The sequence below is a fragment of the Sphaeramia orbicularis genome, chromosome 4 (assembly GCF_902148855.1).
Source record: "Sphaeramia orbicularis chromosome 4, fSphaOr1.1, whole genome shotgun sequence".
NCBI classification, from domain to species: Eukaryota; Metazoa; Chordata; class Actinopteri; order Kurtiformes; family Apogonidae; genus Sphaeramia; species Sphaeramia orbicularis.
In genome coordinates, this window is record NC_043960.1 from 40,060,670 (window position 1) to 40,132,024 (window position 71,355).

At 37.2% G+C, this 71,355-nt stretch overlaps 7 protein-coding genes across 7 annotated transcripts in view; all 7 read right to left on the minus strand.

The window, feature by feature from the left end:
• Positions 1–827: 827 nt before the first annotated feature.
• Positions 828–3,239, minus strand: LOC115417507 (granzyme G-like). Its single transcript, XM_030131464.1, has 5 exons — positions 3,169–3,239; positions 2,253–2,412; positions 1,862–1,994; positions 1,494–1,712; positions 828–1,408 (listed from the first exon to the last, which is right to left on the minus strand). The coding sequence occupies exons 1-5, from the start codon at positions 3,212–3,214 to the stop codon at positions 1,184–1,186; spliced, it is 783 nt and encodes a 260-aa protein (XP_029987324.1). The 5' UTR covers positions 3,215–3,239; the 3' UTR covers positions 828–1,183.
• A 10,616-nt stretch (positions 3,240–13,855) lies between these two features.
• LOC115417575 (granzyme G-like) lies at positions 13,856–17,447 on the minus strand. The gene is made up of 5 exons (XM_030131596.1): positions 17,402–17,447; positions 16,974–17,133; positions 16,392–16,530; positions 14,101–14,316; positions 13,856–14,014 (listed from the first exon to the last, which is right to left on the minus strand). Exons 1-5 carry the CDS (start codon positions 17,445–17,447, stop codon positions 13,856–13,858), a joined length of 720 nt encoding a protein of 239 aa, XP_029987456.1.
• An 8,117-nt stretch (positions 17,448–25,564) lies between these two features.
• On the minus strand, positions 25,565–27,537 carry LOC115417508 (granzyme G-like). Its single transcript, XM_030131465.1, has 5 exons — positions 27,455–27,537; positions 27,029–27,188; positions 26,499–26,637; positions 26,015–26,230; positions 25,565–25,928 (listed from the first exon to the last, which is right to left on the minus strand). Exons 1-5 carry the CDS (start codon positions 27,498–27,500, stop codon positions 25,767–25,769), a joined length of 723 nt encoding a protein of 240 aa, XP_029987325.1. The 5' UTR covers positions 27,501–27,537; the 3' UTR covers positions 25,565–25,766.
• Positions 27,538–31,068: 3,531 nt separating this feature from the next.
• LOC115418249 (mast cell protease 2-like) lies at positions 31,069–33,541 on the minus strand. The gene is made up of 5 exons (XM_030132652.1): positions 33,437–33,541; positions 32,250–32,409; positions 31,887–32,019; positions 31,521–31,742; positions 31,069–31,425 (listed from the first exon to the last, which is right to left on the minus strand). The coding sequence occupies exons 1-5, from the start codon at positions 33,489–33,491 to the stop codon at positions 31,270–31,272; spliced, it is 726 nt and encodes a 241-aa protein (XP_029988512.1). The 5' UTR covers positions 33,492–33,541; the 3' UTR covers positions 31,069–31,269.
• An 8,715-nt stretch (positions 33,542–42,256) lies between these two features.
• Positions 42,257–44,445, minus strand: LOC115418710 (granzyme B(G,H)-like). Its single transcript, XM_030133267.1, has 5 exons — positions 44,363–44,445; positions 43,935–44,094; positions 42,945–43,077; positions 42,533–42,754; positions 42,257–42,445 (listed from the first exon to the last, which is right to left on the minus strand). The coding sequence occupies exons 1-5, from the start codon at positions 44,406–44,408 to the stop codon at positions 42,275–42,277; spliced, it is 732 nt and encodes a 243-aa protein (XP_029989127.1). The 5' UTR covers positions 44,409–44,445; the 3' UTR covers positions 42,257–42,274.
• Positions 44,446–48,445: 4,000 nt separating this feature from the next.
• Positions 48,446–52,521, minus strand: LOC115418708 (mast cell protease 2-like). Its single transcript, XM_030133265.1, has 5 exons — positions 52,402–52,521; positions 49,632–49,791; positions 49,270–49,402; positions 48,904–49,125; positions 48,446–48,808 (listed from the first exon to the last, which is right to left on the minus strand). The coding sequence occupies exons 1-5, from the start codon at positions 52,454–52,456 to the stop codon at positions 48,653–48,655; spliced, it is 726 nt and encodes a 241-aa protein (XP_029989125.1). The 5' UTR covers positions 52,457–52,521; the 3' UTR covers positions 48,446–48,652.
• A 1,071-nt stretch (positions 52,522–53,592) lies between these two features.
• The window catches only part of LOC115418707 (granzyme B(G,H)-like), a 50,157-nt gene continuing 32,394 nt past the window's right edge, over positions 53,593–71,355 (minus strand). The window contains exons 1-5 of the mRNA XM_030133264.1: positions 56,386–56,447; positions 55,308–55,464; positions 54,763–54,895; positions 54,336–54,557; positions 53,593–54,248 (exon numbers count right to left, since the gene is read on the minus strand). Of these exons, the coding sequence (XP_029989124.1) occupies positions 54,078–54,248; positions 54,336–54,557; positions 54,763–54,895; positions 55,308–55,464; positions 56,386–56,440 (738 nt within the window). The 5' untranslated portion in view covers positions 56,441–56,447 and the 3' untranslated portion in view covers positions 53,593–54,077. Of the gene's footprint in view, positions 54,249–54,335; positions 54,558–54,762; positions 54,896–55,307; positions 55,465–56,385 lie in introns of the transcript that reaches the window.

Here is a 71,355-nt window from a genome sequence, read left to right on the forward strand (position 1 = left end):
GTGTTGTTGTCATCAGTTAGACACAGTGGCCCAAAAATGCACACATTTGTTTCAAATGATAATAGAAAAAACACTGAAATACAGAAGAGAGCTGATGAAGACCACATAAACACTGATAGAATAGAATAGAATAGAATAGAATAGAATAGAATAGAATAGAATAGAATAGAATAGAATAGAATAGAATAGAATAGAATAGAATAGGTCAAGGTCAAGTTTATTTCTATAGCACATTTATAACAACACAAAGTGCTGTACAAGGATACATAGGTAAAAATACAAAATATGATGAAACTAATAAAAATATATAGATATAGAAGATAAGACATACTAAAATTGATAAAACAGATAGACAGTAATAAGATAAATAGGATCTAAAAACACAACCAGAAGATAAAACTTGTACACACTTGTATTAAAAGCAAGAAAGAAAAAGAAAAACACATAAAGAATAGAATAGAATAGAATAGAATAGAATAGAATAGAATAGAATAGAATAGAGTATTTGTCATTGTAACATCTACTCTCTTTACTCCAACATTGCATTTCCACAACAATAATTTAACGTTTTGTGTCTTTATGAAATCATACAACTATAGTGTTGCCATACATAGAAACAGACTAATTATCCTAATAATCAGTAAGCGCAAATTGTGTTGAGGCCACTGAGTTGTAGCATATGAAACCCATGACACACATTCGGTTGATGAAATGCTAAAAGATTCTCTGTTTATTGGCTGGACTTTCTCATGGTTGGACAATGATTTAGGTCTCCAACAATAAGAGTAAAATGTTCAAAACCCATATCTATATGTTTATGTTTTTTGACAAGACCACCGAAGAGAAGAACTACATCAGACCATAAAGACTGATTGACTCACAGGTCGTTTATTTCCACCAACAGTGTAACCCTGTCCTGTATGTGTCTCATCTGTACCGTCGGACATATTGCAATTCCACTCTGTTGTAAATATGTATATAGTAATTTGAGTTTTTATTTATTTCTTCTTCTTCTTCTTCTTCTTCTTCTTCTTCTTCTTATTATTATTATTATTATTATTATTATTTTATACTTTGTCTTCTGCACAATCTTTCTGCATGCACATGTTTTCTTGCACTTTATTCTGTCGCTGCCTTGATCTTTGAAAATACCCATTGTGGGTTCAATAAAGTCTAATCTAATCTAATCTGCATCTGGCTCAGGAACCGTGGGTTTCAAAGCTCCACACCAGTATGACTTGAATATTGTGTCTGACACAGTTGTCATGATGGACTCAATCCAGTCTCTGTAGTCAAGAATCTTGGTATAATGATGCACCTTCAGGCCCCCTTGGGTGTCCACATAGGTGGCAGACACCACCCCATAAGCCTTTCCGTTTTCACAGACCAGTGGAGCACCTGCATCTGCCTGGAAGGACAAACAGTAATGATTCAACAGGAATGAAACTGTTGCTCTGACAGACCAGAACTCATTGACCAATAAATGTACATACTTCACCAGGTCCCTGTTCTCCCTCAGAACAGTAAGACTCGTCCATTTTGCATGACATGGAGTGAAGTAGAGTTACACTGACTTCCCTGAGATAAGTAGCCATAGAGGCTGTCACATGGAATCCCCACCCAGAGATGATGCATGATTTTGGAGCAGGATCAAAATCATCTGCAACATCAACTGGTCTCACATTGGAGTTCAATGTTACCTTGGATTTTAACTTGAGGTTCAGAAAAGACAGATAAAAAAACAACAACATACATACTGTAAGATTCAGAAAATATGGACAAAAGGCCTCTGTTTAATGAGAGATGGAAAATGAAATAAAAACATAATGAAATCACAAAGAAACCTAGATCTTTTACTTACCTCAAGTAACATTATGTTATGTTTAAAATCCTTGCTGTCGAAATCTGGGTGTGGAAATGCGTTTTCCACATCTATGATCTGAACATTTTTTTGGTTATAGAAACTGTGAAGTCCTAAAAAGACTCTGTAGGATCTGAAATGAGAAAACTGGTCATGAATAACTTATACAAACCAGCAATTACATGAAATAATTATCAAAACAATTAAATGAAATGTATCAAACAGCAAGCAGTCATGAAGCATAGTACCCAAATGAATACTATTGCATCATTTTTTCAGGATGTGACTTGATTTTTTTAAAATATGAGGATAGAGGCATTAAGTTCTGGTCCATTAAGTTCAGAACTTAAAGCACCTTCCCCATCAAGAACATGGAGTAATTTAGACAAACCTGGCATCACAAGTGGCTGAAGTCATCACAAAATGCTCATTTAGAAGGAAACCACCACAGTATGTAGTTCTACCATCTACTAGAATCTTCTCAACAAGCACCATGTATGGTCTACTATGTGGCACAGCCTCACGACCTTCATGTACTGCCTCTGTATGAACTGTAAGCAACAACAATAAATAAATAAGTAAATAAATAAGTAAGTAAGTAAGTGAATAAATCAATCAATCAATCAATCACGCAAAAATGAATAAGTTTTGAATTTTAACCCAAACAAGTTTTAAAAAACAGTTTGACCTTTTATAGCATGAAGTGCAAAGTGTGCATATTATGCTCACCTGGATACCTCAAGGTATAAAGTTATGTATAAGAGATAAATATAGCTTCAAATGTACATTTACTTTACAGTTTTCATTTCTTAGTGAACCAGCATTTCTCTACATGACTTATTACCTCTGCCAAGGAGGTTATGTTTTTGCCGGCGTTGGTTTGTCTGTCTGTCCGTGTGCAAGATAACTCAAAAAGTTATGGACGGATTTGGATGAAAATTTCAGGAAATGTTGATACTGGCACAAGGAACAAATGATTAAATTTTGGTGGTGATTGGGGGGGACCGATCTGCCTTTGAGGAGGTCTGCACTCTCCGACCGCTTTTCTAGTTGTAACCCTTTATATTTTCAGCTGCAACGTTTGCCTCGAGCCACAACAACAAATTCTTGAAAAAGAAAACACATACAAAAATGCTATCTCTTTGTAGAAAATTAAAAAGATTTAAAACTATGTAATACCTTTACTCATATACATGTACAAGCTGCAGGGTCCTTTGCTTCACTATTCCAAGGTCATCATTGCAGGCTATGGTATCTAGTGTCAGAAAGTACATTTTACAAATGTATAAACTCTTCTAATAACTTACCAGTCATTGCCAGTATGAATATCACCAGTTCACAGCGATTATGCATGGTGAGGTGAGTGGAGCAGCTGAAGAGTTACAGACTCAGCCTTTACATATGAGAGGAAGGGAAGTGTTGGGTGAGTTTAGAAATGCACATCACATGACCTAAAACCAACACTGGCACCTTTGTCATCTTCTTAATGTCACAAATATTTTATTTTCATAGCAGAGGTTTTTCAGTTTAGACAGTTGTAGAATAAATAAGAAGTGGTTTATGGTGTATGAGGTTGGATGTATTTGTATCTTCACACTGCATATATGTACATGATTTAACTCAAATTGGAAAAAATAAATAAAAGGATGTAGGATAGCTGGGGAAACTGTTGAAGAAAGCTGGATCAGTGTTTAAGGAGAAACTGGGTAAGTGCAGGAGAGAAACACACAAAGTGGAGAACACCTCTGTCAACCCTATCATCGTCTTCACCACTGTCACATCCTTGTCTGCTCTGCTCTGCTCTCTCTCTCTCTCTCTCTCTCTCTCTCTCTCTCTCTCTCTCTTAGCCACATCTCCCAATCAGACTAACTCCATTCACCTGTGTCCTCAGCTGAAGCCCATTAGGCTGGGCATATATATTCACCCCTTTTGCTCTCTGTCATTTGCCAGATTGTTTCTACCCAGTGTGGGACTTTCCAGTGTTTGTTTTTGTCTGATTCTTGATCCTGATCCTGATCCTGACCGTCCCTGAGCTGTTCCGCCTGCCGCCTGGATTTTCACCCGCCTGCCTATCTGACCATGTCTGCCTGTCTCAGCCCGGTAACCTACCCAGTGGTGGCACCAAGGGGGGGCATGGGGGGACAAATGCCCCCCCAGTCACAACCTTTGCCCCCCCAGTTGCCCCCCCACCCAGATTTGGGCAAATCTTTTTGAAAATTCGGGCAATAAAGAAATATGAAAAATCCGTCAATGAAAGCATACATAACACATTTTGATACGCTTATAATAAAACCAGGTAGACAGTCCCCAGACAATAAATTATACTTGTATCTTTTGTGATATTGGAAACCTATTTCCTTTCAAATACACCGCATATTATAACTGCATTCTCTTCAAGAAGAGACTGAAGAGTAGGTCTAACATGCAGATGTTGTTTCTTATGAATAATATAGTTCTAGGTTCATAATGACATGTGTGCCTTCAGTCCTGGAATGGATAAATACCTCCGCTTGTATTGCATTCATCTTTCTTCTACATAAGAAATGTAAAGCAGAGAATTAGCACGAGTAGCATATGGGCTAGTTTTTTATGTTTTGAACCCACCTATTGACTACAAATAGTTTTGTTAGCTGTTCAGGTCTGTTTTATCACTCAATTTAAATTTCTGCTAGAAGATTATAGCGGTCGGTATGACAGTGTACCTAAGCCTACAGATATTGTCAGTGATTATATACATGTGCATGTAGTGGAAGCCATTGTATACATACGTTTTGTTTGATGAGTTGGTTTGGGTATTAGTTTTATTTTGCTTTCAACATTTATTAACTTGCATACATTGGCATTGCTGTTTGTTTGCTTCATGTTTTTCTGATGTGTTTAGAGAAATATGTGAAGGTAGATTGTACCTATTAAATAATCAGAGCAGAAAGTCTGAGTTGTTCATGCTGTGGTTTTTAACAAATACCTTGAATACATTTAGTACTACCTGATTTTATCAAAAATTACCCTCTATATAAAGTATAACAGATAGGCTATACATTATATAAGCTGCTAAAGTGCAAAGCGTTAATTTTTTTGCCCGCCCCCCAACATTTTCTTTGCCCTCCAGTTGCCCCCCCCACTTTTAAAATCCTGGTGCCGCCACTGAACCTACATGCCTTTATTTGATCACGTCTCTTCGCCTGATCCCTGGATGACCGACCTGCCTTCCATCTCTGACCACGTCTCCTGTCTTCGTCCCTTTGGCTTCGTTTGGATATACTGGTTACCGAGCCCTCGCCTGTCCCAGACTCTCCTGCTGCCTGCCCCTTGTCTGTTGCTTGTTTGTTGGACAACAAAGACTGGTCATACTGAGCCCCTGTATCTGCTCTTGGGTCCTCTGTTGTACTCGTTACAACCACATTCTGACCAACAACGAAATCAGAATCATGTTTATTGGTTATGTAAGTAAATGCAGTTCACATTACCAGGAATTTGCATAGAGTAAAAAAAATAAATAAATAAATAAACAAGTAAGATAGAGAATAATGATGTAGAGCAGTGTTTTTCTTTTTTTCCCACTATATTTATTGAACATTTTCAATGAACACGACAGACATATCAATTTGTAGCAGTCAATGCACAATCAAGAGTGACATATCTGACTGTCAACACCCATCCCTTCCCACCCACCCACCCAACCCAACCCACAGGCCAAAGGAAAAAAACAAAACAAAACAATACAAAAAAAAAAAAAAAAAAAAAAAAAAACAAATAATGATAAAGGAACTCAAATCATAAAAGTAAAAAAAAATTAGTATAGTACACAGAAATAAAAGAAAGGAAAAGACTACACATAGTTTCTCATTCCCTCTATTCCACTCCTTTCCCCTCTTTCTCCATGATGCTTAATCATCTATATTCTGAGGAAAATTTAAAGAATTGAAATACCGTAAAAATGGATCCCAAGTGGTATGAAATAATTTAATTGAGCCTCTAAGAGAAAATCTCAACTTTTCAACCTTAAGATTGTAAAGCACCTCATGTACCCACCGGATATGTGAAGGGGGATGGGAGACCTTCCAATTAAGTAGAATCAACCTTCGGGCTAAGAGTGTGGTAAATGCTATAGCCCGCTTCAGCGCTTTTGGTAGATTTGAAGCAGGAGAAACACCAAAAATTTCTGCGATAGGATTAGGAGCAACAAAAAAACCATATGCTTCAGTTAGGTTGTGAAATATTTCTGCCCAAAATGGTCCCAAGTTAGGACATGCCCAGAACATATGTGAGTGATCGGCAGGAGAGAGATGACATCGGCCACATTCGTCACTTACAGAAGGAAAAATCTTGGCTAATCGTGAGTTAGTGTAGTGAATCTTGTGAATAACCTTACATTGAATTAATCTATGCCTAGCACAAATCGAAGACAGGTGAACAAGGCTCAGTGCGGAATTCCACTGTTGCTCTGTGATTGAAATACTAAGACTCTCTTCCCATTCAGTTTTAAGTGCATCTGAAAATGTTAATGTTTCTAACCATATAAGTTTGTAAATTATTGAAATACACCCTCTAATGGTAGGGTCAACAGAAAGAAGAGAATCTAATAGGGTTTCTGGAGGACGATTCGGAAAATGTGGAAATAATTTCTTCACATAATCCCGGACTTGAAAAAAACGGAAAAAATTATGGCTTGGAAGGTGATACTTAACAGACAATTGGTCAAAGGAGGAGAATACATCGTCAATATGCAAATCCATAATTGACTTAATCCCGTTATCATGCCAGATTTTAAATCCCTTGTCTTGAGATGGTCCAAACATACAATTTCTAAACACTGATGTCAGGGCAGAAGGGCTCAAAAGGCCAAGCTGCTTCCTGAACTGATTCCATATTTTCAGAGAAGTTGAGGCAACAGGACAACCAATTAAGCGTGGAAGGGGAAACTGTGAACACAGGATAGAACGAAAAGAGAATTGAGAAGACGTTTTCTCCAAATGCACCCAGACCGGAGCAGAATCTTCCTCATCAATCATCCAAAATAGCATTTTCTGTACATTCGCAGCCCAATAGTAATACCTAAAGATCGGAAGGGCAAACCCTCCTCTCTCTTTAGGAGACTGTAAAACCGATCTGCGAATTCTTGCTGGTTTACCAGCCCACAGAAAGGTTGAAACAATCTTATCTAATCTAACAAAAAAGGATTTACTAAGAAATATTGGGAGGTGCTGAAACATATAAAGAAACCTGGGGAGAACCACCATCTTCACCAAGCCAATTCGCCCCGCAAGCGAAATAGGCAGAGTTGACCAGCGAGCAACGTCAGCCTCTGTCTTCTCTATCAAAGGGGTCAGATTCACGTGATACAGGTCTGAAAAAGAAGGTGTAATTTGGATGCCTAAATATCGAAAACCATTGCTTGACCAACGAAATGGAACTATTGTGGGAGAAAGCGATTTAGCAAGTGCATTGACAGGCATGAGTTCGCTTTTTTGGTAATTAAGTTTATAACCCGATATGCTGCCGTATTCATTTAGAACATTTAAAATCATAGGAAAAGAAGAAATAGGGTCTGAAACGTAAAGAAGAAGGTCGTCCGCATATAACGAGACCTTGTGAGTTGTGTCATGTCTCGTTATACCTTTAAAGGAGGCCTCTGAACGTAACCAGATGGCCAGGGGCTCAATAGCCAAGAAAAACAACAAAGGGGACAGGGGACAGCCCTGTCTGGTACCACGGCATAAAGGAAAGGAAGGGGAGAGTGTATCATTCGTCCGAATTGAAGCCCGTGGCGAAGAGTAGAGAAGTCTCACCCAGTCAACAAAGGCCCTACCCAGTCCAAATTTGGTCAACACATTGTACAGGAAGTCCCACTCCACCCTGTCGAAGGCCTTCTCAGCGTCGAGAGACACAACAACTTCAGGCACTGCAGCCCCAGGGGTGGTGATAATATTTAAAAGCCTCCTGGTGTTACATGAGGATTGCCTATTTGGCATGAAACCAGTCTGATCCAGATCTATGATTAGGGGCAGAACCTGCTGTAAGCGTGATGCCAGAACCTTTGTCAAAATCTTAAAATCAACATTCAGCAAAGATATTGGTCTATAGCTGCTACATGATAAAGGGTCTTTATCCTTCTTAAGAAGCAGGGAGATTGTGGCCTCCGACAGAGTGTTGGGTAGTCGACCACGAGAAAAGGCCTCATTATACATATCTTTAAGAAAAGGGCTGAGTAAAGGAGAAAAAGCTCTGTAGTATTCTGTGGTAAAGCCATCAGGACCTGGTGACTTGCCACTTTGAAGGGAGCTTATGGCCTCTTGGACTTCTAGAATAGTAATGGGCGTGCCTAGCATTTCTGCTGATTCTTCTGTTATGCGAGGAAAGTTTATCATGTCTAGTATATTATCTGGGGGAGGTGGACAGTCTGATGTATAAAGAGCAGTATAAAACTCTACAAAGGCATTATTTATGCTGTTAGGGTCAGTGAGAACTATACCCAAGTTAGATCTTATTACTGGTATAATTCTAGATGATGCCTCAGCACGAGCTTGATATGAAAGAAGCTTACCGGCCTTGTCTCCCGATTCATAAAAATGCTGTCTAGATTTAAGTAGGGTAGCTCTAACAGCTGTAGTAGAGATCAAGTCAAGTTCTGTCTGTAAAGAGAGTCGTTTTTTATAAAGATCAGGGTCAGGACTGGCAGCGTACTGTTGGTCAACTTCCTTAATTTCCACCAGAAGCTGATTAATGCGGGAAGTCTCATTTTTCTTCTTATTGGAAACAAAGGAAATAAGTTGGCCTCTAATGTAGGCTTTGGACGCCTCCCAAAGACTACTTCTACTTATACCCTGCACATCATTTAATTCAAAAAATAAGGAGAGTTGTCAATGCAAGAATTCTCTATAGTTTTCCTCAGCTAAAAGAACAGAATTAAATCTCCATTGTTTAATCAAGGCTGGTCGAAAGGGCAATGCTAAATCAAGAGAGACCGGTGCATGATCTGATATTGCAATGGTATGATAATCAGTGGAAACTATTTTGGGTAAAAGTCTGACATCTAAGAGAAAGAAATTGATCCGGGAATAAGAACGATGGACATGTGAGAAAAACGAGAAAGCTTTAGACATTGAGAATTTATGCCTCCACGGGTCAGTGAGCCCAAACTGTTGGGACAGAGTAAGTAACGTCTTTGCCGCCTTTGTGAGAGGAGCAGGTTTGTTAGAGGATCTATCCAATAAAGGGTCTTGTACCAGATTAAAATCACCTCCCACAATTATATGGTGATTTTCAACGTCCGGGAAAGAGGAGAAGAGCTTTGACATAAAAATACTGTCATCCCAATTAGAACCATAAACACAAACAAAAAGAAATGGCATCTCCCGAAGTCGCCCAGAAACCATAACATATCTACCATTTGGGTTCAAAACTGATTTCTCCAATATAAAAGGAAGGCCTTTACGGATAATTATGGGAGCCCCCCTGGCTTTAGCATTAAATGTTGAGTGAAAAATGTTCCCAACCCAGTGTTTTTTAATTCGTGTAACATATTTATTGAGCATGTGAGTCTCCTGGATGAAATAAATATCACCTTTGAGCTGGTCTAAATGGGTCATTACACGTTGCAATTTAATAGTGTTTCCCATTCCCTTCACATTCCATGAAACAAGTCTAAGTGTGGTACTTGCGGCTGCCATACATTGTGTCGTTTACAGAAATGAGGAAAGGAAGAGTTGAGCCTTCCTTGGGAATCTGAGGAAGCAAGGTGGGCATGACAAGTTTCTGAAAAAGTAGAATGAGAAAAAGAAACAGAAAAGAAAGAACAAAAAAAAAAAAAAAACCCAATGGCCGAAAAAACCCCATACATACATAAAAATCCAGTGTCCATTGCACAAAGATGTTAAACACACCTGTAGAGCTTCCAACTTAGGTCGAAGTTCCAAAAGTCCCAGTCCCCGACATTAGGGTATCCCGATAATGGTCATGAAAGTCCGAAACTGTTTATAAAGGTTTCTTAGGAATGAAAACAGAACACTTATATCTAATCTATTAAACCGAAAAAAATATACACATCTTTCAATGTTCAACAGAAGTAACCAATGATAGTTATAGTCTACATAAGTAGAAGAAGGTAACAAAAAAATCAAAAAAGGTAAAAAGAAATATAGATATATACAAATACACATATATCCTTAAAGTTATCTTTTTTTTCCCCTTTAAAAATGAAAAAGAAAAGAAAAAAAAATTACAGAAGATTGTTTCAAAATTATAGTCTATGTAAAACAATAGAAAATAGCTTACTTTCCATGCAAAAGAAAAATATACAAAATAAATTTGGAAGAAAAAAAAGAAATTATCTATAGAATAGAAAATTAAACAAGTATTCATGAGAAAATATATTTATATCTATATGTACATATCCATCCCAATCCCTTCTGAATGAACAGTTATAGAGTGCAACAAGGCGCATTTACATGTAGACTCACTTCCATGAAATAAGTGGACATATACCAACTAGAAAGGCAAAGAACCAGCTTTCAAATTGACAGAGTAAACCCGTGTAAAGACCTTCAACAATAGTTTCAATCGCAGTGTAATTACCGTTTCAAACAGTCTAACTGCAACTGAACATGTCTCCTTCGAGTAACCATAGATACAAAAGTCACTTCACTTCTGATTCACCTTGATCACGTTGGCGAGACGCTAACTTCACGGCTTCTTTCAAGGAGGAGAGATGCTTCTTTGATCCATCTTCGAGCACAACAAATAGCCTAGCTGGGTATCTCACGGCAGGCTTGTAGCCCAACTCGTACAGCCTCTTCATCACGTCTCGGTATTGGCTGCGTTGTTCCAAGACCTCCGGAGCGTAGTCCTCGAAGATGTGAATGGACGCGCCTTTGTATTTCAGTTTGCCTCGCAGTTGTCGTGCTGCCCGCACCACCAGCTCCCGGGTTTGGAAGTGATGGAAACAAATCACAACTTGCCGCGGTCTACCGGAGGATGTTAGCCGAGCGGGTTGCGCACGGTGGGCCCTGTCAAGCTCCGGGGGCGACGACAAAATGTCCGCACCAAACACTTCGAAAAGTAGCTGAGAGAAGAAGGCGGTTGGTCTCGTTTGGTCCTCAGTCTGCTCTGGCAAACCAATGATTCTCACATTATTACGGCGGCTTCGTCCGGAAAGGTCGATTAGCTTAGCCTTTAGCTTAACATTCTCCTCAGCTATTGCTGCTAGCTCGGCTCGTGCATCGGATAACTCTTGGCTGGTAACGTTCGCAAACTGTTCCAGACTGGTGATGCGCTCCTCATGGTCATCGACAGTGGTCTGGACAGTACGAAGATTTGCCTCATACCTCGTATAGGTGTCCTTGATCTCAGTCAACAGTTCACTTTTCATCTCAGCTAGCTTAGCAGTTAGCACGGCTGTAAAGGTGTTAACATTAGCCGCATCTTCTCGTTCCTGGTCGTCCTTTTTTGTTTTTGGAGGCATGGTTCGGCCACAATACCGTATATGAAGGGCAAAAAAATAGTTCAGGGGGTGAGTGACCAGGTAGAAGTTATAAAGTTCGGGGAGCGTTGCGAAACACATCTGCTCCATTAAACCGCCCAGCCGCTAGAGCAGTGTTTTTCAACCTTGGGGTCGGGACCCCACGTGGGGTCACCTGGAATTCAAATGGGGTTACCTGAAATTTCTAATAATTGATGAAAATAAATCAATAAAGACGTACTAAGAAATTATATGGTGAGTTTAGACAGACAATCACAACACATAATAGACATGACAAACTCTGAAGCACTGCGGTACTGTTTATCTTTCAAATGTTCATTGTGGTCAGTTTCAGATGCTGCAGCTTATTCATAATTCATAATTTGAGTTCTTGTTTGTTCAGTATTAATTGTCAGCCTTGTAAATCCAAGCTGGACTGACTGTACATATCCTGACCAAGGAAAATAAAATTCTCACTTTGTGCAGCAATCTACACCTGGCTTTACTGCCTCCATCCATAATAATATACATTATATAGATTAAATGGCATCTAAAATTAACTTTTATTTGCAACATAGTATAGCAAACTATTACATGATCAAAAACAAATTAATATTAGCAAAAAATGTCTCCATTTTGAATGTCTGGGGTCGCTGGAAATTTGTGATGTTAAAATGGGGTCACGAGTCAAAAAAGGTGGGGAACCACTGAATTAATCTTTGTCTCAGTGCAAGTGTGTCTGAAAAAAGATAAGTGGCCTCCCTTCTTTTTTAGAAAAAACTTTGTGTTCTTTTTTAGTTCCTAAACTTTTTGCTACAATGGAACATAATTTTAGATGTTTATAGCATAATACAATGTACATCACTGTGATAAAAAGTGAAAAAAAAAAGATCATGAGTCTATGTATTCCTGTAGATATGTGTTTGACCCCAGTGATAAGGTGCTGAGCTGGAAAAATTTGAAAATGACCCTTAGAAGTGCTTGAAAAGTGCTTGAATTTGATCTTGAAAAATGTGTACGAACCCTGTAGATAACTAGAGCAGAGGAAGGGAGACTGTCCACCAGTGGCGATTTCTCATAGACTGCAGTGGAAGCCCGGCTTCCCCTAAAATTATGAGAATTAAATGGTTAAATCTGTTCGGTTGTGTTGACATTTTATTGACTACAAATGTGTTAGAACATGTTCATCTCACAGATGAGTTTGTTCAGAATCAGTTTTATTCCAAATCAGTGGACTGGATGTTGTTCACTTCTCCTCCATTCCCGTATCTCTGTTTTCTCATCCATCTCTGCTCAGTGCATTTGTCCGAAGACTGCGGGCATCTCTGGGCTTCAATGGACTGAGTGGAACAGTTTTTTTCATTGCCTCTAAACTGGACGCTAATTGGATAAATGCCACGATGTTGTCCCGCCCCCGGACGCCAGGCGTCTCTGGGGGTGAATGGAGCTGTGGGCGGAGCTCGGCCGGGCTGGACGCCAGAATCCCACGTGCTGATTGGAGGATCGGTCAAAAGGCTGAATCCCGTTTGATTGACAGCTATTTTCAGATTTACTCCTTCACTGACACAGTTCAGTTTAATACCATCGCACATTCTGCTGTGACATCGAGAGAGAAACCACTACGAAATTACTCGTTCATTTCTTGCACTGTAAATAAAACACACTCATTGTACTTCCTTGTTTCAATTTAACATAATTTCAGCGTTTTCTTGTTTCAGTTCCATAATTTAATCATTTCTTGTTCGAGTTTAATATCGTTTTGTAGATAGTTAAATCAATCAAACTGTCGGCTAGGTCGCAGTGAAAGGAGCATCTGTAGTTTAAAAAGGCTGAAGTCTTACACTCACAACACAATGGGCCAAGGCCGTCTGAGCAGCCCAGCTCTGCTGGACATTCAGAGGACACTGGTCCAGTCCTGGAAAAGACGCCTACTGGTACGATAAGGTCACTGAGCATTTTCTTAAAAAGGAACGGAGGGACGAATGTATGTTTAAATAACTTGACCAATTTTTTTTTTTTTTTTTGATGTAAGCCGACAATGAGCTTCCCCTGTCTGAAAGACGACCAGCCGCCACTGCTGTCCACAATTACCCAGCAGGCTCAGGGACAGTGACACGTTTATTGTCTGTACAGCTCAGAGAGATGAAGAGAAAAAGTGAAACAAAGTTCTTTGTTTTCTTGATTTAAAAAAAAATAATTAAAAAATGTGCTTCCATATTCCTGTGGACGAATATAACTGATCTGTATCTGCAAACTGTGATGTCTAAAAATGCACTTCCATAGGTTGTTTTCTTGTTCAGTGGGTAATAAATAACCCCGTGGTAAAACACACACCACATCAAAAATACTTACTTTATTAAGGAAATTGAAAGCACAATGCAGAGTAACTTCTAGTTTTACAATTTTCAGATCTTTGTTTCTAAGCTCGACAAAATTAAAATGTATAATAGAAGTAGTAGTAGTATTCATTCTAGCATTTCTAAAAATAGGAAGTCTGATATTCTGCGTGCATTGAACACATTGGCATGTTTAAGCTTTTACAATGAGCAAAACACGTTTTCTACTGAGGATGTGGAACCACTGATGTCGGGAATACGAGAATAACTACTGAATCTTGAGCCATCAATATAGAATTGGAAAGCTGCCACTCCATAGGCCTTTCCATTTTCACAGACCAGTGGACTACCTCCATCTCCCTGTAAGGACACACACAGAAATGGTTTAATAAGTGCCACAATAAACCACAAGTCATGTGTCTATTGTGTTCTGTAACTACACTTACCTCAACAGGTCCTCCTTCATCAGCAGAACAGTAAAATTCTGCACACACGCTCTTTTGTATCAGCGTTACATTGACTTCCCTGAGTGTCAAAGACATGTATCCAGTCGTGTTATGACGTCCCCAGCCAGAGACGATACATGATTTAGGAGCAGGATCATCCAGGTCTGCCAGAGCGATTGGTTTCACATAGTTGTTGAATTTTGCCTTGGAGCTTAACTTGAGAAAAAAGTTCAGAAAAGATGGTAAAAAAAATCAGATTTAATTTGAAAAATGCATTAAAACAGCAACAACAACAACATAATAATAATAATAATAATAATAATAATAATAATTAGAAGCACTCGGAGAGTGCAGACCTCCACCAAGGCATATCAGTGCCCCCACCCCCGATCACCACATCACCACCAAAATTTAATCATTTGTTCCTTGCAAGGTTATAATAGTTTTGGATTTTTAATTATAGTTTAGTTTTAATTAGTTTTGACTTTTTTTTCTCTTATTCAGTTAGTTTTAATTAGTTTTTAGAGCAGGTTTGTTAGTTTTTATTAGTTATCGTTTTTTTCTGAATGCTTAGTTTTAGTTTAGTTTAGTTTAGTTTTAGTATTAGTTTTAGTTATTTCATATATTTTATCTTCCTCATCATCCTATTCAAAGAAATTAGTGAGGCGTGGATATGGGCTACCCTGGACACTTTATTTGGGGGTCGGGTTAGGGCGGCTCATGGACTGAGCAGAGACACAATGTACCGTACAATGTATAAATTCCCTATAGCAGGTTGAGGTGGGGTGCAATCCATACACAACGTCACTTTCGTGAAACAATGCGAAGATGTGCAAAGCATGAGAGGAGATGCACAATGCAGCCAGCAGTTAAAGCAGATAGAAACATATATAAACCAGCTAACCAGCAGTTAAAGCAGATAGAAACATATATAAACCAGCTAACCAGCAGTTAAAGCAGATAGAAACATATATAAACCAGCTAACCAGCAGTTAAAGCAGATAGAAACATATATAAACCAGCTAACCAGCAGTTAAAGCAGATAGAAACATATATAAACCAGCTAACCAGCAGTTAAAGCAGATAGGAACATATTATAAACCAGCTAACCAGCAGTTAAAGCAGACAGAAACATATATAAACCAGCTAACCAGCAGTTAAAGCAGATAGAAACATATATAAACCAGCTAACCAGCAGTTAAAGCAGATAGGAACATATTATAAACCAGCAGTTAAAGCAGATAGGAACCTATTATAAACCAGCTAACCAGCAGTTAAAGCAGACAGAAACATATACAAACCACTTATAAACATATATAACCCAGTTCCTCATCAGTAAACCACACCTTAGCAGATATCTCATATCTTAATCATCTCCAGTTCCATTATTAGCCAACTTTGCTTCAGTTCAGTTCAGCTAGCTGTTGCTAGTAACATCAAACGTTTTTTAACATTCTAACAGGTTCCATACCTCTGTAATTGGATTAGTTTTGATCCTCCTCTTTTCTCCTCTTCTAAACTGTGCAGTTCAGGGCTTGGAAGGCCTTTTCATGGTGATAAACTCTCCAGTTTTAACCTGGATGCTAGTCCTGTTTGACTCTGTACTTTAGCTCAGCTCTGTCTGTCACTCACGCGCACACACACGGTACGCCCAAAAAAAAAAAAAAAGAAAAAAAAAAAAAAACCCGACCCATGTATCACTACAGTAAACCCCAGACAGGACTGTGCTGCTGTGTCCCAGCTTTAGTCTGTATGTTCCAGGTAGAGTGTGGACCAGAAGAAGACTGGAAACCACCAGTGAGCAGACATGACAGACTGTGTAGTGTCGTATGGTGTCACCAGCTCAAACTGCTGAAGTGGAATAAATTAATTTCATATCAATCCGACATTGACAGAAACGAAAACGAAGGGAATTGTATCCATAATTTTTATACGTTTTAGTTAGTTTTGTAAGCTCACAATACAGTTTCAGTTAGTTATCGTTTTTTTTTCTTTTAATTAGAGTTTTAATTTATTTCAGTTAACGAAAATGTTTTTTCAATTTTAGTTTTCGTCATTTCGTTCGTTTTCGTTAACGATAATAACCTTGGTTCCTTGTGCCAGTATCAACATTTCATGAAATTTTCATCCAAATCCGTCCATAACTTTTTGAGTTATCTTGCACACAGACAGACAAACAGACAGACAAACCAACGCCAACAAAAAGATAACCTCCTTGGCGGAGGTAATAATCATCATCATCAACATGAAAAATGTCTCAACTTTATAATTATTATTATTAATTTTTTTACCTTCAGTAGCATCATTTGATTGTCAGAATTCTCATCTTTGTATCTTTTTTGTAGAAATGATTGCTTTGTAGATATAATCTGTGTGACTGATTTATTTTGGATTCCAACATTATGAAGTCCTAGCATGACATTGTAGGACCTGAAATGATTAACAAAAAGCAATAGAATAAAGTTACAAATTAAAGAAAATAAACTTTTAAGAGACCTGAATTTATTTTATATCACAAAAGTATGATGGAAGTGTTTCAATATCTGGACTGAAAGCACCACTGGATTTTATGACGCACCTTCTCTGTCAGGTTTTAGTCAAATTTGGCATAACAAATATATAAAGTAGGCAATTAAATAAAATGTAATATTACAATCAAACTGTTATGAAGCATACTTATTTCTCAAATTAATTATACATATATATATATATATATATATATATATATATATATATATATATATATATATATATATATATATTTTATTTTTTTCACAATATGAGGACAAAGACAGAGACGTTAAGTTGTTGTTCATGAAGTTCAGAAAATGAAGCACCTTCGCTGTCAGGAACATGAAGTATTTTAGACAAACCTGGCTTCACAATAGGCTGCAGTCATCACAAAATCCTCATTCAGAAGGAAACCACTACAGTACTTAGTTTTACCATTTGGCATCATCCTCTCCAATAGCACCATGTACGGTCTGCTATGTGGCACAGCCTCACGACCTCCATATATCGCTTCGGTGTGAACTGTAAACCACAAAAATATAAATACATACAACAGATTCATCCTAGTGAACAATAAAATACAGTCTTTACTGCACAACATTTGACAGTTTTTCTTAGTGGCACAGCGAACCAATATCAAAAAGGGAAAGGATTAAAACATGAAAAGAGACTTCATGCCATATATTTACTAATGCACATGTCTTTACACACAACACATATTCTAACTTCTCCTGACACCCAGTGTCAAAAAGTGACTTGTGTAAATGTGTAAACTTTCCAAACAACTTACCGGTCATTGCCAATAAGAGAATTACCAGTTCACAGTGGATATGCATGATGAGATGAGAGCTGAGCTACTGAAGACTTCACAGATTCAGCCTTTAAATGTGTGAGCACATGCATCACAAGCATGAGAATTTTGGACATACAAAGTTTGATAATCTATCATCTGATCTGCGGCCATAGCATGATGGGAGGATACTGTGTTCTCACTTAACTCATTAAGACCCAAACATCCACCACCGACCAAAACCATCTACTGATGTAAACTGTTTAATACCTGTTGATCCACTAATCCTATCAATACATGTAAGTAATTGGAGTAAAATGCAGTTTGTCATCTTTTCATGGTCATCAGATATGACCCATGTGGACGTTCAGAGGCTCTGTAGTGAACGTGAAAACAACGTCATATTCTACAACATTAATTCACCAGTAAAACCCATAGAGTTTTATTAATGACAGTGTGTGGAAAGACTTGGTTTATGCTAAGTTAATGATATATTTTGTTGAAAAGTCAAGTTTTCTTCATTTTTCTCTGTTTCTCATATTATGACGGTCAACTTCAGCCAGAGCTTTTATGAACATCTATATGATTGGTGAATTAAATATGAAAAATACCTGATTTTCATTGAAAAAAAATGCAAAATACAGAGGATAATATTACAATAAATGGTGATAAATAACTCATGAAAGGTTAAATACTGAGAAAAATTAATTTGGGAACTGACACTAAAGCGGCACTGGGTCCTTATGGGATAAACTGCCCAAGGAGTGTATACTGATTTTTTTTTTTTTTTACAAACCATGAGTGACATTATTACAATGTTATGTTTTGCAATGTACAAATAAACTTGTTTGGTGGACCCCCATGTACTTCATTCTCTCTATATATGGTCCCTGCTGTACATAGCTGATAATGACAATAAAGAGGATGTTTTTTATTAGTTCACATTTACATTGTGAGATTTTTCACAGATATTTATTTCCTGTTATATTTCTTCATCTTCAGTGAAACTTCTGTTGAAGTTAAACCACAGACTGAATACAATTAACCTCTTGGAATAACTCACTTAACCTTTATAGTTTGGTTGCTTACACAAATGAGTCAAGTTTTCTGTTTGTAAAACCACCAGTAACGAAACAGAGCTCAGCTATTATACATAACTAATAGAACTATGATGCATTCCACCCTGTGATTCTGATATGAAAGAAAGTTTGACAAACAGTATCATGTTAGGACACAATTTTTGTTAGATGTTGGAAGAGGTTTTACAACCATTACAGTAGCATTAGTTAACTATTTCCTTGCTGACCAGTTTACACTTCAACACTAAACCTACAGTTTCTAAGTCTACAGTTTGTTGCGGACGCCTTGAGAAATGTTTTAACTTTAACCCTTTAACCCTCCATGGTGATTGAAGCATTATAACAAAAGGAATTTGTTTGACATTGATCAACCATATAAACCTGGAGATATTATTAATAAATAGATACATATATATTTCCAGAGTAAAAAAATAGCTTTTTTTTTTCAAATTCTAATAATTTTGGGTCAAATATGTTAATAAAGTTAGATAAAGTGTTAAAATATTAACAGATAATATAGGTGAAATTATGCGAAAAAAAAAAGTATACCAAACACAGGTATGGTTAACATTTGTAATGTGTTATATAAAGGCAAAATCTAATGTATTGAAAAACAGTCAAAATAGGTTCAGACCCCTAAGGGTTCAACACCTTCCACTACAAACTACTAGATAAGTGGGTCCAATCCACTCATGAAATATATTGTTCTATAAAACCAGCTGAACCTCCATCTTGATTCTTTTACAAAAACAGAAGAAAAAGATGAAGGTCATGCAGTTTATTACAGTTTGTTACAGTCTCAGGTTAAATGTTTGGCCACATTTTGGCTTTTTGTGGGAGGGTCTGGTCTGGGGTCTGGGGTCTCTGCTCCCCCTCACATGTCCACCGCTGACGTCTCCTCTGATGTCGTCTACACCCACATCTAGAAACATCAAGACACAATCATTAAACGCTGTGTGGATGTAGAAGGGTTGATTTTATAGTGTGTTTTTGTAAATGTGGGTCCTGAGGAGACAGGAAGTGGATTTATACCCACCTCTGGATCTACTGGGTCTGATGGAGAACGACCACCGATGGATGAACAGCTCCATCAGACAGGCCTCCTCCTTCACAGAGGATCTGCATCGCTGTTGTCTTTCCTGAAACACAGTCAAAATAAGACCCAGGTTATCCACTGTGACACCCACTGACACACAACAAGACAAATGTACAACTGTGGTGGACATTTCTGATCAGACACAGAAATGTTTGACTTACATTTAGAGACGACTGCATTTCCTCGTCTTCCATCTATTTTCTTCCGCTTTATCAGGGTCCGGGTCGCAGGTGCTGAAAAGAAAAATAAGAAAGTTGTAGATAAAATCCCCTTTTACATGAGCTTTGACAATATTAAAAACATAGGAAATCCAAATGAATACATGACCTGGACCTGTTGTGGGTCCCAAGCCCTGCTGTCAGGTCCTGACTAGACATGACACCTGTGACACCAGGTCTGCATCTGGGCTGGTCCTGTTCCTGTGGTATCTCTCCCCTGGTCTGTAACAAAAATTATGAACAAAATGAACAAATGAGCCAAAAATATAGAGAAAATTATCAACAAAAATACACAAAAATGACAAAGAAACCCAATAAAATGAACAGCAATTTCCAAATGAATCAATTAAATGTGTCACCTGTCTGACTGCAGGGGTTCCACAGCTGCAGACCTGGTCTGTCCTGGGTGGGCCGGTGGTCTGTCCTGGGTGGGCTGGGTACAGGGGGTCTTTAATGGCGACATCTGGATCCTGAAACAGAAGAGACATCTGCACAATATAAAGTTAAGGGAAATAGAGACAAAGACAACATTCAACACTTTGTACAACAACAGAAGAAGGAAAAGAAAGAGGAAATGAGATGCAGGAATCTGCGTCTCTACGATGGTCTACAAGGGGGGCAACGACTCCGCTGGTCCTGGCCAACGCCAGAACTCCGCCACTTCCCGATACGTCCGCTCTGGACAGTCTACCGGACACTGAAACACAAGATGGACAGGTGTGAAACCGCGTCCGCAGGCCAAACAGTCAGGCAAACACCAACAGGTGGTGTCAGAGCGCAGGAATCTGCTCCTCCAGGTCGAATGGGAACGGGGACAGTGGGGTTGGTGGGCCACTGGACAGTCGAAGGAGGGCAGGGGGCTCTCCTCTATCTCCTCCTCCTCTACCTCCTCCTCCTCCTCTACCTGCTCCATCTCCTCCTCCTCCATCTCCTCCTCCTCTATCTCCTCCCGCTCTACCTCTTCCATCTGCTCCTCCAGCCCCCTCCTCCGCCTCTACCTCCTCTAACCTCTCCTCGAGCTCCTCCCCCTCTATCACCTCAAACCCCTCCTCCAGCCCATCCTCCTCCATCTCCCCCAGATTTAACACCTCTACCTCCTCCTCTAACCCCTCTATCGCCTCCAAAATTATTGCATCCAGCCATGCATTGACTACCTCTACGTTGCCCCACCCCCTTATCCCCCAGGGTATGCCCACTTCAGCTCCTGCATCTACTCCACCCTCTGCCCACTCCATCTCCCTCCACAATCTACCGCTTTCTCCTCCTCCTCGGGCCTCTCCTCCTCTAACTATCTCTATCTTCTCTTCCTCTACCTCCTCCTCTACTTCCTCCATCTCCTCCACCCTCGCCTTTTGTTGCTGCTTCCTCTTCTTTGGCACCTGACAAAAAGATATTGATGCATGACATGAACAGTGGGACAATTTGGGGTGCAACAATCATTGATTTTCATGGTACAGTTATAGACTGAGGAAAAAACTCAGTTTCATAATTATTATGAGTATGGATGTGTAAAATCACATTTGTAAAACCAGGTTCTATTGTATTTTTCCCTCAGACTTTCATTGTTGGTGTTTTTAAACAGTTCAACACACAAATAATACATAAAAATAACAAAACAAAAATAATCAAAAGTATATCTCTTTGGCATTAAATATAAACTTTTTCAAAATCTCTGCATTGTTGAGGCTCTACAGTTATAATAACAATAATACATTTTATTTATCAGCACTTACAATACAACTCAGACACTTACAAAGATTATTGAGAGCTTTGTAATTGATGAGAAGTATCTTGAAGTGGATACGCTGCTTTTTTGGGAGTCAGTGAAGGTGTTGCAGGATGGCTGTAATGCATTCCTTTGAGTAACTTACACTTTGAAGTCTCTTATATCGACTTTTCTTTTTTTGGAAACCCTGGCTGCACCTAATTACCAAACACATACACACCAGTGGTGATTTCTCATAGACTGCAAGTGAAGCCTGGCTTCCCCTAAAATTACAAAAATGAAATGGTTAAATATGTACGGTTGTGTTGACATTTTATTGACTACAAATGTGTTAGAATACGTTCATCTCAAAGATGAGTTCGTTCAGAATCAGCTTTATCACAAATCAACAGGCTCGATGTTGTTCACTTCTCATACATTCCTGTTGCGCTGTTTTCTAGTCAATAACTATTACACTATTATATTGAATGTTTTGGATTCATTTTACTGCTGAAGTGAGGTACTTTAGATAATATAAAGTTTAGTAGTTACCTTCCTCCATTAGACCAGAACAACATGCTTCAGAAACAGCTGACTAAAGTGTCACTACATTTTATTGTTTAATCACCACTGACTATGTATGCTGTCATCAGATATGTAATGTATTGATTAAACAAAAAACACAGATTTGATTCATTCAAGAAAAAAAAAAATCTATCAAATCTGTCTTCTCATCTACAACGTACAAATGGATAATATCATATAAACACCAAAGAAGAACTTGACCCTTTCTCTGTGGGAATTGAAAGTCCAAATTAATCCACATATACAGGATTTTTTTTACATGTGACTGATAAAAAGGTAACATGACGGGTTCAGTTCTTCATTTATATCAAGAGGCTTCCATGGGTTATGTGTATAAAATACATATAAGTGTAACTATACAAGGGAATAAAACTTTTCAATATAACAGAGCCATGGGTAGCCTGGACATAGTGTTCAGTCATGGAATATTCCATGTTTATAGCACATGTTATAGTCTGATGTTCAGAGATGTGAGTCTGGACAGATCTATTGGTTTAACAAGTCACAAGGGATTTCATTATATACACAACATGTGTGCTACTCATCTTAAGTATTCTTAAGTGTCTTCTTAACTTTAGTTCAAAATATACAACTGTGGTAGACATTTCTGATCAGACACAGAAAAATGCATTTTCAAAGACCAACATGTTGACTTACATTTAGAGACAACTGTATTTCCATGTCCTCCACCCACCTATCGGCAGTTATCTATATGGTGTGGGTGTGTGTGTGTGTGTGTGTGTGTTTACTATACATTTACATATGTAGTGGACTTCATGTTTGCCACACACTTTCCAAAAAATAACATCCATCTATAAAATTATAGCACAAATATTATAGTACAAATTATATAGTTTATATATTGTGTAAAAATGCATTAACTTTGATGATAATGTTATGATGACAGAATTAGATTAAAGAGGAACGCTTGCTGGACTTCCAGGCAGTAATGAAAAATGGTAAAAGAGGTGCTGTTTGGTGAAGAAACTACAAAAACTACATAAGCCAAGGCATTCTCTCATAATTTTGAAATGCCTTTATTAATTATGGCATGTATTAACGGAGTTCACTGAGCCCCATCGTGTTTCAGCCTGCTGGCCTTCATCAGGGGGACAAACAAGATTCAAATGTACCATGTTCGCACATACAAGTATTCCACCAATAGGGCTTTTCCACCTGTCAGAGGAAGTGTGGTAACAGAGTTTCTGCGGGTCTTTAAAAAGCATTAAAAGTCATTAAATAGATTTTGTGAAATTAAGGCCTTAAATGGTATTAAAAAGCATTAAATTCCATGTCCAGAGACATCAACAAATTAAATACACCTGATGGCAAAAAAGCATTATTATTCATGATTTTTTTTATTTTTTTTATTATATAAACATTTAATAATTTGGGGGCAGGGTGGGCAAGCCTGGGCAAGCCCCCCCCACCCCTGTTCACCACCAAAATTTAATCATTTCTTCCTTGTGCCAGTATCAACATTTCCTGAAAATTTCATGAAAATCTGTCTTGGCGGAGGTCTGCGCTCTCCGAGTGCTTTTCTTGTTTTGACTATATTTCAGGAGAGACAACAGTGATGCAGATCCTCTGTGAAGGAGGAGGCCTGTCTGATGGAGCCGTTCATCCATCAGTGGTCGTTTTCCATCAGATCCAGTAGATCCAGAGATAGATATGAATCCACTTCCTGTCTCCTCAGGACCCACATTTACAAAAACATACTATGAAATCATCTCTTCTGCATCCATTCATTTAGAAATTGCTGTTCATTTCATTGAGTATCTTGGTTATTTGTCTGTATTTTTGTTGATAATTTTCTCTATATTTTGACTCATTTGTTCATCATTTTTGTAGCAGACCAGAGGAGAGAGACCACAGGAACAGGACCAGTCCAGATGCAGACCACCCACATATCTGGACCTGATGATATGGATGAGAACCCACGTGGGTCCAGGTCATTTGTTCAGTTGGGTTCATCCATCGGTGGTGGATTTCCATCAGAACCACCAGGTAGGTATAAATCCACTTCCTGTCTCGTCAGGACCCACATTTACAAAATCACATCATGAAATCAGCTCTTCTTCATCCACACAGTGTTTAATGATTCACTCTTGATGTTTCTAGATGTGGGTGTAGACAACATCAGAGGAGACATCAGCGATGGACATGTGAAGGGGAGCAGAGACCCCAGACTCTCTTCTTTAAACTCTTAAAGTTGGTGAATCACTCACGCTCTGAAGCTTCCCTGAAACTTCTCCAAACAGAGCATAGCACACTGCACACAGCCCAGCCAATCAGAGACAGAGAAGGGCGGGTCTTGATGTGACCATAGTAGGATTCATAATTCCACCAGTGGGTCATCTAAATCAGTTTTTCTTTTTTTTCTCCTTCTTTTGCTTTGGTGTAAAAAATCAGAAGTACTGGTGTGACTGCATGTGAAGGCAGTCGAATGCCAGAGTCTGAAGCTGAATGAGTTAGAGCTGGCAACCATGATTTATGTAGAATTTGGAGACACTTTTGCAGAGCTGGTTAGTTCAATCTAAGACCAAATAAGCAAGAACCTCGACTAAAAAAATAGCAGCAAGAATTGGTTTATTTTCCAGCCACATTTTATAATTTTTTTTTCGTACATTTCAGTTTGTCATTAGATACAGGGTTCATACAGGTGCTTGAAATTCTTTAAAGTGCTTGAATTTCAATTTTGTGTTTTCAAGGTCTGAAAAGTGCTTGGATTTTAGGTTAAGTGCTTGAAAGTGCTTGGAGTTATAGCCAAAGCTACATAAAAAGAGAGGTGATCAATTTTGAAAAATAAAACTTTATGTCAAAAAAGAAAATTAGCAGGTGTTCTCAGGTCGACTCCAGGTACATTTTTATCTTAATCTTTGTCTCAATGCAAGTGTGTCTGAAGAACGACAAGTGGCTTCCTTTTTTTTGATAAAACTTTATGTTCTCCTTTAGTTCCTAAACTTTTTGCTATAATGAAACATAATTTTAGATGTTTATAGCATAATACAACATACATCATTGTGATAAAAAGTGGGAAAAAAAAGATCATGAGTCTATGTATTCCTGTAGATATGTGTTTGACCCCAGTGATAAGGTGCTGTGCTGGAAAAAAATTTGAAAATGACCCTTAAAAGTGCCTGAAAAGTGCTTGAATTTGATCTTGCAAAATGTGTACGAACCCTGTAGATAACTAGAGCAGAGGAAGGGAGACTGTCCACAATTACCCAGCAGGCTCAGGGACAGTGACACATTTATTGTCTGTACAGCTCAGAGGGATGAAGAGAAAAAGTGAAACAAAGTTCTAGTTTTTCTTTGTTTTCTTGATTTAAAAATAAATAAATAAAAAAACATAAGGTTCCTGTGGATGAATATAACTGATCTGTATCTGTAAACTGTGATGTCTGAAGATGCACTTCCATAGGTTGTTTTCTTATTCAGTTGGTTAATAAATGACCCCGTGGTAAAACACACACCACATCACAAATACTTACTTTATTAAGGAAATTGAAAGCACAATGCAGAGTAGCTTCTAGTTTTACAATTTTCAGATCTTTTTTTCTAAACTGGACAAAATTAAAATGTATAATAGAAGTAGTAGTAGTAGTATTCATTCTAGCATTTCTAAAAATAGGAAGTCTGATATTCTGCGTGCATTGAACACATTGGCATGTTTAAGCTTTTACAATGAGCAAAACACGTTGTTTTCTACTGAGGATGTGGAACCGCTGATGTCGGGAATACGAGAATAACTACTGAATCTTGAGCCATCAATATAGAATAGGAAAGCCGCCACTCCATAGGCCTTTCCATTTTCACAGACCAGTGGACTACCTCCATCTCCCTGTAAGGACACACACAGAAATGGTTTAATAAGTGCCACAATAAACCACAAGTCATGTGTCCATTGTGTTCTGTAACTACACTTACCTCAACAGGTCCTTCTTCATCGGCAGAACAGTAAAAGTCTGCACACACGCTCTTTTGTATCAGCGTTACATTGGCTTCCCTGAGTGTCAAAGACATGTATCCAGTCGTGTTATGACGTCCCCAGCCAGAGACGATACATGATTTAGGAGCAGGATCATCCAGGTCTGCCAGAGCGATTGGTTTCACATAGTTGTTGAATTTTGCCTTGGAGCTTAACTTGAGAAAAAAGTTCAGAAAAGATGGTAAAAAAAAATCAGATTTAATTTGAAAAATGCATTAAAACAACAACAACAACAACAACAACATAATAATAATAATAATAATAATAATAATAATAATAATAATAATAATAGTAATAATAATAATAATAATAATAATAATAATAATAATAATAATAATAATGATCATCATCATCATCATCATCATCATCATCATCATCATCATCAACATGAAAAATGTCTCAACTTTATTTTATTTTTTTTACCTTCAGTAGCATCATTTGATTGTCAGGATTCTTATCTTTGTATCTTTTTTGTGGAAATGATTGCTTTGTAGATATAATCTGTACGACTGATTTATTTTGGATTCTGAAATTATGAAGTCCTAGTATGACATTGTAGGACCTGGAATGATAAACAAAAAGCAATAGAATAAAGTTACAAATTAAAGAAAATAAACTTTTAAGAGACCTGTACTTATTTTACATCACATAAGAATGACGGAAGTGTTTCAATATCTGGACTAAAAAACACCACTTGATTTTATGACGCACCTTCTCTGTCAGGTTTTGGTCAAATTTGGCATAACAAATATATAAAGTAGGCAATTAAATAAAATGTAATACTATAATCAAACTGTTATGAAGCATACTTATTTCTCAAATTAATAATATATGTATATGTATTTTTTTTTCACCCAATATGAGGACAAAGACAGAGACGTTAAGTTGTTGTTCATGAAGTTCAGAAAATGAAGCACCTTCGCTGTCAGAAACATGAAGTATTTTAGACAAACCTGGCTTCACAAAAGGCTGCAGTCATCACAAAATCCTCATTCAGAAGGAAACCACCACAGTACTTAGTTTCACCATTTGGCATCATCCTCTCCAATAGCACCATGTACGGTCTGCTATGTGGCACAGCCTCACGACCTCCATATATCGCTTCGGTGTGAACTGTAAACCACAAAAATATAAATACATACAACAGATTCATCCTAGTGAACAATAAAATACAGTCTTTACTGCACAACATTTGACAGTTTTTCTTAGTGGCACAGCGAACCAATATCAAAAAGGGAAAGGATTAAAATATGAAAAGAGACTTCATGCCATATATTTACTAATGCACGTCTTTACACGTAACACATATTCTAACTTCTCCTGACACCCAGTGTCAAAAAGTGACTTGTGTAAATGTGTAAACTTTCCAAACAACTTACCGGTCATTGCCAATAAGAGAATTACCAGTTCACAGTGGATATGCATGATGAGATGAGAGCTGAGCTACTGAAGAGTTCACAGATTCAGCCTTTAAATGTGTGAGCACATGCATCACAAGCATATGCAAAGTTTGATACTATCATCTATCATCTGATCTGCGGCCATAGCATGATGGGAGGATATTGTGTTCTCACTTAACCCATAAAGACCCAAACATCCACCACCGACCAAAACCATCTACTGATGTAAACTGTTTAATACCTGTTGATCCACTAATCCTATCAATACATGTAAATAATTGGAGTAAAATGCAGTTTGTCATCTTTTCATGGTCATCAGATATGACCCATGTGGACGTTCAGAGGCTCTTTAGTGAACGTGGAAACACCGTCATATTCTACAACATTAATTCACCAGTAAAACCCATAGAGTTTTATTAATGACAGTGTGTGGAAAGACTTGGTTTATGCTAAGTTAATGATATATTTTGTTGAAAAGTCAAGTTTTCTTCATTTTTCTCTGTTTCTCATATTATGATGGTCAACTTCAGCCAGAGCTTTTATGAACATCTATATGATTGGTGAATTAAATATGAAAAATAACTGATTTTCATTGAAAAAAAATGCAAAATACAGAGGATAATATTACAATAAATGGTGATAAATAACTCATAAAAGGTTAAATAGGGAGAAAAATTAATTTGGGAACTGACACTGAAGAGGCACTGGGTCCTTATGGGATAAACTGCACAAAGAGTGTATACTGATTTTTTTTTTTTTTTTTTTTTTTTTTTTTTTTTTTTACAAACCATGAGTGACATTATTACAATTTTATGTTTTGCAATGTACAAATAAACTTGTTTGGTGTATGTTTCATAGTGGAATACAGCCAGACTTAATAAAAAGTGGATTTTCACGACATCTGGGATTCTACTTATGTATATAAACTATTCTTATTCTCACATATACTGAAATTAAAGGATTTGATGGAAATTAAAACACAGATATTATGCAAAGCAAGAAATAAATACTTGCAAGTAACATACAGAAAATATTCTCAGATAGAGAGGGGGGTTATGACTGCAGACTGAGACTAAATATGAAACGACATTTCACTAGAACAAATCTTTAAAAAGATGTGCATTTCATGTTGAGTGGTTTTGTGGAATAGAATGGAACTAAATATCAAACTGTGTGAAAACATCATGAAATTTAAGAAGATGTGTAAAAACTTTATTTTTTAGAGATATAGTGGCAGTGAACATGAGTACAACAGTAATGGTTGTGGATGTTATGTGGTCATTTGTTCTCCTTTTTGTAATTTAGTGACTGACCTGTTCTTTGTTTTAGACTGTATCTATTGGCTGATTGGCCAGCTCATGTGGAATTGGGGCGGGACAATGTGGGCTCAACTTCTTTCTATTCCTTTTCGGACACTGAGTGTTGTGGAAGAGTCACACTGAAAGTGCTGTACATTTGTGTGATATTTGTTTTCTTTTTCGGTTGATTTATTTCCATATATCGGAGTGTCCTTTTGGATCAGGATTTTCTTTTGCCTACTTATGTTTGAAGTGAAGTCAATCTATATGCGTAATACAGCTATTAAATGGAAGGTGTTTATTTTGATATGTCAAACACTGTTATGAAATGCAGTTATGAAATAGACAGTTTAATTTTGATGTGTTTAAATTTTTTTGTGTTTTGTGCAAGATTGGTTTGAATTTCTTTTGACATGCAAGTTTGTTAAGGTACTTTGAGGAACTGACATGGGACTTTGTGATCACTTTGTGATAGGGTAAGGGGGCGGGACTATATAAGTTGTACTTCATTCCACTCCTTTTTGAATGTTTTTTTTTCTTTCTTTTTTTTTTCTTCCTTGTTGTTTTTTGGGGTTTTGATATTTGAAATAAATAAAATAAAATAAAATAAAATAAAAAATAAAAATATATCGCTCCTTGGGCATGTCTTGTTACAGAACAGGGAAAAGTGATTCAATGATATGTACTACAGTAGTCCATTACATTACATATACATATGCATACTACACCAGAAGTCTCTGTTCTCCCTTACAACAGCAAGAGTTCTTTCTGCTTCGATGTTGATTTGGTTTTTTTAGTAAAGTTTATGATTAGTTTTCAGTCTTTAAATTTGTGAAGTTAAGGAAGTGAATGTGCATGTGACATGACTTAAAGCCAGTATCAACACTTTTTTCACCCTAATATGAGAAACATTAAATTTTTATAGCACACATTTGTTAACTTAGACTGTTTTAGGGTAAGTAAACCTTTGTATCTTCATTTGTATGATATGCTTTAAATTGTACATCACTTTATATCCTCCTGAGACCCAGCAATGTATTCTTGTCCTCTGTAGGGGACAAATTTTTGACAGTTGTACTTAAAAAATGCTTTCCATTGCAAAGAATAAATAAATAAATAAATAAATAAATAAATAATTAATTTTAAAAATGTGTCTGAAAAAAAAAAACAAAGAATGGTTGTATTATGCAGTTTATTGTTTAATGTAAAAAGCTAAAACTTTCACTTTCCTGGGTCTCAGGAGGATATTGGATCTGAATTTTTATTTACATAAACAAAATGTCATTTCCTAACCCTATCTCTGACCACAGCACTTACAAATGCAATTTTCAACATGAACTGTGCACATTTCTCATATTATCATTGCATATACTCTATATTTAAAACAGTTATTCCCCTTCATTACAACTTCACTCAGAAATGATAGTAATGTTACATATACACAACATTTTGCAAGTTAGCCCATTTTAATTCTGAACAATTCCCTAATGATTCAGAATAAAACAGAAAAATATCATGCCTTGGCTGCTTTGCTTTATATCATCAACATACAGTTACAGTGTCAGATGAAGCTCAAATGCACATAGACGATGTATAGCTTGGAAATGACAGAATATCAGCCATGAGCAAAGAAGTTAAATGAACATAAATGTTTCCACAGGGAGGCACTGTTGCCCCTTTTTGTAACTTTAATTTACACGAAACAAGCAAAAGGTGATAAAGTTACAGTTTACTATTTGATAATGAAGATGATTATTGAAAGAAATATACTTATATTGTAATGAAACTTATCTAGACTAAAAGAAAATGCACTAAGCAGCTGTGATATAATATATTGTGTATATGTAATATGTTTGAGCTATTTTTATTGCCTGGCTTGTTTAACCATTTATCATGAAAATGTTGTGTATTATTAACCCATAAAGACCCAAATATTAACTATCTACCTGAACCATCTACTGATCTACATTGTTTAATACCTGTTGATCCACTTATTCATTAATACATGTAAATACTTGGTGTAAAATGCATTTAGTCATCTTTTCATGGTCATCACATATGACTCATGTGGACGTTCAGAGGCTCCGTAGTTACCATGGAAACACCGTCATCTATCAATGACAGTGGATGGACACACTTGTTTTTATGTTCAGTTATTGATAACTTTGCTGAAAAAGTCACTTTTTCTTCAGTTTTCTCTGTTTTTGATACTACTTTACTCTGAGCTTTTATAAACATCTACATGATTAGTAAACTAAAAGTAGGAAAATATCTGATTTTCACTGAAATAACAGAAAATACAGAAGGTAATATTACAATAAATGGTAATAAATCACTTAAAGAAGGTTAAATATAGAGAAAAATTCATTTGGGAACTGCCATAAAAGTAACACTGGGTCCTTATGGGTTAATGCTCTAACTGTTCAAAGGAGCTCAAGTAATTCTCATTAAAATGTTGTGCCTTTCCCAAACATATTTCACATGTTACTAAAGCTCTCAGTTGTTTTCCATGATGGAGTCAATCCAGTCTCTGTAGTCAGGAATCTTGGCATAATGATACACCTTCAGGCCCCCTGAGGTCTGCACATAGGCGGCAGACACCACCCCATAAGCCTTTCCCTTTTCACAGACCAGTGGACCACCAGAGTCTCCCTGGAAGGACAAATAGTAATGATTCAACAACAATGAAACTGTTGTCAGGACAGACCACAACTTGTTTGACCAACATGTTGGATAAATGTACATACAACGCCAGGTCCCTTTGGTCCGTCAGAACAGTAAGAGTGATCCTTTTTGCATGACGTGGAGTTAAGTAGAGTCACCTCGACTTCTCTGAGTGTAGGAGACAGGCGTTTTTCACAGTTGAAATTTCCCCAACCACAGGTTAAGCATGATTCAGGAGAGGAATCCTCTTTGTCTGCGAGATCAATGGACTTCACATTGTTGTTGAATGTTGCATTGGAGCTTAACTAGAAGTTCAGAAAAGATAAGAGCAAACATACAAACATACAGTAAGATACTGAGAACATGGACTGAAGGCTGCATTTGTTGAACCATGAAAAATAAAATAATAACAAAATCAGATTACAAAGACATCACAGCCTTGTTCTTACCTTCAGTAGCATTAAGTCATGTTTGTAATCCATGCTATCGTAATCTGGGTGTAGAAAGTCTTTTTCCACAAGTATTCTCTGTGCATTTTGTCGGTTATGATAATTGTGAAGTCCCAGTAAGACTGTGTAGGACCTGAAGGGAAAAAACTGAGCATGAATAAAATATATAAAGTAAAGGATTAAATAAAATGTAATATTATAATCAAACAATTATGAAGCAAACTTCTTTCTCAAATTAATTATATTGATGATTTTTTTTTTTTTCCAAAATGGGGACAAAGACAGAGACGTTAAGTTGTTGTCCAGGAAGTTGAGAACATGAAGCACCTTCGCTGTCAGGAACATAAAGTACTTTAGACAAACCTGGCGTTACAGTGGGCTGCAGTCATCACGAAATCCTCCCTGAGAAGGAAACCTCCACAGTGCACTGTTTTACCATTTTCCACCATCCTCTCCAAATGCACCATGTAAGGTCTGCTATGTGCCGCAGCCTCGTGACCTCCATATATTTTCCCTGTATGACCTGAACACCATAAAACAACAGATATATATATATATAGCATCCTTTTTTGTGCAGTATTTGTTTCCACATTACTTTTAACAACTTAATTCCTTTAACCCATAAAGACCCAGTGCTACTTTTGCGTCAGTTCCCAAATGAATTTTTCTCTCTATTTAACTTTTCTTGCATGACATATTGTTCTTTATTATAATATTATTTTCTTTATTTTGCATTTTTTCAACAAAAATCAGGTATTTTCCTGTATTTAATTTACTGATCATGTAGATGTTCATAAAAGCTCAGATTAAAGTTGATGGTTATTATATCAGAAACAGAGAAAAATTAAGAAAACGGGACTTTTTCTCCAAAATCTCTTATTAACTGAATCCCAGTGTATCCATCCACTGTCATTGATCCAACTCCATAAGTTTTACTCATGAATCAATGTTGTAGAAGATGACGGTGTTTCCACAGTAACAACGGACCCTCTGAACATCCAAATGGGTCATATCTGATGCCCATAAAAAGATGACAAACTGTATTTTACACCAATTATTTACATGTATTGATAGGATTGGTGGATCAACAGGTGTTACACAGTTACATCTATAGATGCTTTTGGTTTCCAGTGGCTGTTTGGGTCTTTATGGGTTAATTATTCCGTACGTAATTATGAGGTCCTTGTACTTTACTTGAGTATTTACATTTTGCTTTTCTTTGTGCAAGAAAAATACATTTATTATCATTACTAGTTAGATATTGGACCGATATCTTATAAATAAAATTAACGAGAGATTAGTTTGCTTTTGCAGTTACAGTTTGTGTCATATTTACACACTAATGCAACAATATAAAACACATTCAGCATAAAGACTTACAGCATATTATTACTAACACTTACATATTTTGATTACAACATCATTTTAAATGCATATCTGAACTGCGTTGTTATGACTTCCTCTGCTATGTACTGTGGTCTTCATTGCATACTATGATACACAGTGTGAAAAGTGTATTATCTAAATGCGTAAAAACTCTCATAACTTACCTTGGCCACTCAGTGCAAGTACTACGAGTATCACCAGGTCACAGTGGGTCAGCATGGTGAGACCAGAGTTGAAGCGAGCAACTTAAGAACAGCAACACAAACACATTTTCAGCCTTTAATATGTGAGAAGGAAGGAAGGAAGGGTTTGGCAAGTTTGACGTGTTTTAAAACCACAGGAGGTGTCTCTGTCACAAACTTAATAGGACCACAGATTAGTAAATATGATAGCAGTGCGTTAACTTAGGTACTCCTATAGTAAATGAGTATAATATATGAGCATTATCGACACCACGGTGACACGGGGTGATCGTCCCATTTATGCATTTGCATCATTCAGACATGACGACAATACATTTGTAAGGTATTTGTTACATGTGGTTTTCACTGATCACGTGCTGTCACTTCATATCTGGCCTGGATTCTCGTTACATATACTACGACCACTCACTTATTCAGTCAGAAATTGTAAAACAAATTTTGAAAACTGATCATAAATGGCCCCTGATGCCTCTGTGATAAAACAACCAGCTTTAAAAATACACTTTTAATTAAGAAAATTGCTAAGACAATGTCCAGTGCTGTTATTTTTTACACTTTACCTACACTTATATTACATTGTATGCTTGAATAAGTTAAAATATATCATGTACTATATATTGTGCATCAATTCAAGAAGTAAAAGAAGTAAATAAGATAATACCTGATAGTACATGAGTATTTTACATAGGCTTGCATCATATGTGTTACACAAACCACTTTAAAACGTTATTTTGACCTCTGTCTGCATACTGAGAATCAGAAAGGAAACCTCAATTTGGGAGCTCGGTAGTTACTCAGAATTTGATGTTATCACACACACACACACACACACACACACACACACACACACACTTACACATATACAGACCTGATCAAAATCTTAAGACCAGTTGAAAAATAGCTAGAATTTACCTTTTGCACATTTGGATCTTAATGAGGTTTTAAGTAGAGCTACAATATACAAAAGCAAGAAGGGGGAGTGAGACAAAAAGCACTTTGAAAAAGTAATTTATTGAAAACAACAAGTAAACTGAAATAGGCTGTTTATCAGCTGAGCAAAAGTTTAAGACTGCAGGCTATAAAAGCCAAAATCTGCTCAAAATTCTCATTTTCTGTCGGGCATTCACACGGTCATGCCCTCCTGATGGCTAAAGCTAAGAAGCTTTCTCTTCTTGAGCGTGGTCGGATCATCGAGCTGCATAAGCAAGGCCTCTCGCAGCGTTCCATTGCTGCTGAGGTTGGACGCAGTAAGACAGTCATTCTAAATTTTTTGACAGATCCTGAGCATTATGGAACAAAAAAGTCAAGTGGTAGACCCAAAAAAATTACACCTGCGCTGAGCCGGAGGATCCGATTGACTGTCCATCAAGACACAGGGCGGTCCTCGACCCAAATTAAGGCCCTTACTGGTGCTGACTGCAGTGCAATAACCATCAGAAGGCATCTGTGGGAAAAGGGTTTCAAAAACAAAAAACAAATTCAAAGACCTCGTCTCCTACAACGCCACAAAACTGCCCGTTTAGACTTTGCCAGGGAGCATCAAACATGGGACATTGAAAGGTGGAAAAAAGTTTTATTCTCTGATGAGAAAAAATTGAACCTTGACGGTCCAGATGGCTTCCAACGTTACTGGCATGACAAGGAGATCCCACCTGAGATGTTTTCTACCCGGCGCAGTGGAGGGGGGTCCATCATGATCTGGGGTGCTTTTTCATTCAGTGGAACACTGGAGCTTCAGGTGGTGCAGGGTCGTCATACGGCAGCTGGTTACGTGCACATGTTGCAGCGGGCATCCCTCATGACTGAGGGCCCTCGTTTGTGTGGTAACAGCTGCGTTTAAAAACAGGACAACGCTGCAGTTCACAATGCTCGCTTGACCAAGAACTTCTTCAGGGAGAATAACATCACTCTTTTGGACCATCCCGCTGTAAATGGCTTTTGCACTAAATGATTTATATTGATTACAACAGTGATTACAACAGATTGTGATCCTATAGGGCCTTCTTTAGTGTACGCTTTTATTTTGAAGGTCTCACATTTTCTTCTTCGTGTGTTTTTTTTTTTTTGTTGAGTTACACTTCCGGCTTTTACCTGATAGTGTGGAGCCGCGGACTTGAGAATGCGGTAAAATGTAAAATATAATTGATTTATATTGAGTATTTGTTTGAGACTTGTTTGAACCATTTTGTATGCATTTTGTTTGCTTTGTTTTGTTTGTGTATCTCCGTGTTTGTCCGGTTTACCATTGTAATGTGTAGACGGAGCTAAACGTTGGCTAGCAGAGACGGCTTCATTCTGGACATCAGACAGCGCCTTCGGAGAGCGGAGCGCGGTGCAGTGCTGTGTTAGTCTGTTAATTATTGTAAATGTTTAGTGTGAATTGTTTGTTAAATTGTATACTGTGTTGCTTTGTGTTTTTTGCATAGTTTTCCCGGTGCCAAACTGAGATTAAAGCACCTGTATGAAACGCTCTGGATCTGAGATTTTAATCCGAGGGACCGCTACGCCTGCATGTTCCCCTGATTTAAATCCCATAAAGAACATTTGGGGATGGATGGCAAGGGAAGTCTATAAAAGTGGCCATCAGTTCCACACAGTTGATGCCCTTCGTGAAGCCATCTTCACCACTTGGAGCAATGTTCCCACCAGCCTCCTGGAAACACTCGCATCAAGCATGCCCAAACGAACTTTTGAAGTGATTAACAAGAACGGTGGAGCTACTCATTACTGAGTCCTACTGAGAAAATTTTTTGTTCTGGTTTGGAGAGTTTTTTGTAATTTTTGAACGATGGTCTTAAACTTTTGATCAGCTGATAAACAGCCTATTTCAGTTTACTTGTTGTTTTCAATAAATTACTTTTTCAAAGTGCTTTTTGTCTCACTCCCCCTTCTTTCTTTTGTATATTGTAGCTCTACTTAAAACCTCATTAAGATCCAAATGTGCAAAAGGTAAATTCTAGCTATTTTTCAACTGGTCTTAAGATTTTGATCAGGTCTGTATGTTCTCTTTTGAGAGTCTGAATGTAAAAATGCAATGACTCATGAATTCTCTACTTGAAACTGATCTTTTATTTTCCTCTGAGTAATACATTTCAATAATCGTATCATGTTTTATCCCTGTATTTACCTGTACGTGAGCCATCTTTAACACTCATCTCAATTAAAATGAATTCCGCAAGTTGTTGTAAAATTACAGCTCCTTCAGTGCTTTTGAAACAGGATTTAAACCGAGTGGTGTGAATAAGAAACATCCGTGTGGTACTATGAAGTGAACCTTATAATACATAAAACAGAAAACATGTTATGGAGAAAACATTACTCTACTAATTCGTCTATAATAATGAAGGATAAGATCAAACGTTCAGTGTCAAAGAAATCCCTTTATTTGGAGCTCCATAGAGAGCGATACCCCTCAGACAAAGACTGAGACGGTCTGATCCCAAAAATACAAATCACCCTGTAGTCTTCTGTCTCCCATGAGAAAATTATGATGTGTGCAAAGTGTTTTGGTTAGTGTCAGGAACTTAAAGATAAGACCCCTGTGAGAAATGTTGGTTTGGCCTTCTACTGTGGACACAACACAAAAGAGGTCCAAACTGCTCTGTAATACAGTGACATGAATATATCTGAAATAGAGTTAGAAGCCTATATGATATATGAAATATATATGAATATATATGGATATAAGTAATATATCCATTACACATGACATTGACTTGGTACAAATTATGGAACTTTTATTTATTTGTTATATTAAAGCAAGTGAACTTTTCCTTTGTGTGTTATCAACATGCACTACATTACAAGCTCAGTTAAAACTTTGGTTCAAATGCACAGGATGTAGAGCTGGTAAGCCAGGCATGTCCAAGGTCCGGCCCGGGGGCCAATCACAGCCCGCGGTCAGATTTTATACGGCCCACAGCTTGGGTTTTATAATGTATTATGTATGGCCCGCTTGGACTGTTGAACAGACTACATGAATCATAAAAGGTTCAAAATGCAGTTTCTCCTTTCACCTCATGGTGGCAGCACCACTCTAACTCTATCTGGCTCTGTGACCTTACCGTGAACACTTTTCGCTAATTTCTAACCATGGTACGGAAGCGTATTGCATTCACAAAAAAAAATAATTTCGGCTCTGTTTTTCTGAATTAATGAGATAATTATCTCATAATTACGAGAAAAAATAAGTTTAAAAAATCGGCGCTGTTTTTCTGAGTTTATGAGATACTGTTTCCTGAAAAAAAAAAAAAAAAAAAAAAAGCTCTGTTTTTCTGAGTTTATGAGATACTGTTTTCCGAAAAAAAAAAAAAAAAAAAAGCTCTGTTTTTCTGGGTTTACGAGATACTGTTTTCCGAAAAAAAAAAAGCTCTGTTTTTCTGAGTTTACGAGATACTGTTTTCCGAAAAAAAAAAAAAAAAAAAAAAAAAAAAAAAAGCTCTGTTTTTCTGAGTTTACGAGATACTGTTTTCCAGGAAAAAAAAGAAAAAAAAAGCTCTGTTTTTCTGAGTTTACGAGATACTGTTTTCTGAAAAAAACTAAAATGTGTCTGTGTTTCTCTGTCAGTGGGACAGTGGTCCCTGGTCCAGGCAGGAGCTCCTTCTATCTGTGCTGCTGAAAGCCTCTCAGGGGAGCGTGAAGTTGTTTCCGTTCTCGTAACCGGTTCCGATTACGGATCATGGAACTAGTTTCATTCACAGAAATCAGAACCAAGCCCCGCTTTGTGCACGGATCAAGCCCTTCAAACACACCGGCGCTCAGAGCCTGTAACCCGGCTTCCTGACAGGGCACGACCGCGGTGATGGGAGCTGGCATTAATGAAGTCAAATAAAATGACATTCACCAGCATTAAAGAAAATATACACAGCAGAAGAGTGCAAATGTGGATTCATTTATTTGTCGGACCTGATGGAAAGCATTAGTCAGAACTAGATCCATGGAGGAGCGGCTTGGTGTACCGGTTCGTCCCCCCCCAATAACTTTCCATCAGGTCCAGGCGGACAGCTATCCGCTCCCCGGTGTGTAAGCCGGACTGGAGCGGGTGGACGGAGCAGCTCAACTCGACAGAACAGCGGCGCTCGGAGCCTGTAGCCCGGCACCACGACGCGGTGATGGGAGTTGGCATTAATGAAGTCAAATAAAATGACATTCACCATGATTAAAGAAAATATGTGTCTTGGTGTCCCGGTTCACCCCCCACCCCCGGACAGCTTTCCATCAGGTCCAGGTGGAAAGCTACGGGGATGGGCGCTCCTCCACAGATCTAGTTCTGACTAATGCGTTCCATCAGGTCCGACAAATAAATGAATACACATGTGCACTCTTCTGTTGTTTCTATTTTCTTTAATGCTAGTGAATGTCATTTTATTTGACTTCATTAATGCCAGGACCTGGAGCACGCTGCTGACACCATCCTGCTCAGCACATCCTACAGTCAGCTGACAGATGCTCTGGGCAGATACAGTGAAGAGGCACAGAAGCTTGGCCTCCAAGTGAACTAGACAAAAACCAAGCTCATGTATGTCGGTGATGGGCCGGATCCACCTCCCCTGCAGCTTGGTAATGACATTGTAGAACCTGTCAAGAGCTTTGTGTATCTGGGGTCCATGGTGACAGACAACGGGGACCTAAAACCAGAGATTACCCGCAGAAGGGCCCTGGCAGCATCAGCTCTGCAGTCTCTCTGGAAACCACTGTGGCGGCACCAGACCATCTCACGCAGGACGAAGCTCCGGATCTACAACTCTGCCGCAGGAAACAGTATCTCATAAACTCAGAAAAACAGAGCTTTTTTTTTTTTTTCAGGAAACAGTATCTCATATACGGAGCCCGGGAAGGGACATGAAGAGAAAAAAATGTATTGCGTTATAACGCAATAGTTCAAAAGTATTGCGTTATAATGCAATAGTTTTTGCGTTATAACGCAAAAGTATTGCGTTATAACGCAAAAGTATTGCGTTATAATGCACTAGTTTTTGCGTTATAATGCAAAAGTATTGCGTTTAAACGCAAAAGTATTGCGTTATAACGCAATAGTTTTTGCATTGGGATCTGCATTCGGGATCGGACAGGTCGGTCAGGTCAGACACACCTGGACCTGCAGTCCTGTGCCCTATGCATGTGTAGTTCAGATGACCGTAACTCTGTCATTATTTGTCCGATCAGAAAAATTCCAACGGTTTCTGAAACCTGAGACTCTGTGCTTTATGGACATTCTCGGGTCAGTGCGAAAATTTCACGGGCACCTGTCCTAGAAGACGCAAAATAAGCCATTCGGTGACTGGGGACGCACACAGCAGAGCGGATTCATGGAGCGAAGAACCGGAGCGCACAACGGAGTGGATAACGGATTAGATCTAGTTTTGGAAAATGTAGGCAAGACGGATATCCCAAGTCCCATGACCCCCCTGGAGGTTTACGGATGGATCTGTGACCGAAGGAGCGACTGATGGAGCAACATCTGAAGAAGAAAGGTAAAGTTCACCCAGTTCCATTTAGTGGATTTTCTACATGACTGAAGCACTGTCGGGTTTTTTCTATGGAGTTTTTACTTGTTTCACTTTAGTATATGTGTAAACTGACGCTTATACTGCATCGTGGTTTTATAGAATAAAGTACGAACCGTGTAGAGTATGTGTTAGTTTGGAGTATGTTGGACTCCTGTGCGTAAAAGTGCGCATGACGCTCTCCAAAATAAGAGCGCATACGCTGATGTTCGGTGACTTTTTTTCTTCAATAGTACAATTTGACCTTGTTTTGTTTGTCTAATACATTGTTCTATGTGTGTTATTTTTCCATGTGTCCACCGGTAGTTACATTCAAGGATGAAGAGAGAGAAGTCACGGTGATGCGCAAAGGCTCTGGTGATGAGAGCAGAGACTGAAGACAGTCCACACACAGATGAAGGACGGAGGAAGAGCCTGATGATGATCAGTCCAAATACCACAGACATTCAACACTTCCACAGGAGGACGGACTTTTCATTTCAACAGACTATTTTCCATGTGCAGACTGTGCCATAGGAGCACTGCCTGGATCAGAGCTGTGAACTGACACAACTGTTTTTGCAGAACCACGAACATGAAGGCACTCTGCAGACACAGAACGGACAAATGCCCTGTGTGTGTGTGTGTGTGTGTGTGTGTGTGTGTGTGTGTGTGTGTGTGTGTGTGTGTGTGTGTGTGTGTGTGTGTGTGTGGTGTGTGTGTATGTGTGGGGGGGGACACACCTGTAGAGTTTGGATTTTTACCCTGTTTTTGCACAATAAAAGGCAAATACTCACACAGCTTGTTTTAAACAGTTTTTTATACTTTTAAAGTTCATATTTAACTTTCAAATGTTGTATCCATGTCTAATTTCAGTGTTTTTCTGCTAAAACTAAAAAAAAAAAAAAAAAAAAAAACTAATTCCGTTTTTGTGTTTTTTGTCATTTTAAATTGTTATTACAGTATTAAAACAAATAGTGATTGCAATATTGAACGTTCGAAGTGGTCTGCAAAAACTGACAAAACGACTCAAAGCATATTTTCCGACCTTTTTATGATCAAAATAAGAAAACCAGTCCAGGTGGACCATCTGAGGCTCAGGAGTGTAAAGGATTTTAATACAATGCGCACATCCTCCTTCTCATGCGCAGATCATTCACACTTGGCGCACATTCATCTGTATCCATGAAGCTGCACACAGACGTGAAGCTGGGCAAATAGGAATTTAATTCAAAAACCGTTGGAATTTTTCCGATCGGACTAATAATGAAAGAGTTATGGTCATACTACACAGGACAGGGGGGCGTGTCAGACCTGGCACGGTCGGACCCGAACTGGATTACAATGTATTATGTACGGACCTCAATCAAGAGAGAGCATATATGATTGCGTTATAACGCAAAACTATTGCGTTATAACGCAATACTTTTGCGTTATATCGCAATAGTTTTTGCGTTATAGCGCAATAGTTTTTGCGTTATAAGGCAATACTTTTGCGTTATAACGCAATAATTTTTATTTTTTTGCATGTCCCCTCCCGGGCTCCGTACTCATAAACTCAGAAAAACAGCGCCGATTTTTTTTTTTTACTTATTTTTTCTCGTAATTATGAGATAATTATCTCATTAATTCAGAAAAACAGAGATGAAATTATTTTTTTTTTGTGAATGCAATACGCTTCCGTACGTTTCAGATACTCCATACAGTTTGTTCTATGTTATCTGACTCCAGATGTGAAAGGAAGGCAGAAATGTTTTTTTTTTTGTTGTTTTTTTTAATTTGTTCACACCTGAGTGGCTTAGATTTGGTTACATTGCCATTTAAAAAAATGATATTGTGACAATGAAAATAAAATTGTTGTAGAACAGCGCTTTTATATGTAATTTTTACTGTTTAAAAAACGTCCGAAGGGACCACTGGCCCCTGGCAATGTCCACATTATCAGATCTGGCCCTCTTTAAAAAAAAGTTTGGACACCCCTGTTGTAAGCAATGACAGAAGTTGAAAAAACATATTTTATCCACAAGGGGGTAGTGTCGTCCTTTTTGTAGGTTAAATTCACACTAATAGGAGATGAGCAGAAACTGATGAACTAGCAGATTATGGTTAATAAAAAAGAAGAAGTAGGAAAAAAAGATATATAAAGCTACAATATCACATATACTGTCTATGTCATATGTTTTATTTATTTATTTATGTTTTGTCACGTTTTGAACCAAAAACTCTCAGGTATCAGCTCTTCAAAATTCTGAAGATAAGCTCGAATAATTACAGTTGAAATAATGTGATCCACCCAAATAAATGTCAAACAGTTTTAGAGATTTTTTTGAAGGGAGTTATATTTCATGGTGCAATCAATCCATTCTCTATAGTCAGAAATCTTGGTAAAATAAGACATTTTCTGTCCATTTGTGGTTGTTTTATACGAGGACACCACCCCATAAGCCTTTCCATTTTCACAGACCAGTGGACCACCAGAGTCTCCCTGGAAGGACAAACACAATAATGATTTAATATGTGCCACAAATACACCATAAGTTATTTGTCCATTGTGTTCTATAAATACACTGACCTCAGCAGGTCTTTTTTCACCCTCAGAGCAGTATGAGTTATGCTCTTCACACGACTCACTGCTGATTAGTGTTAGATTGACTTCCCTGAGCACAACAGACATGTGTCTAGTCTGGTCATGGCGTCCCCAGCCAGGGACGATGCATGATTCTGGAGCAGGATCATTATGGTCTGCAAGAGTGATTGGTCTGACATTGCTGCTGAATGTTGCCTTGGAGCTTAGCTTGAGGTTCAGAAAAGAAAAGAACAATATAGATACTGTGAAATACAAATAAATCAAAAATATAAATATAATAATAATAAAATAATAACAAATAGATAAATAAAGTACAGAGACATGCACTGAAGGCCTCCAGTTACTGAATGGTTTTGAGTTAACATTTGAAAATAACACTTTTTAAAATGATTTTTACCTTAATCAACATTAGGTCGTTTCTGAATTCAGCTGGATCATAATCTTTGTATGGAAACAGTTTTACAGCAGATATGGTCTGTATGTTTTCCTTTTTTTTGAAATTGTGAAGTCCTAATAAAACATTGGGATGCCTAAAACAACAAAATTTAATGAATGACATATACAGAAGAAAATATTGCATGACACAATAATAACACAATATTACAATTCACAAAACCCATGAAACGTATAAACCAAATATGTATCAAATGCATATTTAAATTAAATATTTCACATATTGTTAGCCTAATAGCATAATTGCCTACGTAGTTTTGTTTTTTTTTTTTGTTTTTTTTTCTCAGATCATAGCCAATGGTGTGTTAGGAGAGTAAAGTAATGCAGATATCACAATTTGGCCAAAAAATATGACTTAGGTAATTATGCTGTGAGGCTAATGATATATAAGTAAAATAACTATTGCTTTTTGTGAATTTGTCACTTTTTAGATAAAGTAATACTGTTTTTTTTTGTTCTGAAATAGGAGTACCTTCCCATAAAGTATGGTAGACTAACCTGGCATCACAGTGGGCTGCAGTCATCACAAACTCCTCATTCAGCAGGAAGCCTCCACAGTGGTGTGTTTTACCATTTACCATCATCCTCTCCAAAAACACGATGTAAGGTCTGCTGTGGGGCACAGCCTCATGGCCTCCATATATTTTACCTGTATGACCTGAATGACATAAAACAATATATGTATGTATGTATGTATATAGATAGATAGATAGATAGATATAATCAAACTGTTATGAAGCATACTTATTTCTCAAATTGCATATATATATATATATATATATATATATATATATATATATATATATATGTATATATATACACATTTTTTTTCCACCCAATATGAGGACAAAGACAGAGACGTTAAGCTGTTGTTCATGAAGTTCAGAAAATGAAGCACCTTCGCTGTCAGGAACACAAAGTATTTTAGACAAACCTGGCTTCACAATAGGCTGCAGTCATCACAAAATCCTCATTCAGAAGGAAACCACCACAGTACTTAGTTTCACCATTTGGCATCATCCTCTCCAATAGCACCATGTACGGTCTGCTATGTGGCACAGCCTCACGACCTCCATATATCGCTTCGGTGTGAACTGTAAACCACAAAAATATAAATAGATACAACAGATTCATCCTAGTGAACAATAAAATACAGTCTTTACTGCACAACATTTGACAGTTTTTCTTAGTGGCACAGCGAACCAATATCAAAAAGGGAAAGGATTAAAACATGAAAAGAGACTTCATGCCATATATTTACTAATACACATGTCTTTACACGCAACACATATTCTAACTTCTCCTGACACCCAGTGTCAAAAAGTGACTTGTGTAAATGTGTAAACTTTCCAAACAACTTACCGGTCATTGCCAATAAGAGAATTACCAGTTCACAGTGGATATGCATGATGAGATGAGAGCTGAGCTACTGAAGAGTTCACAGATTCAGCCTTTAAATGTGTGAGCACATGCATCACAAGCATATGCAAAGTTTGATACTATCGTCTATCATCTGATCTGCGGCCATAGCATGATGGGAGGATATTGTGTTCTCACTTAACCCATAAAGACCCAAACATCCACCACCGACCAAAACCATCTACTGATGTAAACTGTGTAATACCTGTTGATCCACTAATCCTATCAATACATGTAAATAATTAGTGTAAAATGCAGTTTGTCATCTTTTCATGGTCATCAGATATGACCCATGTGGACGTTCAGAGGCTCTTTAGTGAACGTGGAAACACCGTCATATTCTACAACATTAATTCACCAGTAAAACCCATGGAGTTCTATTAATGACAGTGTGTGGAAAGACTTGGTTTATGCTAAGTTAATGATATATTTTGTTAAAAAGTCAAGTTTTCTTCATTTTTCTCTGTTTCTCATATTATGATGGTCAACTTCAGGCAGAGCTTTTATGAACATCTATATGATTGGTGAATTAAATATGAAAAATACCTGATTTCCACCAAAAAAAATGCAAAATACAGAGGATAATATTACAATAAATGGTGATAAATAACTCCTGAAAGGTTAAATAGGGAGAAAAATTAATTTGGGAACTGACACTACAGTGGCACTGGGTCCTTATGGGATAAACTGCATAAGGAGCGTATACTTATTTTTTTTTTTTTTTTTTTACAAACCATGAGTGACATTATTACAATTTTATGTTTTGCAATGTACAAATAAACTTGTTTGGTGTATGTTTCATAGTGGAATACAGCCAGACTTAATAAAAAGTGGATTTTCACGACATCTGGGATTCTACTTATGTATATGTCAAGGCCCAAAACGGAATCTGGCCCAATTCAGAATCGGCCCGGCCCAGAATGGAATTCTATTCTAGGCCGGCCCAGAATGGAATCCTGCTGCTATAATGTTATTTTTATACCATGTTTAATGCAAATGATCCATAATTCCATAATTTGTCATAATTTTACATTTTCAGTCTTACATACCTTGAGTAACTATTGTCAATTTCAGTCGATTTCACTGTACCATATATTGGTGGGGAGTACCACTAGGTTCTATTTGTAAATAAAGTGTATTATAGTTTACAATTAAAATGTTGTTTGTTTCATTTTTTTTCACATATTTGCAAATTCCATGTATTGATTTTTGTAATAATTTAGATCATTTGAATTAAACATGGTATAAAAATAACATTATAGCAGCAGGATTCCATTCTAGGCCGGCCTAGAATAGAATTCCATTCTGGGCCGGCCCGATTCTGAATCGGGCCAGATTCCATTTTGGGCCTCGACATATATAAACTATTCTTATTCTCACATACACTCAAATTAAAGGATTTGATGGAAATTAAAACGCAAATATTATATAAAGCCAGAAATAAATACTTGCAAGTAACATACAGAAAATATTCTCAGATAGAGAGGGGGGTTATGACTGCAGACTGAGACTAAATATGAAACGACATTTCACTGGAACAAATCTTTAAAAAGATGTGCATTTCATGTTGAGTGGTTTTGTGGAATAGAATGGAACTAAATATCAAACTGTGTGAAAACATCATGAAATTTGAGAAGATGTATAAAAACCTTATTTTTTAGAGATATAGTGGCAGTGAACATGAGTACAACAGTAATGGTTGTAGATGTTATGTGATCATTTGTTCTCCTTTTTGTAATTTAGTGACTGACCTGTTCTCTGTTTTAGACTGTATCTATTGGCTGATTGGCCAGCTCATGTGGAATTGGGGCGGGACAATGTGGGCTCAACTTCTTTCTCTTCCTTTTCGACACTGAGTGTTGTGGAAGAGTCACACTGAAAGTGCTGTACATTTGTGTGATATTTGTTTTCTTTTTCGGTTGATTTATTTCCATATATCGGAGTGTCCTTTTGGATCAGGATTTTCTTTTGCCTACTTATGTTTGAAGTGAAGTCAATCTATATGCGTAATACAGCTATTAAATGGAAGGTGTTTATTTTGATATGTCAAACACTGTTATGAAAGGCAGTTATGAAATAGACAGAGTTTAATTTTGATATGTTTAATATTTTTTGTGTTTTGTGCAAGATTGGTTTGAATTTCTTTTGACGTGTAAGTTTGTTAAGGTACTTTGAGGAACTGACATGGGACTTTGTGACCACTTTGTGATAGGGTAAGGGGGCGGGACTATATAAGTTGTACTTCATTCCACTCCTTTTTGAATGTAATTTTTTTTTCTTTCTTTTTTCTTCTTCCTTGTTGTTTTTTGGGGTTTTGATATTTGAAATAAATAAAATAAAATAAAATAAAATAAAATAAAAAATATATCGCTCCTTGGGCATGTCTTGTTACAGAACAGGGAAAAGTGATTCAATGATATGTACTACAGTAGTCCATTACATTACATATACATATGCATACTACACCAGAAGTGTCTGTTCTCCCTTACAACAGCAAGAGTTCTTTCTGCTTCGATGTTGATTTGGTCTTTTTAGTAAAGTTTATGATTAGTTTTCAGTCTTTAAATTTGTGAAGTTAAGGAAGTGAATGTGCATGTGACATGACTTAAAGCCAGTATCAACACTTTTTTCACCCTAATATGAGAAACATTAAATTTTTATAGCACACATTTGTAAACTTAGACTGTTTTAGGGTAAGTAAACCTTTGTATCTTCATTTGTATGATATGCTTTAAATTGTACATCACTTTATATCCTCCTGAGACCCAGCAATGTATTCTTGTCCTCTGTAGGGGACAAATTTTTGACAGTTGTACTTAAAAAATGCTTTCCATTGCAAAGGATAAATAAATAAATAATAAAAATAGTTTTAAAAATGTGTCTGAAAAAAAAAAACAAAGAATGGTTGTATTATGCAGTTTCCAATCAAGACAATTGTTTAATGTAAAAAGCTAAAACTTTCACTTTCCTGGGTCTCAGGAGGATATTGGATCTGATTTTTTTATTTACATAAACAAAATGTCATTTCCTAACCCTATCTCTGACCACAGCACTTACAAATGCAATTTTCAACATGAACTGTGCACATTTCTCATATTATCATTGCATGTACTGTATATTAAAAACAGTTATTCCCCTTCATTACAACTTCACTCAGAAATGATAGTAATATTACAAATACACAACATTTTGCAAGTAAGCCCATTTTAATTCTGAACAATTCCCTAATGATTCAGATAAAAACAGAAAAATATCATGCCTTGGCTGCTTTGCTTTATATCATCAACATACAGTTACAGTGTCAGATGAAGCTCAAATGCACATAGAAGATGTATAGCTTGGAAATGACAGAATATCAGCCATGAGCAAAGAAGTTAAATGAACATAAATGTTTCCACAGGGAGGCACTGTTGCCCTTTTTGTAACTTTAATTTACACGAAACAAGCAAAAGGTGATAAAGTTACAGTTTACTATTTGATAATGAAGATGATTATTGAAAGAAATATACTTATATTGTAATGAAACTTATCTAGACTAAAAGAAAATGCGCTGAGCAGCTGTGATATAATATATTGTGTATATGTAATATGTTTGAGCTATTTTTATAGCCTGGCTTGTTTAACCATTTATCATGAAAATCTTGTGTATTATTAACCCATAAAGACCCAAATATTAACTATCTACCTGAACCATCTACTGATCTACACTGTTTAATACCTGTTGATCCACTTATTCATTAATACATGTAAATAATTGGTGTAAAATGCATTTAGTCATCTTTTCAAGGTCATCAGATATGACTCATGTGGACGTTCAGAGGCTCCGTAGTTACCGTGGAAACACCATCATCTATCAATGACAGTGGATGGACACACTTGTTTTATGTTCAGTTATTGATAACTTTGCTGAAAAAGTCACTTTTTCTTCAGTTTTCTCTGTTTTTGATACTACTTTACTCTGAGCTTTTATAAACATCTACATGATTAGTAAATTAAAAGTAGGAAAATATCTGATTTTCACTAAATAACAGAAAATACAGAAGGTAATATTACAATAAATGGTAATAAATCACTTAAAGAAGGTTAAATATTGAGAAAAATTCATTTGGGAACTGCCATAAAAGTAACACAGGGTCCTTATGGGTTAATGCTCTAACTGTTCAAAGGAGCTCAAGTAATTCTCATTAAAATGTTGTGCCTTTCCCAAACATATTTCACATGTTACTGAAGCTCTCAGTTGTTTTCCATGATGCAGTCAATCCAGTCTCTGTAGTCAGGAATCTTGGCATAATGATACACATTCAGGCCCTCTGAGGTCTGCACATAGGCGGCAGACACCACCCCATAAGCCTTTCCCTTTTCACAGACCAGTGGACCACCAGAGTCTCCCTGGAAGGACAAACAGTAATGATTCAACAACAATGAAACTGTTGTCAGGACAGACCACAACTTGTTTGACCAACATGTTGGATAAATGTACATACAACGCCAGGTCCCTTTGGTCCGTCAGAACAGTAAGAGTGATCCTTTTTGCATGACGTGGAGTTAAGTAGAGTCACGTTGACCTCTCTGAGTGTAGGAGACAGGCGTTTTTCACAGTTGAAATTTCCCCAACCACAGGTTATGCATGATTCAGGAGAGGAATCCTCTTTGTCTGCGAGATCAATTGATTTCACATTGTTGTTGAATGTTGCATTGGAGCTTAACTAGAAGTTCAGAAAAGATAAGAGCAAACATACAAACATACAGTAAGATACTGAGAACATGGACTGAAGGCTGCATTTGTTGAACCATGAAAAATAAAATAATAACAAAATCAGATTACAAAGACATCACAGCCTTGTTCTTACCTTCAGTAGCATTAAGTCATGTTTGTAATCCATGCTATCGTAATCTGGGTGTAGAAAGGCTTTTTCCACAAGTATTTTCTGTGCATTTTGTCGGTTATGATAATTGTGAAGTCCCAGTAAGACTGTGTAGGACCTGAAAGGAAAAAACTGAGCATGAATAAAATATATAAAGTACAGGATTAAATAAAATGTAATATTATAATCAAACAATTATGAAGCAAATTTCTTTCTCAAATTAATTATATTGATTTTTTTTTTTTTTTCCAAAATGGTGACAAAGACAGAGACGTTAAGTTGTTGTCCAGGAAGTTGAGAACATGAAGCACCTTCGCTGTCAGGAACATAAAGTACTTTAGACAAACCTGGCGTTACAGTGGGCTGCAGTCATCACGAAATCCTCCCTGAGAAGGAAACCTCCACAGTGCACTGTTTTACCATTTTCCACCATCCTCTCCAAATGCACCATGTAAGGTCTGCTATGTGCCGCAGCCTCGTGACCTCCATATATTTTCCCTGTATGACCTGAACACCATAAAACAACAGATATATATATATATATATATATAGCATCCTTTTTTGTGCAGTATTTGTTTCCACATTACTTTTAACAACTTAATTCCTTTAACCCATAAAGACCCAGTGCTACTTTTGCATCAGTTCCCAAATGAATTTTTCTCTCTATTTAACTTTTCTTGCATAACATATCATTGTTTATTATAATATTATTTTCTTTATTTTGCATTTTTTCAACAAAAATCAGGTATTTTCCTGTATTTAATTTACTGATCATGTAGATGTTCATAAAAGCTCAGATTAAAGTTGATGGTTATTATATCAGAAACAGAGAAAAATTAAGAAAACAGGACTTTTTCTTCAAAATCTCTTATTAACTGAATCCCAGTGTATCCATCCACTGTCACTGATCCAACTCCATAAGTTTTACTCATGAATCAATGTTGTAGAAGATGACGGTGTTTCCACAGTAACAACGGACCCTCTGAACATCCAAATAGGTCATATCTGATGCAAGGTTATAATAGTTTTGGATTTTTAATTATAGTTTAGTTTTAATTAGTTTTGACTTTTTTTTTCTCTTATTCAGTTAGTTTTAATTAGTTTTTCGAGCAGGTTTGTTAGTTTTTATTAGTTATCGTTTTTTTTCTGAATGCTTAGTTTTAGTTTAGTTTAGTTTTAGTATTAGTTTTAGTTATTTCATATATTTTATCTTCCTCATCATCCTATTCAAAGAAATTAGTGAGGCGCGGATATGGGCTACCCTGGACACTTTATTTGGGGGTCGGGTTAGGGCGGCTCATGGACTGAGCAGAGACACAATGTACCGTACAATGTATAAATTCCCTATAGCAGGTTGAGGTGGGGTGCAATCCATACACAACGTCACTTACATGAAACAATGCGAAGATGTGCAAAGCTTGAGAGGAGATGCACAAAGCAGCCAGCAGTTAAAGCAGATAGAAACATATATAAACCAGCTAACCAGCAGTTAAAGCAGATAGAAACATATATAAACCAGCTAACCAGCAGTTAAAGCAGATAGGAACATATTATAAACCAGCTAACCAGCAGTTAAAGCAGATAGAAACATATATAAACCAGCTAACCAGCAGTTAAAGCAGACAGAAACATATATAACCAGCTAACCAGCAGTTAAAGCAGATAGAAACATATATAAACCAGCTAACCAGCAGTTAAAGCAGATAGGAACATATTATAAACCAGCAGTTAAAGCAGATAGGAACATATTATAAACCAGCTAACCAGCAGTTAAAGCAGACAGAAACATATATAAACCACTTATAAACATATGTAACCCAGTTCATCAGCAGTAAACCACACCTTAGCAGATCTCTCATATCTTAATCATCTCCAGTTCCATTATTAGCCAACTTTGCTTCAGTTCAGTTCAGCTAGCGGTTGCTATTAACATCAAACGTTTTTTAACATTAGAACAGGTTCCATACCTCTGTAATTGGATTAGTTTTCATCCTCCTCTTTTCTCCTCTTCTAAACTGTGCAGTTCAGGGCTTGGAAGGCCTTTTCACGGTGATAAACTCTCCAGTTTTTACCTGGATGCTAGTTCAACACTGACTCTGTCCTTTAGCTCTGCTCTGTCTCTGTCACTCACGCGCACACACACGGTACGCCAAAAAAAAAAAAAAAAAAAAAAAACCGACCCATGTATCACTACAGTAAACCCCAGACAGGACTGTGCTGCTGTGTCTCAGCTTTAGTCTGTATGTTCCAGGTAGAGTGGGGACCAGAAGACGACTGGAAACCACCAGTGACCACACATGACAGACTGTGTAGTGTCGTATGGTGTCACCAGCTCAAACTGCTGGAGCGAAATAAATTAATTTCATATCAATCCGACATTGACAAAGACGAAAACGAAGGGAATTGTATCCATAATTTTTATACGTTTTAGTTAGTTTTGTAAGCTCACAATACAGTTTCAGTTAGTTATCGTTTTTTTTCTTTTAATTAGAGTTTTTATTTATTTCAGTTAACGAAAATGTTATTTCAATTTTAGTTTTCGTCATTTCGTTCGTTTTCGTTAACGATAATAACCTTGATCTGATGCCCATAAAAAGATGACAAACTGTATTTTACACCAATTATTTACATGTATTGATAGGATTGGTGGATCAACAGGTGTTACACAGTTACATCTATAGATGCTTTTGGTTTCCAGTGGCTGTTTGGGTCTTTATGGGTTAATTATTCCGTACGTAATTATGAGGTCCTTGTACTTTACTTGAGTATTTACATTTTGCTTTTCTTTGTGCAAGAAAAATACATTTATTATCATTACTAGTTAGATATTGGACCAATATCTTATAAATAAAATTAACGAGAGATTAGTTTGCTTTTGCAGTTACAGTTTGTGTCATATTTACACACTAATGCAACAATACAAAACACATTCAGCATAAAGACTTACAGCATATTATTACTAACACTTACATATTTTGATAACAACATAATTTTAAATGCATATCTGAACTGCGTTGTTATGACTTCCTCTGCTATGTACTGTGGTCTTCATTGCATACTATGATACACAGTGTGAAAAGTGTATTATCTAAATGCGTAAAAACTCTCATAACTTACCTTGGCCACTCAGTGCAAGTACTACGAGTATCACCAGGTCACAGTGGGTCAGCATGGTGAGACCAGAGTTGAAGCGAGCAACTTAAGAACAGCAACACAATCACATTTTCAGCCTTTAATATGTGAGAAGGAAGGAAGTAAGGGTTTGGCAAGTTTGACGTGTTTTAAAACCACAGGAGGTGTCTCTGTCACAAACTTAATAGGACCCCAGATTAGTAAATATGATAGCAGTGTGTTAACTTAGGTACTCCTATAGTAAATGAGTATAATATATGAGCATTATCGACACCACGGTGACACGGGGTGATCGTCCCATTTATGCATTTGCATCATTCAGACATGACGACAATACATTTGTAAGGTATTTGTTACATGTGGTTTTCACTGAACACGTGCTGTCACTTCATATCTGGCCTGGATTCTAGTTACATATACTACGACCACTCACTTATTCAGTCAGAAATTGTAAAACAAATTTTGAAACTGATCATAAATGGCCCCTGATGCCTCTGTGATAAAACAACCAGCTTTAAAAATACACTTTTGATCAAGAAAATTGCTAAGACAATGTCCAGTGCTGTTATTTTTTACACTTTACCTACACTTATATTACATTGTATGCTTGAATAAGTTAAAATATATCATGTACTATATATTGTGCATCAATTCAAGAAGTAAAAGAGGTAAATAAGATAATACTTGATAGTACATGAGAATTTTTACATAGGTTTGCATCACATCTGTTGCACAAACCACTTTAAAATGTTATTTTGACATCTGTCTGCATACTGAGAATCAGAAAGGAAACCTCAATATAGGAGGTCGGTAGTTACTCAGAATTTGATGTTATCACACACACACACACACACACACACACACACACACACACTTACACATATATATTCTCTTTTGAGAGTCTGAATGTAAAAATGCAATGACTCATGAATTCTCTACTTGAAACTGATCTTTTATTTTCCTCTGAGTAATACATTTCAATAATCGTATCATGTTTTATCCCTGTATTTACCTGTGCGTGAGCCATCTTTAACACTCATCTCAATTAAAATGAATTCCGCAAGTTGTTGTAAAATTACAGCTCCTTCAGTGCTTTTGAAATAAGTTTAAACCGAGGGGTGTGAATAAGAACATCCGTGTGGTACTATGAAGTGAACCTTATAATACATAAAACAGAAAACATGACATTGACTTGGTACAAATTATGGAACTTTTATTTATTTGTTATATTAAAGCAAGTGAATTTTTCCTTTGTGTGTTATCAACATGCATTACATTACAAGCTCAGTTAAAACTTTGGTTCAAATGCACAGGATGTAGAGCTTGTAAGCAATGACAGAAGTTGAAAAAGCATATTTTATCCACAAGGGGGCAGTGTCGTCCTTTTTGTAGGTTAAATTCACACTAATAGGAGATGAGCAGAAACTGATGAACTAGCAGATTATGGTTAATAAAAAAGAAGAAGTAGAAAAAAAAAAGATATATAAAGCTACAATATCACATATACTGTCTATGTCATATGTTTTATTTATTTATTTATTTATGTTTTGTCATGTTTTGAACCAAAAAATCTCAGGTATCAGCTCTTCAAAGTTCTGAAGATAAGCTCGAATAATTACAGTTGAAATTATGTGATCCACCCAAATAAATGTCAAACAGTTTTAGAGATTTTTTTGAAGGGAGTTATATTTCATGGTGCAATCAATCCATTCTCTATAGTCAGAAATCTTGGTAAAATAAGACATTTTCTGTCCATTTGTGGTTGTTTTATACGAGGACACCACCCCATAAGCCTTTCCATTTTCACAGACCAGTGGACCACCAGAGTCTCCCTGGAAGGACAAACACAATAATGATTTAATATGTGCCACAAATAAACCATAAGTTATTTGTCCATTGTGTTCTATAAATACACTTACCTCAGCAGGTCTTTTTTCACCCTCAGAGCAGTATGAGTTATGGTCTTCACATAACTCATTGTTGATTAGTGTTAGATTGACTTCCCTGAGCACAACAGACATGAGTTCAGTGTTGTCATGGCGTCCCCAGCCAGAGACGATGCATGATTCTGGAGCAGGATCATTATGGTCTGCAAGAACGATTGGTCTGACATTGCTGCTGAGTGTTGCCTTGGAGCTTAGCTTGAGGTTCAGAAAAGAAAAGAACAATATAGATACTGTGAAATACAAATAAATCAAAAATATAAATATAATAATAATAAAATAACAAATAGATACAAAAAATTAAAAAAAAAAAAAAGTACAGAGACATGCACTGAAGGCCTCCAGTTACTGAATGGTTTTGAGTTAACATTTGAAAATAACACTTTTTAAAAATTATTTTTACCTTAATCAACATTAGGTCATTTCTGAATTCAGCTGGATCATAATCTTTGCGTGGAAACAGTTTTGCAGCAGATATGGTCTGTATGTTTTCCTTTTTGTTGAAATTGTGAAGTCCTAATAAAACATTGGGATGCCTAAAACAACAAAATTGAATAAATGACATACACAGAAGAAAATATTGCATGACACAATAATAACACAATATTACAATTCACGAAACTCATGAAATGTATAAACCAAATATGTATCAAATGCATATTTAAATTAAATATTTCACATATTGTTAGCCTAATAGCATAGCTGCCTATGCTGTTTGTTTTGGAGGGTTTTTTCAGATCATAGCCAATGGTGTGTTAGGAGAGTAAAGTAACGCAGATATCACAATTTGACCAAAAAATATGACTTAGGTAATTATGCTGTGAGGCTAATGATATATAGGTAAAATAACTGTTGCTTTTTGTGAATTTGTCATTTTTTAGATAATAGTAATACTGTTTTTTTTGTTCTGAAATAGGAGTACCTTCCCATAAAGTATGTTAGACTAACCCGGCATGACAGTGGGCTGCAGTCATCACAAACTCCTCATTCAGCAGGAAGCCTCCACAGTGGTGTGTTTTACCATTTACCATCGTCTCCAAAAGCGCCATGTAAGGTCTGCTGTGGGGCACAGCTTCATGGCCTCCATATATTTTACCTGTATGACCTGAATGACATAAAACAATATATGTATGTATATATGTATATAGATAGATAGATAGATAGATAGATAGATAGATAGATAGATAGATAGATAGATAGATAGATAGATAGATAGATAGATAGATAGATAGACAGACAGACAGACAGACAGACAGACAGACAGATAGATAGATAGAAGATCCATATTTGTGCAGTAGTTGATCCACACTTCTGAGAATTCAATGTTGGAAGATAACATTTGACATTTGGTTTTTAGTCCACTGCATATTTTTCAAATCAATTAATTTTAATTTGTAGAACCCTATATCACAACAAGGCCACCTCACAGGGCTTTATGGAATTAGTTGGACATGAAAACAAACAACAGTCAAATAAACAGTAGATGAAGGAAAAGGATTAATGTCCCGGGCATCCCCTGTCATTAGACTGTCCTTCTCAGCAAGGAAAAACTCCAAAATCCCAGTGGGAGAAACTTCTGGAAGAACCACAGTGAAGGAGAGCTCCACTCCCATGGACAGACAGGCTAAAGATGCACCAGGACTGACTGAGGATTGACAGTTTCTGCTACTAGTTACTTGCAAAATGACGAATTACTCATTAGAAACTGAGATATCTCACTAATAACAACATTGTCAACACGTGCCAGAGCTTTTCAACCTGCAGCATTTGTCATGTTTTGAAATTTTAATCAAAAACAATATTTAATATGTAAAGAATAGATTTCACGTATTGTTAAAGCACTTATGCACTTCTACTTACAAATATTTTAAATGTATACACATTTCTAAACTATTACTTTGTTACGTGTACATACAGAAGAAATTGGAGTAATTCTTCTACATCTGTTGTATTGTTATTTACAGACCATGTAGTTTAATTTTGCAAAAACACATTATGTAATGATGTAAAAACCCATAACTCTTACCTTGGCCATAAGTCAGTACAAGAGTAAGTATTATCAGTTCACTGTGGTTAAGCATGTTAGAGTTCAGATGAGCTAAGAACACAGAGGCACAGTCACAGTCAATACTTAAATACAAGTGGGAGGGAAAAGTTTGTCAAGTTTGCATAAATTATCATGTGCATATTTACCAGGACTGTTAATGCAAAACAGTTTTTCCATAAATAGTGTATAAGGATCACAGTATGTGCACAAACAGCTGACTGAAACATGTTTATTCAGCATCTCATTACCTCTTCGGGTAAATGTCGGCAAACTAAAGGGTTTCAGATATTCATTCGTAGAAACTGATCAATCCTTTGCCTAATTCTTCTTTTCACCTTCTTGCAAACACACAAACATCCAAAAACAGACATGAGTGAAAACAGGAGCCTGTCCACCTTCAGTTCACAGAGTAATAAGACACATAATCGTACGGTTACTCAGAATCTGATGTAATCAGTCTGAAAATGTCCCTATCTTGACACGAATACATACAGACTGAACATTAAACTACTCAGAATTTCTTTTATCTCAGTGTAAAAAAATCACTTACATTGATTACAGCGATATTAACACATCTGGGTCTGGATGATAGTGCAATAGTGATAGTGCTGCAATTACGCGATGGCAGATTAAGTGTATTTGCATCTTTGTACAGGTCTGTGGAAATGTGCCTTTCTTTGACCAGAGCCTGACTTGTTATTTTGTCAAAATAGTGCAATCTTGACATAAATCACAACCTCTATAGAGAACTTTAATGCTCTGGTTTTCTCAGAGGAACCTCGATGTCTATCACACTATACCAAAGATAAATTATGTTATCACACCATAAAAACACTGCATAAAAAGCATTTGTCTGAAACAGTGCATCTGTGTTAGAACATAGAGTGAAATGTGACCTCGGAAGAAGAATTCAGGGTCCGTGTGTACGGCAAAAGAGACCATGTTTCTATTTTAAAAATTATATTAACAAAGTGTTGCTTTTGTGGTAGATTCTAAATGAATTTTTTCTCTCTATTTAATCTTTCTTAAGTGATTTATCACTAGTAATTGCAATATTATCATCTGTATTTTATGTTTTTTTATTGAAAATTGTGTTTTTTCTTCTATTTAATTCATTGATCGTGTAGATGTTCATAAAAGCTCAGATTAAAGTTGAGGGTTATTATATCAGAAACAGAGAATATTGAAGAAAAACGGACTTTTTCAACAACTGAACATAAAACACTGAAAGCTCCAATAACATGTGAAATATGTTTGAGAATGGCACCATATTTTAATGAGAATTACTTGAGCTCCTTTGAACAGTGCTAAAGCATTAACCCTAGAACCCAGTGTTACTTTTATGGCAGTTCCCAAATGAATTTTTCTCTATATTTAACCCTTCTTTAAATGATTTATTACTATTGTTATAATATTTTCTTCTGTATTTTCTGTTATTTCAGTGAAATCAGATATTTTCTTACATTTAATCTACTAATCATGTAGATGTTCATAAAAACTCAGAGGTAAAATAATATCAAAACAGAGAAAAGTAAGTAAAACTGACTTTTTCAACAAAGTTATCGGTAGTCGCTTTTCCACTGGACATCTGCACAAAACTTTACCAATATTTACAAAATGTCGAAAAACAGAAGTGCGTAATGTCGGTTTTTTCCATTAAATCACAAATGCAACGAGAAATCATTCCATAACATGGCGATGAACATAAATATGGTGTTGATTTACAGATATATTCATTATTATTATATAAACCCCTCTATCTCATACTAAATTAAAAATGATTGGGTTTCCTGGTGTGTCCACACATTACCACGACATGTTTCTTCTTCTTCGCTGTTGTAACATACGTTCAACATCTGTTTTTTTTTTAATTCAGTTGACTCTAGTTGCGAAAAAAAGTCTTTCCATCACAGTTTTGCATGATATACCATTTTGCACTACACTCGAAAAACCACCTCTTTTAATCAAAGATGAGACTTTTGGCGAAATTGTCGTTTTTCCATTAGGTACATTTTATGCACAAGTTATATTTGCGTAATTTCAGCGTCAATGGAAAAGCGACTACTAACTGAACATAAAAACAGTTGTCTCCATCCACTGTCATTGATCCAACTCCATGGGTTTTACTGGCGAATCATTGTCGTAGAAGATGACGGTGTTTCATGGTAACAGAGCCGCGTGTTACATCTGGTGACCATGAAAAGACGACAAAACTGCATTTTACATTAATTATTTACGTGGACTGATAGGATATATGGCATCAGCAGGTATTAAACAGATTTGGGTCGACAGTGGATGTTTGGGTCTTTATGGTTAAAGAATATTTTCTTTTATGCAAGCAACAAAAATGGATAATTGATTCTAAATGTATTTTGTCTTGAAATGTTTTGGAGAAATATGCAATTCTGGAACTAGTGGTGACTATAAACCTGTTCCCTTTTGGACCGTGAACCGAAAGACTAGAGGTATGCAGCTAACTGACCACAGAGTACAGATACGTCTGTTATATCACTTCCTCGTCTAGACTCAAGTATGCCCCTCCGACATCTTAGTCACAAACTTTATAGTAATTGTTTTGAATGTTTCACAGTTGAGTTTTCATGTGTTGAGGAGAGAAGAAAAAGATTTGGAGGAGGAGAAGCGGGGGATGAGGGGAGTGAACATGTTTTTGGGATGTGAGCTCCTGGAGTCAAGGGTAGTAATGGGAATACAGGAGGAGAGGCGGAGGGGATCTTTCATGGTAGAACAGGGCCTTTAGCGTTAGTTTGTCACTTTTATAGGAGGGTGTAGGTGTAGAGAAGACTGACTGAACACAGCAACCAGGAGGAGGGAGTGTAATAACAGACAAAAAGGCAGAAATGACATGTTTATTAAGAAGAAACGACTAGGACAACATTAAAATTCCACAGACAGGAGGTGTTTTTGAAGAACGAAATCCTGCCTGCTTTGAAAATAGTTGCATATTTTTCCTCAGGATCCAATTAAGGCTGTGACATAAACCGTGTTCAACCGCAATCTTTACTTCTATCCCAATACTGGCAGTTAATTATGCTCCACATTAAAGAAAAAACTAAAAAGGAATGAAAAGTGTATCGAGGGGATGTAAACCGGGCAAAAGACCCGCTGAAAAGTATAAACTGATATGCCTTTCATTCCAAACAGTTACAGTAGATTCTGTTTACAGCTTCACTGTGGGTTTTTCTACAACGTTTCATTACTTCTTCAGGTAGACGCAGGTAAACTAAAGGGCTCCAGATATACAGTTGGGTAATACAATCATAAAAGGGGTCATAAAATGGATCGATTTTTTGCCTAGTTCTTCTTCTTTATCTTCTTACGCGCGCACACACACACACACACACACACACACTCACACACACAGTGGTGTTGCGTGTTAGAGTTCAGAATATAGATGCACAGTCACAGTTTCAGTGCTTAACCCATAAAGACCCAATGCTACTTTTGTGACTGTTCCCAAGTGAATATTTCTTAAATGATTTATCACCATTTTTTATACTATTTTTTTTTTTTTTACCATTGTTGGTATGCAATTATTATAGTGTAAGTTGACGGTTAACTGTTACCCATGGTAACGCCACCAGGAATGTCCTATTTTTTTTCATTGTTCTGGCTTGAAGTCAAAGGAAAGGAGTGAGTATTTAAAACGTTATTATGTAAAGTTATTTGATGATGACAATGGGGGTGGGATTAACTAAGTTTTCTTCTTCCCACTCCTTTTCGAGTGTAGATGACTGATTTTGGAATTTTGAATTTGCATGTATTCTGTAAATGCTCGAAATAAACAAACAAATGAAAATTAAATGAATTACCCCAACTTTGCATTTTTTTCAGTGAAACTCTAGTTTTTTCTATTTTGCTGATCATAATAATGGATTAGATTTCTACAGCGCATTTCAAGGCACCCAAAGCGCTTTACATTATTGAAGCGTGGCTGCCAATTCACACCCTGACAGCACCTCCGACCACTACCAAACATTCATACACCAGTGTGAGTGACACTGGAGGCAAGGTGGTGAAGTGTCTTGCCCAAAGGACACAACGGCACACACAACTAGGACAGAGTTGGATTCAACCACCAACCCTTTCGGTTATTGGACGACCCGCTCTACCTCCTGAGCTGCCCTGTAGCAGGTCGTGTAGATGTCATAAAAGCTCAGAGTAAATTTTAAGGTATTAAATCAGAAACACAGAAAACTGCAGAAAAAGTACTTTTTCAGCAAATACATCCATAACTGAATGTACAAATAAGCATCTCCATCCACTGTCATTGATCAAACTCCATGGATTTTACTGGTGAATCAATGTTGTTGAAGATGATGATGTTTCCACGGTAAACTATGGAGCCTCCTGAACGTCCAAATGGGTCATATCTGATGACCAGGAAAAGATGACAAACTGCATTTTACAACAATTATTTACATGGATTGATAGGATTAATGGATCAGAAATCATCAAACATTTTAGATCAGAGATGCCTTTGGTGACTGTTTTTTTTGGGGGTCTTTATGGGTTAAATACAAGAGGGAGGAAAATTTTCGTCAAGTTTGCGTAAATTATCATGTGCATATTTATCAGGACTGTAAATATATAACAGTTTTGAGATAAATAGTGTATAAGGATTCACATAGACCATAAACTATGTGCACCAAAACATAATTTTATTACAGCATTCATTACTTCTTCAAGTAGACACAGGTTAAAATAAAGGGTTCCAAGTTTTACAGTCAGTTAATATAATCACCAGGGGTCATAAAAACTGATCGGTCTCTTCTTCATCTTTTTTTACCTGCAGACACACACACACACGCACGCCTACACACACACACACAGATACAAAGACAGACATGAGTGAAAACAGGAGCCTGTCTCCCTTCAGTGCAGAGTAATAAGACACATAGTCATCTCAGAATGTGATGTAATCAGTCTGAAAATGTCCCGTCTTGACACGAATATGTACTGATGTGAATATGAAACTACTTTAATTAGATTTTGTAATGGAAGAAAAAAAAACACTTACATTCATTATAGTGATAATAACTTGCAGTGTGACAGGTAGAGGTCTGTCTCATTAGGCTTTCTAATGACACTACTCATTCCAAGCCTGAATTTAAATCAAAATCATATCAATCACAAGTTTCAAATCAATAATAAGACTTTTTTTTTTTTTTTTTTTTAAATGTTTTCACAGCTGGAAATGAAGACTTACTTGTGATGTCCGTTGAGGAGACAATTAAAAGAAGAGAGAGAGTACATTTTTTTCAGGAGTGCACCTGGGATTTCAATAAAACACTTCTTTTTCCACGTCTGGTCTTTGACTGTTATAAACACTTAAACTATGATATGTGCTGTTCATGTTAACTTTGACAGATGCTGCGAAATGAAAAAAAAAAAAAAAAAAAGAAAATCCCATAAACTGGAAAATAATGTAGAACGGAGGAACTATTTTGATTTTGCCAGGAGCTCAAACAACTCAACAACTGTTGTAGTGTGTATTTTTTTGTGTCATGCAGATAAATCAGAATTGCAAATGTCTCTGTAAAAAAAAAAATCCTCTGTTTCACTTTGTTTTAATTGACTGTAGAGCAGTGTGATCTGTTATGCTTCATGGTTTTTTTGGGGGTTTTTAGGACAAATTTAACCAGAAAAATGCTAAGGAACAGCCAGTAACAGCCAACATTTTAAACTGAAATTTAGAAAGAATATGTTGCTAAAACTGTAATAGCGACATATTAAATACTAGAAAGCACTTGGAGAGCGCAACCTCCGCCAAGCAGAATCAGATCAGGCCCCCTCACCCCCCCCAAATCACCACCAAAATTTAATCATTTGTTCCTTGTGCCAGTATCAATATTTTCTGAAAATTTCTTCCAAATACTTCCATAACTTTTTGAGTTATCTTGCTATCAGCACAAACAGACGTACAGCTAGAACCCGATGAAACATAACCTCCGCCGATCCTTGGCAGAGGTAATAAAAATTGTAATTTAATATTGAAATGTATATAATTATGATGCAACCATTGCAGTAGTAGCGTGAGATGGTGAATGGGTGTTGCTTCATGAAAGTCTTTGTGGTGTTTGTAGGTACAGTATTTGTGTTGTGTGGGTTGTGTCTGTGTGATGAGCCCATTAGATAAAGAACTTTCCCAACCACATACTTCTCATGAAATTCTTCTTCTGTAACAGGATACAGATCAAGTGCAGATACAGATCAGCTTCACCTAATTCCCATGTATGCCCTTAAGCTTGAGGAAAAAAAACATAAAAACAAGAAAATGTATTCTGAACTATTTAAAGAATATGGAGACTATCTTTAGTTTAATCTCCATCTTCCATTTACTCCGATATTGTACAGTGATACAGTGAGGATGAAGGATCTCCTGTAATGTTCAGTCCTGCATCTGAAACCCTCTTGAGAGCCTCTCTAAAAACACTTTACAACTGGAAAGTAACATGAAATGGATACCTATGTGCATCTGTCTCAAAGGGATACTCAGTAGTGTGTGGGGGGGGGTGTCTCTGTAAGAGTTTTTAAAACTCTATGTTTTGTTTTTTTGTTGTTTTGGTTTTAGGTTTTTTTTTTTAGCATTTTTTTTCTCTTTAAAACTGTTCAAAAGACGTGGAACATTGCATTCATGGTATATATTGCGCATATTATTTGATGGCAGTCTATATACATCACATGCAAAAAATAAATGACAGAATAAGCCATACTGTCTAGCTATGCCACATTTTTATGATTCTTAGGTCATTTTTGGCAGCTATACTGGAGTTTTCCTTAAAAACAACCTAATGGACTGAAATTTGGGCACCCCCTCTGAAATGATGAGATCCATCCTAAAACAGTATCTATTACTAATTTTACTGTTTCTATCCACCACATAACCAATTTGGCCCTTTTTTTGATGTTAATTTCCCCTACTACTGGGAGAAAAACAGTCGATTTGGTCCTTTTCAGAGCAGAATGAAGTGGTTTCAATGCTTAGGACCTAGTTCATTGTGTTACACAGTTGCACACTAAAATACACTGTTGCCCATAAAGTTAGAATTGTCTGTTTTCAGACACATTCCTAATTATACACATCAGTAATCACCTTCAGACAGGTTCAATGATAACATACTGAGTCCTAGCAAAGAAGGGGATTGACTTTTTTAATCTACAAAGTCTTTTTCTTTAGTCAACATTTAAGTTAATTTCTTTTAGTTTGGCTGGGGGTGGCCGGGGGTTGTATTTTAAGCTTACCGGTGATATGCCGTAAAGCTATTGTCGTCGTCGTCTGGCGGCGGCGTCTGTTGTCCGTTACAAAAATTTCAATCGTCTTCTTCTCCGAAACTACAATTCCGATTGACTTCAAACTTGGTATGCAGCTTCTTTATGATGATGTCAACACAAGGTATTGAAATTATTTCAATCCAGATCTGATTCTGTGATGCTCAGTGTACAAAAACTGAACCCATATGCATGACCCAGAGACAAATGTAAAAGTTCACAGTGTTTATTCAACACCAAGCTCACTGACAGTTCAATGATAATGAACAAAATCTTGAGGATACGGTCGCTGAGTTCTTCTCAGGGTTAGTACACCGGACCGGGACGAAAACCCTCCGTCCGGATCAGTAGTACGCGTCGGGACCCCAACTAGGGAGAAGCAGAGGAGGTCAGTGGCGGAAACAGGTCATACACGGGTAGGCAGTCAGACAGGCAACAGGACATAGGGATCAGGCTAGCGCACGTACCGTATAAATCAGGCGAAGAGGTCAAACACTCGAGGTCAGAATGAGGCTGAAGAACCGACAGGGATTAGGCAACAGGCAAAAACAAGATGGCAAACCAGGTCAAACCAGGTAGGCAGACAGACAGGATCAAAAACACTGGTAGGTATCTCACAAGGAAAATACAAACTGGCGACAAACAAGGGGAAAGATGGGGCTTAAATACACAAAAGGGAGGGAAGACAATGAGACACAGGTGGAACAAATTAGGGCGGAGTCAGGTAATCACACAGTGGACACACTCAGGGACAGGATAAATGTACCAGACATGACACACGAGGGAAACTTAACAAAATAAAACAGGAAATGACAGACAACATAAAAGACAGACAAAACCAGACTCGTCTGGTGGCAGGCTCGACAGATTCTGGATTTGGTGCAACTTTGAAAATTTTCCCATTGTAAGAGATGGGAAGTGGATTGATCCAATAAATCAGTAAGTATCAATGATATCAAGTTGGAATTTGATTTTTTTATAGATCTGATTGGAATATGACCAAAACATGGGCTATTTCTGTAATAGAATAAACACATAGCTGGGTGATAATAAATGGCATCTGGATACATTTCCCAAAGCTTTTAATTTGGCCGGTAAGCTACAGGGCCATTGGTCCTATTTTTAGTTTACCGGCCGACAGGCCGTAAGCTATTGTCGTCATGCGGTGTGTCTGGCGGCGGCGTCTGTCGTCCGTTACAAAAATTTCAATCGTCTTCTCCGAAACTACAATTCCGATTGACTTCAAACTTGGTATACAGCTTCTTTATGATGATATCAACAAAAGTTAGTGAAATTATTTGGATCCAGGACTGATCTGCCTTGGCGGAGGTCTGTGCTCTCTGAGTTCTTTTCTAGTTATTTATTCATTCATTTATTACCTCCGCCAAGGAGGTTGTGTTTTTGCCAGGGTTTGTTTGTTTGTCTGTCCGTTACTGTGCAACATAACTCAAAAGTTCTGGACAGATTTGGATGAAATTTTCAGGGTTTGTTGGAAATGGGATAAGGAAGAAATGATTCAATTTTGGTGGTGATCGGGGGTGGGGGGCCCACGGGGGGGGCACTGATCGTTAGTGTGCAACATAACTCAAAAAGTTCTGGACAGATTTGGATGAAATTTTCAGGGTTTGTTGGAAATGGGATAAGGAAAAATGATTAAATTTTGGTGGTGATCGGGGGTGGGGGGGCCCACGGGGGGGCCACTGATCAGCCTTGGCGGAGGTCTGCGCTCTCCGAGTGCTTCTAGTTGTTCTTAGATTTGGTTAGTGAGTTTTTTTCAGTTAGGGAGGAGGAGAGCTTCTATGTCCCTGTTGGGGTGACCTGCCTTCCCCTCCATTTTATGATTTTGCCAGCATCTCCAGGTCCTTTTGGTTCTTTTAGCTCATTTTGGTATGTATTGGCTTTTGAGTTCCTGTTATTTTTGCAAATGATTTAATTCTTGATGATCTGGATTATATTTGCTTGATTTGATTAAGAAAATCCCTTAAATCATTTAAACTTTGTGGTGTCCTTCTCTGATGTTGGGGTCTCCTTTTCCTTTGAGCCAGTTTACCTTTTTGTTTGGAGACCGTAACACTTATCTGGTATTACTGTTCTTCTGTTCTGTTCGCACTGTTATTCCCAGCAGAGTTCTAGTGCCAAAATTCTTGCTCAACTACTACGAAACCACACTTTATTAATGCTATTTTTCTCTCACGACGCTTCTTATGGGTCTTTTTCAACCTCAAACAACGACATCCTAGGCCCATCGCTTCTGCACTTTCCCGTCTGCAGTTTTGCTCATATAGAGTATCACAGCAGGCAATGTGGTTGTCTAAGTATCCAATCACAATATTGACCCATAAAATTAAAATATGAACAGTCAGACAGTTAATAGGTATATGTAATTACCTAGGAAAGTCTATTCAAATAATATAGCCGGCAGAGAAGAGAGATAAAAGAGGCGAACCATTTGACTGAGCCTTGAACGGCATAAATTATGTCAGCTGTATGGGTGTTTTTCTGTTCAGCTTGAATCATTTCAATCCAAAAAACATATGGTGTCTATCCGCTTTAGACATGGGATTCATATTTAGATGTATCAGATTTAAACTAGTATAATAAGACGATGGGAATTTTCCTCTTTTTCCTCATTTTCATTTTGTTGAAGAATGAAGCTTGTCATTAAAAGTTAGACCAGTTGCTAAAAACCTTTCTGTCTTATGTTATAGCACTTATCATCAGTCTTTCAAAGTGTCAAACTGAAAAAATAGTGTAAAAACATTTGATCAGTTATGTAAACGTGTCTCATAGCTGTACAATGTGCAGCCAGATTAAAGCGGCTTTGTAAGGGTGTTGTATGTTTTTGCAGCAGCATCATAAGACTTAATATCAGGCCTTTTCTTGAGAAGTAAAAAAGGGGCCAGATGAAATCAATAGGAATCATAAGCTGATATTTACATATTTCTGTTGCCTATGATACAACTGAAGGACATAAATGAAGAGCCAGATGTTGAAGTTGTAAATTGGTCTGACAATATCATATTAGGCTGAAGAATCCACTATATATCAAACAGATAAGTAAGGAAGCTACAGTTGAGGAAAAAAATGTGTTTCTTCTTTTTTACCTCTGCCGAGGAGGTTATGTTTCTGCTGGCGTTGGTTTGTTTGTTTGTTTGTTTGTTTGGTGGTTTACATTTTGGTGGTGATCGGGGGGGGGGGGGGGGTTATCTGCCTTGGTGGAGGTCTGCGCTCTCCGAATGCTTTTCTACTATTTAGCTGTATTTGCAATTTGCAAAAACTTTTGTATATTTGACCAAGGGGGGAAAGCTTGATGTATTCACATAAAATAGAGTAAATAAGGAAAATAGGACCAGTGGCACTGTATCTCACCAACATGTTCTGTTATGAGTTAATAACTTGAATTTGCGAGTTTTTCAGGTTCTGGAGCTATGTTAGAGTTCTGTGGTTTTGATGCAGGAGACCAATCTCAATAGAAGTGGGCGGTACTTTCACTGGAGGAGAACTCAACTAATTAAATGAAAGTCCATATATGACTTCCTACCAGTGCTCAACAGTAACTATACTGACATCTCTAATTATGACGACAGCGAAGACGACAACAAAGGCGATGAAGAAAGAAGTCAAAGGTGAAGACGATGGTGAAGAGACAGTGAAGAAGACAGTGAAGAAGACGATGAAGACGATGCTGGATACAGTGCCTCCACAATAGGTCATGGCCTATCAGCTGGTGAGATAAAAAAAAAAAAGCAAGTACTTCCTTGGAACCTCACGTTTTAAGGATACATGGAAATTTACAGTGTATGTGTGGGTCCGTTATTGTGTTTTGTTCAAAGGATGTGTGCACGCACTGACCGTGATATTTAACGGATTATTTCAGGTAAAGGATTTGATGAATTTGGACTTGAAACGCCTGTGATGTCTGTTTTGTTAAATTCACGTTTTCTGTCTGAAATAGGCATCTAACAGACTGTTCTGTTTCTGTACCAGAGGCAATTTCTCATAGACTGCAAGGGAAGCCTGGCTTCTCTAAAATTACGAAAATTAAATGGTTAAATATGTACAGTTGTGTTGACATTTCATTGACTCCAAATGTGTTAGAACACGTTCATCTCAAGGACGAGTTTGTTCAGAATCAGCTTTATCACGAACCAACGGACTCGATGTTGTTCACTTCTCATACATTCCCGTTGCGCTGTTTTCTCATACGATCTCTGTTCAGTGCATTTGCCCGTAGACGCTCAGCGTCCATGCACTTCAATGGGACTGAGTGGAACAGCTTTTTTCATTGCCTCAAAACTGGATGGCCACGATGTTGTCCCACCCCCGGACACCAGGCGTCTCTGGGGGTGAATGGAGCTGTGGGCGGAGCTAGGCCAGGCTGGATAACAGGTTTTCACATGCTGATTGGAGGATCGGTTGAGAGGCTGAATCCCATTTGATTGACAGCTAGTTTGAGATCTACTCCTTCACTTGACAGAGTTCAGTTTAATACTGTCGCGCATTCTGCTGTGAAATCAAAAGAAACCACTACTAAATTACTTGTTCATTTCTTGCACTGTAAATAAAACACACTCACTGTACTTCCTTGTTTCAATTTAACATAATTTCAACATTTTCTTGTTTAGTTGGTACGATACGACCATTTCTTAAAAAGGAACGGAGGGCCGAATTTATGTTTACATAACTTGACTTTTTTTTTTTTTTTTTGATGTAAGCCGACAATCAGTTTCCCCTCTCTGAAAGACGAGCAGCCGCCACTGTTCTGTAGATGCATGTATTTAAAGGTGGACTCTGGAAACAGTTGCTGTGCTCTAGGGCCCTGGAAATGTGGATCCTAACAAACAATAAACAGTGCAGTAGAAACACAGGCTTATTTTTGAACCCTAAAATACATATCGTGTTTTCAAGTTGTAAAGCTAAAATCTTCAGTTCCTGATGTGTGTTATGCTCTTTCGTGGGGATCATCGTTTTGTTTTCCACAGTTTGACTTACTAGTCATGGGACCCACGTCTTGCAGGTCAGCTTCGGACAGCGACATATTACATGTCACATCTGATGGCCCTGCGCTGAAGGGCTCTTAAGTTTAACTGGAGCTCTTCATCTCACTGGATTCTTTAGTTTTTGTTGATTTTCTACACCACTAAATCTTTGCCTGAAGGTGAAAAATAAGCGAGTATAACAGCTGTGGACAGAAACCTATTCATTAGGATTTTATTTTGCCAAATTTATGAACTTCTGTTTAAATATTTGCTTGGTTTGGATGAAACCTGACTAAACTCATCAGTTATTATAAGAGGGACCAGTTCCCCATGTAACAGGGTGAACAGTGGATTGATAATGAAAACCACGAGCTGTGACATGTTTAACTCTCCCTGCCTCCAGTGAATGTATAACATCTGTTGCAGCATCTATTGAAAAGGTTATGCTGAAATGAAATCAGAAGATAGGGCTTTTTCCTTTCCTGTTGACATGACAGTATCTTCTTCTGAGAGCACAGTCACATTGTTGTTGTATCCTGTGTTATATAAATCCAAGATTAGCTTCATCACAGAGAGAGTTTTCTGATGCTTTCGAGTTGGGATTCTTGGTAAAACCTACTATTTCCATGACAAACCTCTGCTCCAAAATAGGTCTCACAAGATGGGGTCATATCAGCATATGTTTTCACTTCACTGCTACTTTCATTTCTGGAGCTGAGATAAGAATCAGGTTGCTTTCTTGTTTTTAAACATGGGGATTGTTGAGTTAATATGGTTATATATTATTCATATAAAATTCCCATCATCTTATTATACTTGTTTAAATCTGATACATCTAAATATAAATCTCATGTCTAAAGCAGACAGACACCATATATATATATATATATATATATATATATATATATATATATATATAGATATATATATATACACACCATGAGGGGGGGCTGAAAAGCTCATAGCCTGACTAAGAAGGAGTAATTCCACAGCAATGAAACTTGGCATACATTACATTCAACCTCTCCTGATACTAATTGCATGGTTTCCTTCCAGATAAACCCATACTGGATAAATAATTTAGGACTTTGAAAAGTAGTACTACAGACATTTCATGAAAACTTGCTTTCACCCCTCCCTCGTTCTCCCTATCCCTTCTTGAATTCTGCTTCCCAGTTTTGCACAGTTGATAAAGCTGGAGCATCATCCCCTATAACAACCATGTCAGCATGAATGTCCTTGGGGGCTAACCCCTTCTTCTGCAGACATTTGATAAGACCACGGTGCCACGGATGGTTTCATGAAATGTCTCTGGTACTACTTTTCAAAGTCCTAAATTATTTATCCAGTGTGGGTTTATCTGGAAGAAAACCATGCAATTAGTATCAGGAGAGGCTGAATTTAATGTATGCCAAGTTTCATTGCTGTGGAATAACTCCTTCTTAGTCAGGCTATAAACTTTTCAGCCCCCCCTCGTATGTATATATATATATATATATATATATATATATATATATATATATATATATATATATATATATACAGTACAGGCCAAAAGTTTGGACACACCTTCTCATTCTTCGCATTTTCTTTATTTTCATGACTATTTACATTGTAGATTCTCACTGAAGGCATCAAAACTATGAATGAACACATGGAATTATGTACTTAACAAAAAAGTGTGAAATAACTGAAAACATCTGTTATATTCTAGTCTCTTCAAAGTAGCCACCCTTAGCTCTGATGACTGTTTTGCACACTCTTGGCATTCTCTTGATGAGCTTCAAGAGGTAGTCACCTGAAATGGTTTCCTAACAGTCTTGAAGAAGTTCCCAGAGATGCTTAGCACTTGTTGGTCCTTTTGCCTTCACTCTGCGGTCCAGCTCAACCAAACCATCTCGGTTGGGTTCAAGTCCGGTGACTGTGGAGGCCAGGTCATCTGGCGCAGCACTCCATCACTCTCCTTCTTGGTCAAATATCCCTCACACAGCCTGGAGGTGTGTTTGGGGTCATTGTCCTGTTGAAACATAAATGATGGTCCAACTAAACGCAGACCGGATGGAATGGCATGTCCTGCAGGATGCTGTGGTAGCCATGCTGATTCAGGTTGCCTTTAATCTTGAATAAATCCCCAACAGTGTCACCAGCAAAGCACCCCCACACCATCACACCTCCCCCTCCATGCTTCACGGTGGGAACCAGGCATGTAGCATCCATCCGTTCACCTTTTCTGCGTCGCACAAAGACACGCGGTTGGATCCAAAGATCTGAAATTTGGACTCATCAGACCAAAGCACAGATTTCCACTGGTCTAAGTCCATTCCTTGGTTTCTTGGCCCAAATAAATCTCTTGTGTTTGTTGCCTCTCCTTAGCAGTGGTTTCCTAGCAGCTGTTTGACCATGAAGACTTGATTGGCGCAGTCTCCTCTTAACAGTTGTTGTAGAGATGTGTCTGCTGCTAGAGCTCTGTGTGGTATTCATCTGGTCTCTAATCTGAGCTGCTGTTAATTTGCGATTTCTGAGGCTGGTGACTCAGATGAACTTATCTTCAGCATCAGAGGTGACTCTTGGTCTTCCTTTCCTGGGGCGGTCCTCATGTGAGCCAGTTTCGTTGGAGCACTTGATGGTTTTTGCGACTGCACTTGGGGACACATTCAAAGTTTTTGCAATTTTCCGGAGT

Coding starts and splice junctions, on each gene's coding strand:
- LOC115417508 (XM_030131465.1), bottom strand. CDS start 27,500: ATGCATATCCACTGTGAACTGGTAATTCTCTTATTGGCAATGACCG. Junction 27,189..27,454: donor TCTCTTATTGGCAATGACCG/GTAAGTTGTTTG, acceptor TGTGGTTTACAG/TTCACACCGAAGCGATATAT. Junction 25,929..26,014: donor ATGAAGAAGGACCTGTTGAG/GTAAGTGTAGTT, acceptor GTGTCCTTACAG/GGAGATGGAGGTAGTCCACT.
- LOC115418249 (XM_030132652.1), bottom strand. CDS start 33,491: ATGCTGACCCACTGTGACCTGGTGATACTCGTAGTACTTGCACTGAGT. Junction 32,020..32,249: donor GCAGCCCACTGTAACGCCAG/GTTTGTCTAAAG, acceptor TTTTCCCTTCAG/GTCCTACACAGTCTTACTGG. Junction 31,743..31,886: donor ATGACTTAATGCTACTGAAG/GTAAGAACAAGG, acceptor CTGAACTTCTAG/TTAAGCTCCAATGCAACATT.
- LOC115418710 (XM_030133267.1), bottom strand. CDS start 44,408: ATGCATATCCACTGTGAACTGGTAATTCTCTTATTGGCAATGACCG. Junction 44,095..44,362: donor TCTCTTATTGGCAATGACCG/GTAAGTTGTTTG, acceptor TGTGGTTTACAG/TTCACACCGAAGCGATATAT. Junction 42,446..42,532: donor GTGAAAAAAGACCTGCTGAG/GTCAGTGTATTT, acceptor TTGTCCTTCCAG/GGAGACTCTGGTGGTCCACT.
- LOC115418708 (XM_030133265.1), bottom strand. CDS start 52,456: ATGCTGACCCACTGTGACCTGGTGATACTCGTAGTACTTGCACTGAGT. Junction 49,403..49,631: donor GCAGCCCACTGTAACGCCAG/GTTTGTCTAAAG, acceptor TTTTCCTTTCAG/GTCCTACACAGTCTTACTGG. Junction 48,809..48,903: donor GACCAAAGGGACCTGGCGTT/GTATGTACATTT, acceptor TTGTCCTTCCAG/GGAGACTCTGGTGGTCCACT.
- LOC115417575 (XM_030131596.1), bottom strand. CDS start 17,447: ATGCATATCCACTGTGAACTGGTAATTCTCTTATTGGCAATGACCG. Junction 16,531..16,973: donor GCAGCCTATTGTGAAGCCAG/GTTTGTCTAAAA, acceptor TAATCATTTCAG/GTCCTACAATGTCATGCTAG. Junction 14,015..14,100: donor ATGAAGGAGGACCTGTTGAG/GTAAGTGTAGTT, acceptor GTGTCCTTACAG/GGAGATGGAGGTAGTCCACT.
- LOC115417507 (XM_030131464.1), bottom strand. CDS start 3,214: ATGCATAATCGCTGTGAACTGGTGATATTCATACTGGCAATGACTG. Junction 1,995..2,252: donor TCAGCCACTTGTGATGCCAG/GTTTGTCTAAAT, acceptor TTCTCATTTCAG/ATCCTACAGAGTCTTTTTAG. Junction 1,409..1,493: donor GAGAACAGGGACCTGGTGAA/GTATGTACATTT, acceptor TTGTCCTTCCAG/GCAGATGCAGGTGCTCCACT.